The sequence below is a fragment of the Bombina bombina genome, chromosome 2 (genome assembly GCF_027579735.1).
Source record: "Bombina bombina isolate aBomBom1 chromosome 2, aBomBom1.pri, whole genome shotgun sequence".
NCBI lineage: Eukaryota > Metazoa > Chordata > Amphibia > Anura > Bombinatoridae > Bombina > Bombina bombina.
The window spans coordinates 222,635,558-222,707,646 of record NC_069500.1 but is presented as its reverse complement, the minus strand read 5'-3'; the positions used below and the strand labels follow the sequence as shown (position 1 = coordinate 222,707,646).

The following is a 72,089-nucleotide window of genomic DNA, read 5'->3' as shown; positions in this document are numbered from 1 at the left end:
TACAATGACATCTAATTGTATTTGTAAAACAATAACTTTTAGAGCATTAGTTTTGTGATGCTATCATAATATATTGTGCTAATATTGACAGTAACAAGTCTTGCACAATGTAACCCTAAGTCTAACCACAGATCTATCATTAACTTTAAGTCTAGTCAAACCCTAACCCTTAACTTAAAGCTGGACCTAAAGTAGACAATGACTCTAATCTTAGCCCTATCCTATCCTATCTTAGGGCATTGTGATCAGAATGCCAATAGTGAAATTATGGCTACAATACTATGCATACAAATCCCTTATTAAAGGGACACTGAACCCAAATGTTTTCTTTCGTGATTCAGATAGAGCATGCAATTTTAAGCAACTTTCTAATTTACTCCAATTATCAAACTTTCTTCATTCTTTTGGTTTTTTTATTTGAAAAGCAAGAATGTAAGTTTAGATGCTGGCCCATTTTTGGTGAACAACCTGGGTTGTTCTTGCTGATTGGTTGATAAATTCACCCAACAATAAACAAGTGCTGCCCAAGGTTCTGAACCAAAAATTTACTGGCTCCTTAGCATAGATGCCTTCTTTTTCAAATAAAGATAAATTGATAATAGGAGTCAATTAGAATGTTGCTTAAAATTGCATGCTCTATCTGAATCACGAAACAAAAAGTTGGGTTCAGTGTCCCTTTAATGAAATATTAATTTCTACTGCCTTATCAAATTTGTAGCTCAATTTTGCATGGATATTGAAAGGGATAAAAAAGTTTAAAAAAAAAGAACAGGATTTCTTTTTCTACAGGATTGTTACATTGGATGTAAAAGTGAATTGAAAACCTCAACGTTGTCACTGAGGGCCTGATAATAAAAAAAAACCTGCTAGTATGGAGAGAAATCACACAAAATCTTTGGTATTTTTTTTTTTTTTTTTTTTTTTACTTTAAATTGCAATGTATGTGTATCTCCTTTGCACCCAGTAACCTACATAGTGAAATTAACGTCTCTCAAGCTAAAATTTACCTTTCTAAAATTCTTTGAGGCATCTCTCAGAACTGACAATATTAGATCATCTCACCAGAGAAGAAAGTTTTAGATCATCAGGCCCTCAGACTCCATTTTGTTTTAGTTTCAATGACCGCATAAGCATAATTGTATAAAAGGCGGGAGGCAGATTTTGTGGAACTTCTTTACACACTTCGTATGATAGCAAGGCAATATGGTCATATTAAAAGTAAGAAGTGGGGTTTTTCTTTTGTTTTTTCTTTAGGTTTTTGTGTTTATTTCAAGAATGTGTAATATTATGTTGTATTCACGCAGGCAGTTAGCCTGTTTAAGCAACTATGTTTTGTTGTTTTTTTATGTTGTATATGTACAAGGAAAAAAAAAATTAAAAAAAAAATAAAAAATAAAAAATAAAACAGTAAGAAGTGATTAGAAACAAGCTTCGTATCATATAGCTAAAGAACACAGTGCTCAAAAATTCAGACGGCTAGATTACGAATTTTGTGTTAGCCTTAAAAAGCAGCTTTAGCCGGTCCTAATGCTGCTTTTCAATGCCCGCAGGTATTACGAGTCTTGCAGGTACAGGTGTACCGCTCACTTTTTTGGCCAGACTTGGAAATACCGCAAATCCATTTACGTAAATTGCCTATCCTCTGTTTTCAAAGGGACTTGCATAGCGCCGGTATTACGAGTCTGCCAAAAAGTGAGTGGTACACCCTCTCCTGTCAAGACTGGTATCACATTTTAAAGTCAGTAGTTAAAAGTTTTACACTACAACACCGTAGCATAAAACTCTTAACTAAAGTTCTAAAAAGTACACTAACACCCATAAACTACCTATTAACCCCTAAACCGAGCCCCTCCCACATCGCAAACACTAAAAGAAAATTTTTAACCCCTAATCTGCCGAACCGGACATCACCGCCACTATAATAAATATATTAACCCCTAAACCGCAGCACTCCTGCCTCGCAAACATTAGTTAAATATTATTAACCCCTAATCTGCCGTCCCTAACATCGCCGCCACCTACCTACATTTATTAATCCCTAATCTGCTGCCACCAATGTCGTTGCCACTATATTAAAGTTATTAACCCCTAAATCTAAGTCTAACCCTAATACCCCCTAACAAATATAATTTAAATAAATCTAACTAAAAATTCCTATCATTAACTAAATTATTCCTATTTAAAACTGAATACTTACCTGTAAAATAAACCCTAAGATAGCTACAATATAACGAATAGTTACATTGTAGCTATTTTAGGATTTATTTTTATTTTACAGGCAAGTTTGTATTTATTTTAACTAGGTAGAATAGTTATTAAATAGTTATTAACTATTTAATAACTACCTAGCTAAAATAAATACAAAAACCTAACCTAAGTTACAATTACACCTAACACTACACTATAATTAAATAAATTAACTAAATTAACAACAATTAAATACATTAAATACATTATCTAAAGTACAAAAAAAAAAAAAAACACTAAATTACAGAAAATAATAAACAAATTACAGAAATGTAAACTAATTACACCTTATCTAATAGCCCTATCAAAATATAAAAGCCCCCCCAAAATAAAAAAAAACCCTAGCCTAAACTACCAATAGCCCTTAAAAGGGCCTTTTGCGGGGCATTGCCCCAAAGTAATCAGCTCTTTTTTACCTGTAAAAAAAAATACAAACAACCCCCCCAACAGTAAAACCCACCACCCACACAACCAACCCCCCAAATAAAAACCTATCTAAAAAAACCTAAGCCCCCCATTGCCCTGAAAAGGGCATTTGGATGGGCATTGCCCTTAAAAGGGCAGTTAGCTCTTTTGCCGCCCAAAGTCCCTAATCTAAAAAAATAAACCCACCCAATACACCCTTAAAAAACCTAACACTAACTCCCTGAAGATCGACTTACCGGGAGACGTCTTCATCCAAGCCGGGCGAAGTGGTCCTCCAGACGGGCAGAAGTCTTCATCCAAGCTGGGCAGAAGTGGTCCTCTAGACGGTCAGAAGTCTTCATCCAGACGGCATCTTCTATCTTCATCCATCCGGCGTGGAGTGGGTCCATCTTCAAGACATCCGACGCGGAGCATCCTCTTCATCCGACGACTAACACAGAATGAAGGTACTTTTAAGTGACGTCATCCAAGATGGCATCCCTTAGATTCCGATTGGCTGATAGAATTCTATCAGCCAATCGGAATTAAGGTAGAAAAAATACTATTGACTGATGCAATCAGCAAATAGGATTGAAGTTCAATCCTATTGGCTGATCCTAACAGCCGATAGGATTGAGCTCGCATTCTGTTGGCTGATTGGAACAGCCAATAGAATGCAAGCTCAATCCTATTGGCTGATTGGATGGATTGAACTTCAATCCTATTGGCTGGTTGCATCAGCCAATAGGATTTTTTCAACCTTAATTCCAATTGGCTGATAGAATTCCATCAGCCAATCAGAATCTAAGGGATGCCATCTTGGATGACGTCACTTAAAGGTACCTTCATTCTGTGTTAGTCGTCAGATGTCGGATGAAGAGGATGCTACGCGTCGGATGTCTTGAAGATGGACCCACTCCAGGCCGAATGGATGAAGATAGAAGATTCCATCTGGATGAAGAATTCTGCTCGTCTGAAGGACCACTTCTGCCCAGCTTGGATGAAGACTTCTGCCCGTCTGGAGGACCACTTCGCCCAGCTTGGATGAAGACGTCTCCCGGTAAGTCAATCTTCAGGGGGTTAGTGTTAGTTTTTTTTAAGGGTGCATTGTTTTTTTAAGGGTGCATTTGGTGGGTTTATTTTTTCGATTAGGGGTTTGGGCTTGCAAAAGAGCTAATTTCCCTTTTAAGGGCAATGCCCATCCAAATTCCCTTTTTAGGGCAATGGGGAGCTTAGGTTTTTTAGCTATTATTTTATTTGGGGGGTTGGTTGTGTGGGTGGTGGGTTTTACTGTTGGGGGGTTGTTTGTATTTTTTTTTACAGGTAAAAAAGCTTATTACTTTGGGGCAATGCCCCACAAAAGGCCCTTTTAGGGACTATTGGTAGTTTAGTTTAGGCTAGGGTTTTTTTTTTATTTTGGGTGGGCATTTTTTATTTTAATAGGGCTATTAGATTAGGTGTAATTAGTTTAAATATCTGTACTTTGTTTATTATTTTCTGTAATTTAGTGTTTGGTTTTTTTGTACTTTAGCTAATTTAATTTAATTTAGACAATTGTATTTAATTTAGTTAATTTATTTAATTATAGTGTAGTGTTAGTGTAGCTTAGGTTAGGTTTTATTTTACAGGTAAATTTGTCTTTATTTTAACTAGGTAGTTATTAAATAGTTAATAACTATTTAATAACTAGTCTACCTAGTTAAAATAAATACAAACTTGCCTGTAAAATAAAAATAAACCCAAAGCTAGATACAATGTAACTATTAGTTATATTGTAGCTAGCTTAGGGTTTATTTTACAGGTAAGTATTTAGTTTTAAATAGGAATAATTTAGTTAATGATAGTAATATTTATTTTGATTTATTTAAATTATATTTAAGTTAGGGGGTGTTAGGTTTAGGGTTAGACTTAGGTTTAGGAGTAAATACCTTTAATATAGTGGCGGCGAGCCGGCGACGTTGGGGGCGGCAGATTGGGGTTAATAAGTGTAGGTAGGTGGCGGCGACATTGGGGGTGGCAAAGTAGGGGTTAATAAATATAATGTAGGGTTTGGCGATGTTGGGGGCAGCAGATTAGAGGTTCATAAGTATAATGTAGGTGGCAGTGTCCGGAGCGGCAGATTAGGGGTTAATAATTATAATTTAATTATTGGCAATGTTGGGGGCGGCAGATTAGGGGTTAATAAGTGTAAGATTAGGGATGTTTAGACTCGGGGTTCATGTTTGGGTCGTTGGTGTAGACATAAATTTTATTTCCCCATAGGAATCAATGGGGCTGCGTTAAGGAGTTTTACGCTGCTTTTTTACAGGTGTTAGACTTTTTTTCAGCCGGCTCTCCCCATTGATTCCTATGGGGAAATTGTGCACGAGCATGTTACACCAGCTCACCTGCTGACTTAAGCAGTGCTGGTATTGGAGTGCGGTAATGAGCAAAATTTTGCTCAACGCTCACTTCTTGCCTTTTAACAACGGGTTTCTGAAAACTCGTAATACCAGCCCTGTAGGTAAGTGAACGGTGAGACAAAACTGCTCGTTAGCACCACACAGCCACTAACGCAAAACTCGTAATCTGGGCCTTAGTCAGTAGTTGAAATCTAAATGACAGACAGAAATGAAAAACAAATATAAATAAAGAGGATGTTTCTCAAACTAGAAATAGGAAATGGAGAATAGATTTAAAAGGAATAGAAAGTGTTGAAAGTGGCGGCACTGCCAATATCAACACTTTCTGCTTATATACACGGTTTGGGAGAACCCGGCTGGCAGTGAGCACCTGAAGGGAAGTGCTAACATTAAAAGGAATAGGTAACAAAATACCAAAACACTGCTAATAACAATTAATTGGTAAACAAGTCAAGTAAAGAATTTAGATGTTATATTAAATAAATAATTAAATGAAGGATAGGGCACTATACCCATTTATAAAGGGGCATTAAGCACTCTTTTAGAACAATAGCAAGTGTTAAAATTACCTTGTTATTAATTACTTTTTTATTTTTTTCCAAAAATACAGTACTTAATTTTCAGTTCTTAGGTACTGGGGTGGGGTCACCATTGTATGTACATCCGTGTAAAAAAAATGTGTTCATGTGCTGTGGTACCTGTGATTATCATGCAGGGCACATAAAGGCACTAAAAAACTGATAGTGGCAGCAAACATTTTAAAACTAAACACTTTTGGTCTATAGTATGTGATGGCTACAATGTATATAACAGACTAAGTTTGAGTTGTAACAACTCCAGCTTGTTCTCCACCCCTCCTGGTGATGTGCCCCCCAACATAGGTTTTCCTACTTGATGTGGCTTTTCAAGGATCCTTCATGTGTATATTGGAGTTTAAATACTAGACATATTTGTGAATCTGTCTAGAACTACTTGTTTGAGAACTGATAGTATTATTTCTTATGATCTGGTATTTTATGAAATGTGACCACAATCTGACAACTTCTGATTAGTCTAAACATTTTTATCAGTCTAACATTTATAAATATTAGCAACTGTACCTAAGTGGGAATTTCAGGGTGTGTTTGTTGTAATTCAGATGATTGGTATTTTTTATTTTTTGTATGTGATAAAATTGTTTTTAACAAATCCATTGACTAATATGTAGGTATTATATTTTATTGTTTTTTAAATAAATAAATTAAAAATTGTTTAAAAATGTGTGTGTATATATATATATATATATAATATATATTTCAAAAAATGAAAGGCACTCACCGGGTCTTTAAATGCAGAAAAGATTTTTCTTTATTATTGTAATAAAAAAAATCAAAAACAGTTACACGCAAGCAATAAGGGGTTTATCGTGGGTGTTTGTTCACATCAGGTTTTTCTCTCGTATTACAAGTTGAAAGTAATCGTGATTTCTAGAGTGCAATTGAAGTTAACACGCGTGAGGTTAGCGCATCCTCAAAGCTGTGGTTAACTGTTTCGCAAAACAAAAAAGTGTCACAAAACACATAAAAAATGCATTGCAAAGGACAGTTACACTCATAACACCATCTAATAAAAATTATTGAAAAAAATATTGCCAAAAAAGTTATAAGGGCTCAAAGATATGAGGTATCAGGTGTCAGGAAAAAAACATAGCATGTGTGTGTGTGTGTGTCTATATATTTATACATATGTATTTATATATATATATATATATATATATATATATATATATATATATATATATATATATATATATATAAAATATATATATATATATATATATATATATATATGGTACTTTATATATGTATATATATATATATGTGTGTGTTTCTAAATAAATAGAACAAATTTGTGTATGTAGAGAACATTAGAATGTGAAATATTCATATTTTCCTTTTGGGTTTGTGCACTTGAGAATATGTGATCATATTTGCTCTCAAGTAGGGTGTTTTTTTTTAGCTTTTTTGCTCCCTTGACTTCTATGGGGGAATAGGTTATTGCGCATGCAATATTGTAAGTTTGTCTTTTTACGCATGTCAGGTTAGCGTGTAAATTGTAATACGAGTGTAACCCAAAGCTCGCAGAAGCTTACTTCTAACGCAGGAGAGTCTGGTGGTGACTCCTCGGCGGTAACTCTTTGGTGGTGTTCTTCAATGGTGGCATGTCCTTGGTGACAGTTCTCGGCTGCTGTCCTCGGCTGTGGCTACTCATCTTCCTCTCCAGTCCTTTTCATGCTGTTGAGCAGCACACTGATCCTTGGCTGCAAATGTTCCCCTTTTTTAAGTGTGTACTGGCAGTAAATTCAATTTCAAAACAGCCAATAAACATCAGTCAGCCAGTAGAATTAGCTTTTTTCCTTGTTCCTGATTTTAAAATAAGAAGCTCCTTCTATTGGCTGATTTGAATTTGAAACCAGGACACCCCTATAAAAGGGGGAAAATGGCAGTCAAGGATCAGTGTTCTGCAGGGACAGCATAAAGAGGACCGGAGAAGAGCCACCGCCAAGAAGTACTGATGAGGAACCGATACCACCACAGAGCTGCCACCAAACCCTATTTGCTTATGGATTATGTCATTTTAAGAAAAGAAGAGCACCCCTTTTTTAATATTTGGATTTGGTCATATCAAGAAAAGTAGACAACACCTTTTTTAACATTTGGTTTAGAATTGACCAAGAAAAGAAGAGAAGACTTTGGATGGTGAGTAATAAAACTTTGAGTACTGCAATGGGGGTTGTGGCAGTTTAGAGGTTTAGGGGCCGATTTATCATCTGTCTGGCGGACATGATCAGCTGTAGCGATCATGTCCGCCAGACATCGACAAATGCTGGCATTTATCATTGCAGAAGCAGTTCTGGTGAACTGCTTGTGAAATGCCTCCTCCTGCCGATTTGGGGTGTCAATCAACTCGATCATATGCGATCGGACGAATTGGTGTTCACCAACTAAGAGCAGCAAATGTTCCCCTTTTTTAAGTGTGTACTGGCAGTAAATTAAATTTCTCTGTAGCTGCCACCAAACCCCATTTGCTTATGGATTATGTCATTTTTAAAAAAAAAGAGGACCCCTTTTTTAATATTTGGATTTTGTCATATCAAGAAAAGTAGACAACGTCTTTTTTAACATTTGGATTAGAAATGACCAAGAAAATAAGAGAAGACTTTGGATGGTGAGTAATAAAACTTGGGGTACTGTTTATTGTTAGGATTTTTGCAGGGCTTTAGCTTTAATATGTGTTTTTTTTTTGGGTGGGTTGTATAGTTTTAGGATAGGATTTTTTTTCCGGAACTTTTTTTATTTCTTAGGGTACTTTAGTTTTAGTATAGTTTTTTTTTAACAATATACTGTTAGTGTTTTGTTTTTAACGTTGGAGGTCTGAGGTTAGGGGTCTTGGGGGGTTAGCAGTTAGGGGGTTAATAGTGTAAAGGATTTATTGCAATGTAGTTTCTAGCAGTTTAGGAGTTCATAGAGTAGGGAGTTTATTGCAATGGGGGTTGTGGCAGTTTAGAGGTTTAGGGGCCGATTTATCATCTGTCTGGTGGACATTATCCGCTGTAGCGATCATGTCCGACAGACATTGACAAATGCTGGCATTTATCATTGCAGAAGCAGTTCTGGTGAACTGCTTGTGAAATGCCTCCTCCTGCTGATTCAGGGTGTCAATCAACCCGATCATATGCGATCGGGCGGATTGGTGTTCACCGACTAAGAGCAGGCGGACGAGTTAAGGAGCAGCAGTCTGATAAGGAGCAGCAATCTTAAGAGGCATTGGGGCCAATAAGGGGCTTGGTAAATTGGCCCCTTAGTGTAGGGGGTTTATTGTGATGGGGCTTGTGGCGGTTTAGGGATTAATAGAGTAGGGGTTTAGTTTAGGCGTTAAAGAGTGTAGGGGTTAGTGTATCTAAGGGGATTATTATTGTTATAAAGGCATTTGATCTTATTTAATTAACTAATTAAACTTTTCTGTATCAAAAAAAGAGAAACAGGTAATAGTATACAGAAATTGTAAGATGATGAAAAACAATAATCTGATACAAAAATTAAATGAGAACTAATACTCTCCTTGAATTAAAACCGCTGCCTTCATTCAGTCTCTCCTCAGGGACTGTGATAGTTGCAGAATTTCAAAGGTAGATGGCGCTGGTTTTGGTATTGCACTAAGGATATGTAGATATCTTCTAATTTTCTGATGACAAAGGAAGATAGACTTGTTGTACTCACCCCATAAGATGTATGATGTCTGCTCCATGGAATAAATCCAGTAATATTGACCCAAAATGCTAAAGGAAAGGAAAAAACTCCAATCAAGAGTATATAAAATTACTTGAAATTACAAGTAGCAACGTACTCCATCAAATCTGGAATTCTGGCAATGTCACAGAAAAAAGGAATAGATTACTCCAAAGATAATAACCTTTTTTATTATCTTCGGAGTAATCTATTCCTTTTTGCTGTGACATTGCCGGAATTCCAGATTTGATGGAGTACGTTGTTACTTGTAATTTCAAGTAATTTTGTATACACTTGATTGGAGTTTTTTCCTTTCCTTTAGTATTTTGGGTCAATATTACTGGATTTATTCCATGGTTTCCAGCTGACTATAAGGACACCTATAGACGAGCAGACATCATACATCTTATGGAGTGAGTATACTGCACCCTTATTAATTGGTGTTTACATGCACAACAAGTCTATCTTCCTTTGTCATAAAAAATTAGAAGATATCTACATATCCTTAGTGCAATACCAAAACCAGCGCCATCTACCTTTGAAATTCTTCTATATCAAAGCTTGTTTCAAATCTTTAATTAACAGTTCAGAGAAATAGATGTGGAGAAATATAATGTAAGTCGACATTAATAAAGCCTGCGTTATGGAGTATAACTCGCATAAGAATTTACAATAATGAATCTCACATATATATTTCCAGCTTCCACAAATATTAATGCTCCATAGATTTCAAAATAATGTGAAGTAGTAGCTACAAACCCTTAAAGTGAAATCTGGATGCAAGCTTGGTCGTTTGATCAAAATGTATTGATAACGATGATGTTGTGGATCCAGGGAATCTTTGTATCTTTTGTCATATACAAATGTAAATGGAAACTCTAAGGTGTCAAGAGATTCACATTTTAGATTTAAAGTGAAAGTAAATCCTAGTGTTTTACAAACACTAGGATTTACTATTGAAACAAATAAAGGGCACTTTCATTCATGAAATATAAGATACTTCATGTAGAAAGCTCCTTTATTTGATTCAATTGATTGCCGCTCTTAGCTCCTACAGCAGCCCACGGCTAAAAAATTTTTTGGCTAATAGGTGATGTTTTCACCTCTTAGCCAATAGCTGTGCCGAAAATCCTGCTTGAAGTCCATGGGAGCCGAATTTACAGAACGGCTATTGGCTAAGAGGTGAAAACGTCACCTCTTAGCCAAAACATTTTTTTTAGACATCCGCTGCTGTAGGAGCTAAGAGTGGCAATCGGTTGAATCAAATGAAGGAGCTTTTTACATGAAGTATTTTATACTTCATGAATGAAAGTGCCCTTTATTTGTTTCAATAGTAAATCCTAGCGTTTGTAAAATGCTAGGATTTACTTTCACTTTAAGTTTGTAAAAATTAAAATGTGTAAAGTAAAACTTAGTTTAAACATTTGAACAAAAATAGCTAAATAACATCCAGCTGTCATCACTTAAAGGGACAGTATTCAATATAATTGTTATTGTTTTAAAAGATAGTTATTACCTTTATTACCTATTCTCCAGTTTTGCACAACCAACACTGTTATATCTATATACTTTTTACCTCTGTAATTACCTTGTATCTAAGCATCTTCTGACAGCCCCCTGAACACATGACTTTTTATTTATTATTTATTGACATGAATTTTAGCCAATTAGTGCTGTGTTATGCTGACTCTTAAATAACTCCAGGTGCATAAAAACAATTGGCCAGATTACGAGTTTTGCGTTAGAGGCTATGCGGTGCTAACGAGCAGTTTTCTCTCACCGCTCACCTACCTGCAGCGCTGGTATTACGGGTTTTTACAAACCCGGCTTTAAAAGGCAAGAAGTGAGCGTTGAGCAAAATTTAGCTCATTGCCGCACTTCAATACCAGCGCTGCTTAAGTCAGCGATGAGCTGGTCGTACGTGCTCGTGCATGATTTCCCATAAGAATCAACGGGGAGAGCCGGCTGAGAAAAAAAACACCTGCAAAAAAGCAGCGTAAAACTCAGTAACGCAGCCCCATTGATTCCTATGGGGAAATAAAAGTTATGTTTACGCCTAACACCCTAACATGAACCTCGAGTCTAAACACCCCTAATCTTACACTTATTAACCCCTAATCTGCCACCCCGGACATCTTCGCAAACTACATTATATTTATTAACCCCTAATCTACCGATCCGGACATCGCTGCCACTTACTTTATACTTATTAACCCCTAATCTGCTGCCCCCAACATTGCTGACACCTACATTATATTTATTAAACCCTAATCTGCCGCCCCCAATGTCGCCGCAACCTACCTACACTTATTAAACCCTAATCTGCCGCCCCCAACGTCGCTGCCACTATAATAAACATATTAACCCCTAAACCGCAGCACTCCCACCTCGCAAACATTAGTTAATTATTATTAACCCCTAATCTGCCATCCCTAACATCGCCGCCACCTACCTACATTTATTAACCCCTAATCTGCCTCCCCCAACATCGCCGCCACTATACTAAATGTATTAACCCCTAAACCTAAGTCTAACCCTAACCCTAACACCCCCTAACTTAAATATAATTACAATAAATCTAACTAAAATTTCCTATCATTAACTAAATAATTCCTATTTAAAACTAAATACTTACCTATAAAATAAACCCTAAGATAGCTACAATATAACTAATAGTTACATTGTAGCTATCTTAGGGTTTATTTTTATTTTACAGGCAAGTTTGTATTTAATAACTACCTAGCTAAAATAAATACAAAAGTACCTGTAAAATAAAACCTAACCTAGGTTACAATAACACCTAACACTAAACTATAATTAAATAAATTAACTAAATTAACAACAATTAAATACATTAAATAAATTAGCAAAAGTACAAATAAAAGAACACTAAATTACAAAAAATAATAAACAAATTACAAGATATTTAAACTAATTACACCTAATCTAATAGCCCTATCAAAATAAAAAAAGCCCCCCAAAATAAAAAAAACCTAGCCTAAACGAAACTATCAATAGCCCTTAAAAGGGCCTTTTGCAGGGCATTGCCCCAAAGTAATCAGCTCTTTTATCTGTAAAAAAAAATACAAACAACCCCCCAACAGTAAAACCCACCACCCACACAACCAACCCCCCAAATAAAATACTAACTAAAAAAACTAAGCTCCCCATTGCCCTGAAAAGGGCATTTGGATGGGCATTGCCCTTAAAAGGGCAGTTAGCTCTTTTGTGGCCCAAACCCTAATCTAAAAATAAAACCCACCCAATACACCCTTAAAAAAACCTAACACTAACCCCCTGAAGATCGACATACTGTTCTGAAGACCGGACATTCATCTTCAAGGAAGCGGCAGAAGTCTTCATCTAACCGGGCCGAAGTCTTCATCCAGACGGCATCTTCTATCTTCATCCATCCGATGCGGAGCAGGTCCATCTTCAAGACATCCGACGTGGAGCATCCTCTTCAAACAAAGTTTTCTTACTGAATGACAGTTCCTTTAAGTGACGTCATCCAAGATGGTGTCCCTTAGATTCTGATTGGCTGATCGGAATTAAGGTAGAAAGAATGCTATTGGCTGATCCAATCAGCCAATAGGATTGAGCTTGCATTGCATCAGCCAATAGGATTTTTTCTACCTTAATTCAGATTGGCTGATAGAATTCTATCAGCCAATCGGAATCTAAGGGACACCATCTTGGATGACATCACTTAAAGGAACCATCATTCAGTAAGAAGACTTCGTTTGAAGAGGATGCTCCACGTCGAATGTCTTGAAGATGGACCCGCTCTGCATTGGATGGATGAAGATAGAAGATGCCGTCTGGATGAAGACTTCTGCCCATCTGGAGGACCACTTCGCCCGGCTTAGATGAAGACTTCTCCCGGCTTCATTGAGGACTTCGGCCCGGTTGGATGAAGACCTCTGCCACTTCCTTGAGGATAGATGTCCGGTCTTCAGAACAGTAAGTCGATCTTCAGGGGGTTAGTGTTAGGTTTTTTTAAGGGTGTATTGGGTGGGTTTTATTTTTTAGATTAGGGTTTGGGCTGCAAAAGAGCTAACTGCCCTTTTAAGGGCAATGCCCATCCAAATGCCCTTTTCAGGGCAATGGGGAGCTTAGGTTTTTTAGTTAGTATTTTATTTGAGTGTTGGTTGTGTGGGTGGTGGGTTTTACTGTTGGGGGGGTTGTTTGTATTTTTTTTTACAGGTAAAAGAGCTGATTACTTTAGGGCAACGCCCAGAAAAAGGCCCATTTAAGGGCTATTGATAGTTTAGTTTAGGCTAGGGTTTTTTTTATTTTGGGGGGCTTTTTTATTTTGATAGGGCTATTAGATTAGGTGTAATTAGTTAAAATATCTTGTAATTTGTTTATTATTTTCTGTAATTTAGTGTTTGTTTGTTTTTGTACATTAGCTAATTTAATTTAATTTATTTAATTGTTGTTAATTTAGTTAATTTATTTAATTATAGTGTAGTGTTAGGTGTTATTGTAACGTAGGATAGGTTTTATTTTACAGGTACTTATGTATTTATTTTAGCTAGGTAGTTATGAAATAGTTAATAACTATTCTACCTAGTTAAAATAAATACAAACTTGCCTGTAAAATAAAAATAAACCCTAAGCTAGATACAATGTAACTATTAGTTACATTGTAGCTAGCTTAGGGTTTACTTTATAAGTAAGTATTTAGTTTTAAATAGGAATTATTTAGTTAATGATAGGAAGTTTTAGTTAGATTTATTGTAATTATATTTAAGTTAGGGGGTGTTAGGGGTAGACTTAGGTTTAGGGGTAAATACATTTAATTTAGTAGCGGCGACGTTGGGGGAGGCAGATTAGGGGTTAATAAATGTAGGTAGGTGGCGGCGATGTTAGGGACGGCAGATTAGGGGTTAATAATATTTAACTAATGTTTGTGAGGCGTTAGTGCGGCGGTTTAGGGATTAATATGTTTATTATAGTTGCTGCGATGTCCGGAGTGGCAGATTAGGGGTTAAAAATTTTCTTTTAGTGTTTGCAATGCGGGAGGGCCTCGGTTTAGGAGTTAATAGGTAGTTTATGGGTGTTAGTGTACTTTTTAGCACTTTAGTTATGAGTTACGTACCATAAAAGTCTTAACTACTGACTTATAAATGCGTTAGGGATCTTGGAGGTAGAGGGTGTACCGCTCACTTTTTGGCCTCCCAGGACAGACTCGTAATATCAGCGCTATGGAAGACCCATAGAAAAAAGACTTTACGAAGTTTAAGTAAATCGTTTTGCGGTAAGGCCAATGAAGTGTGCGGTGCCCCTAAACCTGCAAGACTCGTAATAGCAGAGGGCGTAAAAAATCAGCGTTAGGACCTGTTAACGCTGCTTTTTTACCCTAACTCATAACTCGTAATCTAGCCGAATGTTATCTATATGGCCCACATGAACTAGCAGTCTCCTGTTGGGAAAAGCTAATAAAAATACATGTGATAAGAGGCTGTCTGTAGTGGCTTAGAAACAGGCAGACATTTAGAAATGTCAATGTTATAAAGTAAATTAATATAACAATGTTGGTTGTGCAAAGCTGTGGAATGGGTAGTAAAGGCGTTATCCATCTTTTTAAACAATAACAATTTTAGAATAGACTGTCCGTTTAACTAGAAGAGCAGTTCCAAAGGGGCAATTTTATTGTATAAAGAGCAACTGTTCTGGAATTATGAATTCTGATAAACAATCTTAAATTTAAGGAACAAATGTGTTTAAAGAAGATATAATGCAACGGAAATAAAATAGGTCATATTCCATACTCAAAAGTATTGTACAGATTTCAATTATATATTTTACAAAATTCTCAAAAGTAAAGTCATAATTAAACTTATACGGATTGAATAGAGCATGACATTTTAAACACCTTTCCAATTTACTTATAGTATCATTTTTGCTTAGTTCTCATGGTATTTCTTTGTTAAAGAGTAATCATAGTTGAGGTCAGCAGTATGCACATGCCTCAAACTATCTGGCAGCAGTGTGTGCAACAATGTTTATAGCAATGATATACATACAGGTAATTGCAAACACAGCTCCCATAGAATGCTACAGACACTCTATGACAGCATAGTTTGCAACTATGTATAACATTTTTGCCAACACTTGCCTGATGTCTAAGAGCACATGCAGTCTGCTGAGCTCATCTAGGATTACTCTTTAACAAAGGATACCAGGAGAACTAAGCAAAATTGATAATAAAATAAAATTAGAAAGTTGTTTAAAATTGCACGCTCTATCTGAATTGTGAAAGTTTAAATTTGACTTTAGGGTCTGTTTTTTTTCCAGCTATTTTTTAAGAAAACTATTAATTTCAAATAAAAATTAGATTGTTGAAAATATATAATGACAATATTTAAAGGGACAGATACCCTTTAATTGAAATATATTTATGCTGTCCTGTAATAAATTAACATACTAGGTAAATTTGAAAACAATTTTAATGCATTAACACATTGTGTGGTGCAATTTTTCAGTAGCCAAATTCCACCCGCCACTTGCCTTATTTTAGTCAATAAGGGCTTGTTACTGGCATAGCCATAGCTAGCCACTGCCATTTTGATAGCAAAACTCTCATTGCTTTGCAATTTCTTATTGGATCATTTCTGTTGACACTGGTTAGTGACATATCTGTGTCAGGATTTGTTTGTGAAGTCTGTCATGTGCCCTTCAAATCCTCAGAATTGTAAAAAAAAAATAACATTTTATATTACAATCTCAATGATTAATTATTGTTTATTAAGCCCTTTAGTAAAGGAAGGGGAAAAAAAATATCTTGTAAAGCTTTTTATTTGATAAAATTTAGGGCTCTCAATGTTAGAATCCTGGAATTTTTTTAATATTGAGTTCTCAGATTTTGTGAAAAGTAGAAAAAGAGAAAAAAAATGGGGGGTTATAATAATGGATATATACATGTATCCTATTTAATGATGCATATGCCTCTCTGTTCTAAATTAAAGTGAAGGTAAAGTCAAATGCCTTATTACAAATAATTAGAGATATGATGGCAAATAAATATAAGTTTCATTCATCAATTTGTTATAAAACATATATTACCTGTGATATCTAATGTTTTTATCATCTAATCGGCTTTCCGAAAACAACCCGTACATTTATCTTTTTTTCTAAATACCTATCACGTGCTCCAGAGATCCAATTGATTTTCTAGCCATTAGGCGGCCGTCAAATTTCGTCATCAACATTGCGGTTTACATGCGCATGCGTGACAATTTCTCCTCCTCCATTTGCAAGCGCGCGCGTCCTCGTTTCGCGCATGCGCATTACCAAATTTGGGTTGTAGTCAAGTTTTTTCGCATGCGCAGTAGAGCCAAACAAAACGGATTAACGCCTGCGCAAAGATCACTGTCTATAATTGATGCGCATGCACGGTTAATCCGTGCTCGATGTGCATGAGTATGCAAAACACGTATAGAGCGGATGGGACCGCTCTATACGTCAGAGTGTCTTAAAACAGGAAATGGAGCGTGGGAGGAGATTATTCAAGGAACGGTAGGAAATATAAAGTTATAAATAGAACAAAATAGATAATTTTTTTTAATAAAAAAACCTAGCGACTGCATTGGGGTTATTAACAGTAACATAAAAACGATTGCTGGTTAGAAAAACTTTACCTTCACTTTAATTTGTTTGCACTTTTAACAATCATACATTTATTCTGTTTTAGTTGTTCCCCAGTTGTCTCCTCTTTGTCCTTTCAATATAGCAAATAAAAGAGGAAAAATGCTTAAATAAATAAAATAAATATTTTCAGAATAATGTAAAAGCACTTATTTTATATTTATTAAAAAAAATACAATGTTGAGGTGTATATTGTGTCATTATATGGTGAGAAAAAATGCATTTTTATATTAGTGATTAGTTTGATAAAAAAAATTGTACAAATGTAAATAGATCTTCCTATTTAAATGTTATTACAAAAACCACATTGTGTAAACAAATATTGTTTTTTTTTAATTTTACGTACTTAGTGATCAAAATACTGTATATAATATTAAATGATATATGGTAGTGAAGTGTGAAATGCAAGCTTGTAAGAAAAAAAACATATAATTATACTTAATACTTATTGTGCATAAGACTTTATACATGTTCATAACCAAATTGTATAATTTGCATTTTTAACCACAAGTATCATTTTCTTTTCATTTAAATAAGCAGAAAAATGACAGAAATATAATAATAATAAAAAAGACTTAAAATATGAAAACAATTTAAAAGCTGTAAAATCGAACTCTGTACTTATAAAAGGCTCATAGACACTTGGACCTAGATTTGGAGTTTGGCGTTAGCCGTGAAAACCAGCGTTAGAGGCTCCTAACGCTGGTTTTAGGCTACCGCCGGTATTTGGAGTCACTCAAAATAGGGTCTAACGCTCACTTTTCAGCCGCGACTTTTCCATACCGCAGATCCCCTTACGTAAATTGCGTATCCTATCTTTTCAATGGGATCTTTCTAACTCCGGTATTTAGAGTCGTTTCTGAAGTGAGCGTTAGACATCTAACGACAAAACTCCAGCCGCAGGAAAAAAGTCAGTAGTTAAGAGCTTTCTGGGCTAACGCCGGTTTATAAAGCTCTTAACTACTGTGCTCTAAAGTACACTAACACCCATAAACTACCTATGTACCCCTAAACCAAGGTCCCCCCACATCGCCGACACTCGAATATTTTTTTTTAACCCCTAATCTGCCGACCGCCACCTACGTTATACTTATATACCCCTAATCTGCTGCCCCTAACACCGCCGACCCCTGTATTATATTTATTAACCCCTAATCTGCCCCCCACAACGTCGCCGCCAGCTACCTACAATAATTAACCCCTAATCTGCCAACCGCAAAGCGCCGCCACCTACATTATAGCTATGTACCCCTAATCTGCTGCCCCTAACACCGCCGACCCCTATATTATATTTATTAACCCCTAATCTGCCCCCCTCAACGTCGCCTACACTTATTGACCCCTAATCTGCCGAGCGGACCGCACCGCTACTATAATAAAGTTATTAACCCCTAATCCGCCTCACTAACCCTATAATAAATAGTATTAACCCCTAATCTGCCCTCCCTAACATCGCCGACACCTAACTTCAATTATTAACCCCTAATCTGCCGACTAGAGCTCACCGCTACTCTAATAAATGTATTAACCCCTAAAGCTAAGTCTAACCCTAACACTAACACCCCCCTAAATTAAATATAATTTACATCTAACGAAATTAATTAACTCTTATTAAATAAATTATTCCTATTTAAAGATAAATACTTACCTGTAAAATAAATCCTAATATAGCTACAATATAAATTATAATTACATTGTAGCTATTTTAGGATTAATATTTATTTTACAGGTAACTTTGTATTTATTTTAACCAGGTACAATAGCTATTAAATAGTTAAGAACTATTTAATAGCTAAAATAGTTCAAATAATTACAAAATTACCTGTAAAATAAATACTAACCTAAGTTACAATTAAACCTAACACTACACTATCAATAAATTAATTAAATAAACTACCTACAATTACCTACAATTAACATAACACTACACTATCAATAAATTAATTAAATACAATTCCTACAAATAAATACAATTAAATAAACTAGCTAAAGTACAAAAAAAACCAAACACTAAGTTACAAAAAATAAAAAAATATTTACAAACATAAGAAAAATATTACAACAGTTTTAAACTAATTACACCTACTCTAAGCCCCTAATAAAATAACAAAGACCCCCAAAATAAAAAAATGCCCTACCCTATTCTAAATTAATAAAGTTAAAAGCTCTTTTACCTTACCAGCCCTGAACAGGGCCCTTTGCGGGGCATGCCTCAAGAAGTTCAGCTCTTTTGCCTGTAAAAAAAAAACATACAATACCCCCCCCCCCCCATTGGCTGATCGGAACAGCCAATAGAATGCGAGCTCAATCTGATTGGCTAATTGGATCAGCCAATCGGATTGAACTTGATTCTGATTGGCTGATTCCATCAGCCAATCAGAATATTCCTACCTTAATTCCGATTGGCTAATAGAATCCTATCAGCCAATTGGAATTCGAGGGACGCCATCTTGGATGACGTCCCTTAAAGGAACCGTCATTCTTCAGTTGGACGTCACCGGAAGAAGATGGGTCTGGGGTGGAGGTCTTCAGGATGGAGCCGGTCGTCATCGGATGAAGATAGAAGATGCCGCTTAGATCAAGATGGTTGCCGGTCCGGATCGCCTCTTCTTCCCGGATAGGATGAAGACTTTGGAGCCTCTTCTGGACCTCTTCAGGCACCGGATGATGGATCGCTAACCCCCGCTTGGGTTGGATGAAGATTTTGGAGCCAGGACGGATCGGTGATACCTGGTGAGCTGAACTTCTTGGGGCATGCCCCGCAAAGGGCCCTGTTCAGGGCTGGTAAGGTAAAAAAGCTTTTAACTTTAGTAATTTAGAATAGGGTAGGGCATTTTTTATTTTGGGGGGCTTTGTTGTTTTATTAGGGGGCTTAGAGTAGGTGTAATTAGTTTAAAATTGTTGTAATATTTTTCTTATGTTTGTAGATATTTTTTTATTTTTTGTAACTTAGTTCTTTTTTATTTTTTGTACTTTAGTTAGTTTATTTCATTGTAGTTATTTGTAGATATTGTATTTAATTAATGTATTGATAGTGTAGTGTTAGGTTTAATTGTAGGTAATTGTAGGTATTTTATTTAATTAATTTAATGATAGTATAGTGTTAGGTTTAATTGTAACTTAGGTTAGGATTTATTTTACAGGTGATTTTGTAATTATTTTAACTAGGTAACTATTAAATAGTTCTTAACTATTTAATAGCTATTGTACCTGGTTAAAATAATTACAAAGTTGCCTGTAAAATAAATATTAATCCTAAAATAGCTACAATGTAATTATAATTTATATTGTAGCTATATTAGGGTTTATTTTACAGGTAAGTATTTAGCTTTAAATAGGAATAATTTATTTAATAAGAGTTAATTAATTTCGTTAGATTAAAATTATATTTAATTTAGGGGGGTGTTAGTGTTAGGGTTAGACTTAGCTTTAGGGGTTAATCCATTTATTAGAATAGCGGTGAGCTCCGGTCGGCAGATTAGGGGTTAATAATTTAAGTTAGGTGTCGGCGATGTTAGGGAGGGCAGATTAGGGGTTAATACTATTTATTATAGGGTTAGTGAGGCGGATTAGGGGTTAATAATTTTATTATAATAGCGGTGCGGTCTGCTCGGCAGATTAGGGGTTAATAAGTGTAGGCAGGTGGAGGCGACGTATATTGTGTCATTATATGGTGAGAAAAAATGCATTTTTATATTAGTGATTAGTTTGATAAAAAAAATTGTACAAAAGTATAATTATACTTTATACTTATTGTGCATAAGACTTTATACATGTTCATAACCAAATTGTATAATTTGCATTTTTAACCACAAGTATCATTTTCTTTTCATTTATATAAGCAGAAAAATGACAGAAATATAATAATAATAAAAAAGACTTAAAATATGAAAACAATTTAAAAGCTGTAGAATCGAACTCTGTACTTATAAAAGGCTCATAGACACTTTGTAATGACAAGATTTGCAACTCTTTGGGGCAGATTGTCACGGGAGTTTGCGCTCTTTGGCCTTCGTTACATATACAGTGTCGCCCGCAAAATCCTCCGCCGCCAGATTTTACGCGATTTTGTTATTACATATACGGCGTAGCATACAAATTACACGCGTATATTTCACCCTTCGGACGTATTTTTTTTACCCATAGACTAACATAAAAAAGCCGCGCAATTTGGTATCCAATATACAGTGTAAGGACTTAGGCGCGCAGAATTCAGAAAATCTACTCCATTCTCATCTCGCCACATATTGCAGGCGCAGCAACCCTTGCACTGACTAAAAAGCAACGTAACTCCATGGAAGCCTTAACACACACATACATTTAAGCAGCATCTCAAGGTTAAAGGGACAGTATACTATGATATTTGTTTTTTAAGGTTTATTTGTGTATTTGAAATAGTTTGAAGCCACAACATAATCAAATGGATTGAGCTTGTAGGTACTTTATCACATTGTGGACATATACTTGCTTATTTACTTTAAATTTCTTCTCAAAACAATCAACAATACTTGGAGGAGAGAACAATCGGAAATCATAATTGTATTACCTTCATCTCTTTAGAACCCACTGGAGTGTAATTTATTCTAATGCTAACACAGCTTGGCATTGATGCCAAAATATATAAAGGGACAGTCAAGTCCAAAGAAAACCTTCTTGTTTTAAATAGGGCATGTTATTTCAAACTACTTTCAGATTTAATTCTAACACTTGCTTTGTTCTCTTAGTATTCTTAGTTGAAAGCAAAACCTAGGATGGCTCATATGATAATTTCTAAGACCTTCTTGAAGGCTGCCTTTTTGCAATTGTGTCAAGCCAATCACAGACACCACAACCTCTCACTTGCAGCCTTAAAACACCTGATAATGCCCAACCTATCAGTAACATCACTACTATATATACCAATGTATCAATTTATATTGGATGTGAGATACATTGATTTACATCTTAGAAGTGAATATTACTATATGTACCCTTCATAAACAACTTTTGTGGATGTGAGTTATAGTACAAGAATATGTCATAAACATGATAATATTACCTTTTTTTGCCATTTCCACACTGGTCTTATTATATGTTTTAACAATATTAGTGTTCTAAAACACACCTCACATGGATGTGGATGACAATTATATGGTAAATAACAGAGGACAAGATTTATGGTGAACTATAAGAATATTTATTTCTTTTTTGGCTTCTTGGATGAGGGAGCTGAGGTGACTGTAGTGGATTTCCTTGTTCTCCTGGTTTGAGAAGATTCTGCTGTTTCTGATGGTGTGCTGGCCACAGATAATAGGCTGGAGGCAGTGTCCTGCTGGTGTGTAAAGTGCTCAACCAACACACTCAAGAGTTGATTTTGTTCTCTCCATCTATTATCCATTTGCATCTGCATATCAGACAGAATTCGAATAATCTGTGATTGGTTTTGAGCACTTGCACTTAACGATGCTGCCATGTCCCTCTGTAGCTCTATGCTATGTTGTTGTCTCCTCTCTTGGCTCCTGATGAACCTTTCATGGTTCCTGAAGAACCTCTCTTGGCCTCTTTGTATGTTCTCAGTGCTTGTTATGAGCCACTAAGCCTGTCAAATTATAACTTCCTGTGACATTGTCTGTGGGTAAAATCCCTGACTGCTATGAGATTGTGTTGTGGGGGGGGGGGGTAAATACATGGACTTTGTGGCTGTCTTGGCTCCCCCTCAAAGCCAAAGGGAGGATATTCCTCTGGCCAGGAATCTTGCTAGGGGTCATATGGCAATGGTGGTGGCATCACTCCCGGGTCCTCAACTGAAGCCATCCAACCATGCTCATGAATGGGAGCACACTGTTCTTGCGGTTGCCTGAAGGGTGGTGGTGGTGGCATGGATGTTTGTATCCTTGTGACAGGAGGTTCTGTGAAGGAGTCAAAGGATGAGATGGATTAGTATAGTCAGATATATGTCCACGTGGGCATACAATATACATTGATACATGCTAGGGCCTATACTGATTCTCATGTCAAACTCTATAACATGTGTCCTGTGTTAATCTGAGACATGTTAGTATTGCACTATTCCACCTCATATCATGAATTGCATTGCACTGGGATGTGCATTGCTATAAAAACATATGTTCACATTTTCAAAGTGAACATTTTATAAGTGAGGCACTAGCAATAGAATTATAAAAGAACTGCACTCACTACTCAGCACAGTGCTGCTTATTAAGACAACATGCTGCCTATTGACATCTGCTGAAGAATTGCACACTACATCAAGCTAACCCTATTCTCTCTCCTCTGCTTTCAGGTACGTGAATAGAGACCCTGTCAATCTGCAACTATTCACTGCACTCTGGTGTTTTTTCACTCTCCTGTAACTCTCTTCTGGTACGTGAATAGAGACCCTGTCAATCTGCAACTATTCACTGCACTCTGGTGTTTTTTTACTCTCCTGTAACTCTCTTCTGGTACGTGCATAGAGACCCTGTCAATCTTCAACTATTCACTGCACTCTGGTGTTTTTTTACTCTCCTGTAACTCTCTTCTGGTACGTGAATAGAGACCCTGTCAATCTGCAACTATTCACTGCACTCTGGTGTTTTTTTACTCTCTTGTAACTCTCTTCTGGTACATAAATATTTACATAGAGCAAATGATTTTAGTTTGTTAATTTAGTCCTACAACTGTTGTACTGTTATCCAATGTCTTATTTCTAATCTTCATTTAATTGCCATGTGATGTTCAATCCTTATCAATACTTGCTATTATTCTAAAATTTATAGCTGTCTTATTCCATAGTTTTAACCTCCCCCAAATGTTATTGTCTGTTTACTTAAAATGTCACCCTGACCAGACCATAATCTAACTTTCCAATTGGCCTTTCCAATTGTCTTTGATTAGCAATCAACTAAATTTAGTGGACTCAGCTGACTGCCCTCCCTGCATATATTTCTCACTACTCTGGGATGTGCATTGCACTGGGATGTGCATTGCTATAACAACATATGTTCACATTTTCCAAGTGAACATTTTATAAGTGAGGCACTAGCAATAGAATTATACAAGAATTGAACAAGGATTGGGCAAGGGGCAAGAAAAAAGCAGGTACTTTTGTAATATTATGTTTGATATAACTTACTGTTTTCTTATGCAATTGCTACTGTAATACTGTGCCTTATGTGTTTAACTGGTTCCCTCTTTTGTAAAAATGCCTAATATCTTCTTATTCCTTTTTGCTGCCTTCTGTCTCTATAACAAACTACATTATTCAATTACTCCTTCTCCCTCTCCACCTGCACTGCTCATTAGCCCATCTCTCTTAAACTCACCTTACTTTTGTACTCATGAACTTTACCTATTCCTAAACACTCTCTCTCCCCCATGCACCTTGTCTCAAAAGCAGTCTCACTACTGCAAATCTGTATCTCATCTCATGTCACTCTCCCTCTTGCTTTTACTAACTGCTGGTGACATCTCCCCTAATCCTGGTCTCTAACAACTGCCTAGCTGTGCACATCCATGTTTACCATCCCACAGACTCAAAAAACAAAACTCTAACAACCTTACTCACATTCCTCTTGCATCAAAAGCCACTTTCCCTTTCACTTGTGCACTTTGGAACTCTCGCTCTGTTTGCAACAAACTCACTTCTATACATGACCTCTATCTCCCACTCCCTCAACCTTCTGGCCCTAACAGAAACCTGGCTCTCTCCCCTAGACACAGCATCCACTGCTGCTCTGTCACATGGGGTCTCCACTTCAGCCACACTCCTAGGTCTGGTAATAGACAAGGAGGTGGTGTAGGTATTTTACTTTCCTCTCGTTGCACCTTTCAACAAATACATCCCATCTCTTCCCTCACATTTTCCTCATTCGAAACCCACATGATACGATTAATCTCTCCTCTTTCTATAAGTGTTGCAGTCATATACTGTCCTCCTGGCTCCTCAACTCAATTTCTAGATCACTTGGCTGCCTGGCTACCTTATTTCCTTTCCTCAGACACCCCTTCCCTCATTCTTGGTGACTTCAACATCCCTCTTGACAATCCCACTGCCTCCTCTGCAAAACAACTTCTGCAACTCACTTCCTCTTTCGGTTTGTCACAATGGACTGATTCTCCTACTCACAAAGATGGTCACTCCCTTGACCTGATCTTTAGCTATCGATGCACCCTCTCAAACTTCACAAACTCCCCCTTTCCTCTTTCTGACCACCATCTCCTTACTTGCAACATATCATCACTCCCTACAACTCTCCCTCCTTCTGCTCCTCACACCAAACTTCACAGAAGCATTATGTCATTAGATCAACAACAGCTTTCTAATTCCCTCAAACCTCTCCTCTCATCCTTCTCCTCCTTTTACTGCCCTGACCAATCTATCTGCCACTATAATTCCACCCTTACATCCATCCTTGACAATCTTGCCCCTCTTACCATAGCTCGGAAATCAAACACTCATCCTCAGCCCTGGCATACTCCTCTGACATGATACCTATGCAGATGTTCCCGTACTGCTGAGCGGCACTGGAGAAAATCTAGGAGTTCAGCTGATTTTCAATATTACAAATTTATCTTGAACTCCTACTACACTGCCCTTAATTTCCATAAGCAACACTACTTCTCTACTCTTATCTCTAATCTTTCTTCAAACCCAAAACGTTTGTTCTCCACTTTCAATACTCTTCTCCGCCCTCCCACACCTCCTAATACAACTTCTCTGTCAGCTCAAGACTTTGCCAACCACTTCAATAACAAAATCGACTCCATCAGAAATGAAATCAGCTCTCAACATAACTCCATTCTCTCACCCCCTCAAATGCTCTCAATCAACCACAACCCACATAACCTTAAACTTAGCTCATTCTTCCCTGTTACTGAGGAAGAAGTTTCGGCACTTATACTGCGCTCTCACCTCACTAACTGTCCACTTGAACCTATCCCCTCACAGCTACTCCCCTACCTCTCTGAAACCCTTACCCCTATACTCACAAACACTTTCAACCTCTCCCTCATCACCGGTATATTTCCCTCATCGCTGAAACATGCACTGGTCACACATATCCTCAAAAAACCTTCCCTTGATCCTACCTCCCCATCCAACTACCACCCTATTTCCCTCCTCCCTCTTGCATCAAAGCTTCTCAAAAAACTAGCTTATGCACGCCTATCCCATTTCCTTACAATAAACTCCCTCCTTAACCCATTGCGATCTGGATTTTGTCCCCATCGCTCCACAGAGAGAGCAATTGTTAAGGTTACCAATGACCTACTTACAGCAAAATCAAAAGGCCACTTCTCTCTGCTTATCCTGCTTGATCTGTCTGCAGCCTTTGACACTGTTGACCACCCTCTTTTGCTCCAAACCCTCCAATCCTTCGGCATCTGTGACACAGCTCTCTTGTGGCTCTCTTCCTACCTGTCAAACCGTACCTTTAGTGTAGCCTTCTCTGGGGCCTCCTCTGTCCCGTCACCACTTTCTGTCAGAGTACCGCAAGGCTCTTCCTCGGTCCCCTTCTCTTCTCAATCTACACGTCATCACTAGGTTCCCTAATAAAGTCCCACGGTTTACAATATAATTTGTATGCCAATAACACCCAAATCTACTTCTCTGTACCAGACCTATCTCCTTCCTTGCTAACCCGTGTCACTAACTGTCTTTCTCACATCTCCAACTCGATGTCCTCTCACTACCTCAAGCTAAATCTCTCCAAAACTGAGCTCCTTATTTCCCCCCCTTCATCTACACTCTCCACCCCCAATCTCTCTATAACTGTCAACAACTCCATCATTACCCCTACCCTGCATGCCCGATGTCTCGGGGTCACATTTGACTCAGATCTTTCTTTCACTCCTCACATTCAGTCATTGGCTAAAGCCTGCCGCTTCCACCTTAAAAACATCTCTAAAATTAGACACTTCCTTACACAATACACAACTAAGATTTTAATCCACTCTCTCATTCTCTCCCACCTCGATTACTGCAACTCTGTCCTCTCTGGTCTCCCCACCTGCCGCCTAGCTCCTTAACAATCCATAATGAATGCCTCTGCCAGATTCATCTTCCTTACACGTCGCTCTTCATCTGCTGCACCTCTCTGCCAATCCCTTCAGTGGCTTTCTCTTGCCTCTAGGATCAAACACAAAACTCTCATTCTGACATACAAAGCCCTCAACTGCACTGCTCCCCCCTATATCTCAGACCTTGTCTCCAGATACTCTCCCTCCCGTCCCCTTCGCTCTGCTCATGACCTCCTACTCTCCTCCTCTCTTGTCACCTCATCCCACTCCTGTTTACAGGACTTCTCCAGACTGGCTCCCACCTTGTGGAACTCTGTGCCTCGCTCCACAAGACTCTCTTCTAGTTTTAAAAGCTTCAAGTGCTCCCTAAAGACTCTACTGTTCAGGGATGCATACAACCTACGCTAAACTTTCTTTATACCAGTTCCTCTCCTCCATTGCTATCTCCTGAACCCCCTTAGCATGTAAGCATAAGAGTCCAGATGTTTGTTGATCACCTTCTTAAGAGCTGACTACAACAGTGCAACTCTTGGCAGGGCCCTCTACCCATTTGATCCCTATAATTGTTTTGTTGTACTCCGCATTTGTTTACAGCACTGCGGAATCTGTTGGCGCTCTACAAATAACCGATAATAATAATAATAATTGCATTGTGTTAAGTAGCATTAATGTCAAATATAATTGTAGATGTTTTTGTTAGTAGGCCAAATACCATGCTCCTCATTGTGTACATGAATGTGTGATATTAAAGGATGTTATATCTCAAATACATATAATACTGGTGTGTGGGATGTTACTCACCAGCATGATGTGCTGTGGTTGCAGCCCCTGAGTCACGAGCCCCTGGAAGTCCACAGACTGCTGTGATACTCAGGTACCTGCATATCATCTCTTGCCAGGTGTTATACTCAATATCCAGGGATGGACTGGTGATGTTGCGAACATAAAAATTTGGGTTCGCGAATGGCGAACGCGATCTTCTGCAAAAGTTCATGAACCGGTGAACCCGGCGAACCGCCATAGACTTCAATGGGCAGGTGAATTTTAAAACCCACAGGGACTCTTTCTGGCCACAATAGTGATGGGAAAGTTGTTTCAAGGGGACTAACACCTGGACTGTGGCGTGCCGGAGGGGGATCCATGGCAAAACTTCCATGGAAAATTACATAGTTGATGCAGAGTCTGGTTTTAATCCATAAAGGGCATAAATCACCTAACATTCCTAAATTGTTTGGAATAACGTGCTTTAAAACATCAGGTATGATGTTGTATCGATCAGGTAGTGTAAGGGTTACGCCCGCTTCAAAGTGACAGACCAAACTCCCGCAGCGTGTACAACATCATCATCATCACACCGTACGTCCATGTGTGTAATGCTGCCTGACTGAGACATATCCCTGTTATCTACATCCTCTGGCAATAATGGTTGCGTATCACTCATTTCTTCCAACTGATGTGTAAATAACTCCTCTGACAGATCAAGTGAAGCGGCTGTGGTGCTAGTGTTGGTGGTGGCGGCAGGCTGGCGAGTGGTAACTTGAGAGGTGCCCAAAGCTAAGCTGGAGGAGGATGGTGCGTCAAGGTTCTGAGCGGAAGCTGTAGAAGATTTGGTGTCCTGTGTTAGCCAGTCAACTATGTCCTCAGAACTTTTCGAGTTCAGGGTATGTGGCCTCTGAACACTGGGCATTATTCTAGGGCCAAAGGGAATCACAGCACCAAGACCACAACGGCCCCTGCGGGGTGGCCTGCCTCTGCCTGTCATTTTTTTTTTCGATTAGTGGTACTATGCGTGCAAGCTACTGTGACAACAGATATGAGTGGCACTGTGCACTGGCAGAAGTTGGCAGAGTAGACGCTGTAGGCCTGCCACACACGCTTGCAGACAACTAACTGCTATTCAATCTATTACAGTCAAAAAAAAAAAAAATTTAATGTACACTACTGTTACACCAGATATGAGTTGCACTGGTGTGACACTGTGCCCTGGCAGGCCCTGAAAAATCTGTTACACATCTACAACCACCAAAAAACACCCATGCTAAATAGTTTCTAAATTTTGTCCTGAGTTTAGAAATACCCAATGTTAACATGTTCTTTGCTTTTTTTGCAAGTTATAGGGAAATAAATACAAGAAGCACTTTGCTATTTCAAAACCACTTTTTTTCAAAATGAGCGCTAGTTACATTGGAACCCTGATATCTGTCAGGAATACCTGAATATCCCTTGACATGTATAGATTTTTTTTTTAGAAGACATCCCAAAGTATTGATCTAGGCCCATTTTGGTATATTTCATGCCACCATTTCACTGCCAAATGCGATCAAATAAAAAAAAATTGTTCGCTTTTTCACAAACTTTAGGTTTCTCACAGAAAATTATTTACAAACAACTTATGCAATTATGGCATAAATGGTTGTAAATGCTTCTCTGGGATCCCCTTTGTTCAGACATATCAGACTTATATGGCTTTGGCGTTGCTTTTTGGTAATTAGAAGGCTGCTAAATGCCACTGCGCACCACACATGTTTTAAGCCCAGCAGTGAAGGGGTTAATTAGGGAGCATGTAGGGAGCTTGTAGAGTTAATTTCAGCTTAAGTGTAGTGTAGTAGACAACCCAAAGTATTGATCTAGACCCATTTTGGTATATTTCATGCCACCATTTCACCGCCAAATGCGATCAAATAAAAAAAAAAAGTTACATTTTTCACAATTTTAGGTTTCTCACTGAAATCATTTACAAACAGCTTGTGCAATTATGGCATAAATGGTTGTAAATGCTTTTCTGGGATCCCCTTTGTTCAGAAATAGCAGACATATATGACTTTGGCGTTGCTTTCTGGTAATTAGAAGGCCGCTAAATGCTGCTGCGCATCACACGTGTATTATGGCTAGCAGTAAAGGGGTTAATTAGGAGGTAATTAGGTAGTTTGTAGGGAGCTTGCAGGGTTAATTTTAGCTTTAGTGTAGAGATCAGCCTCCCACCTGACACATCAGACCCCCTGATCCCTCCCAAACAGCTCCCTTCCCTCCCCCACCCCACAATTGTCCCCGCCATCTTAAGTACTGGCAGAAAGTCTGCCAGTACTAAAATAAAAGGTTTTACATTTTTTTTTTATTTTTTTTTTAGCATATTTACATATGCTGTGGTGTAGCATCCCCCCCTTAGCCCCCAACCTCCCTGATCCCCCCTCAAAACAGCTCTCTAACCCTCCCCATCTGCCTTATTGGCGGCCACCTTGGGTACTGGCAGCTGTCTGCTATTATTTCACAGTCAAAAAAGTTTGTTTTTTTTTTAAATCTACACTACTGTTACACCAGATTTGAGTGGTGGCACTGGGCAAGTGGGCACAGTATACGCTGTAAGCCTGGACACTGAATACACTAGCCTAGCTATCAATTTCCCTATTAAATCATCAGCAGCTACACTGTCCCTCCTCTCACTAAGAATGCAGCTTCCAAATGAATCTAAAATGGATGCTGTCCAGGAGGTGGGAGGGTCTGGGAGGGAGTGTCTGCCACTGATTGGCTGTAATGTGTCTGCTGACTGTGAGGTAGAGGGTCAAAGTTTACTCAATGATGACGAATAGGGGGCGGATCGAACATCGCATATGTTCGCTCGCCGCGGCGAACGTGAACATGCTATGTTCGCTGGGAACTATTCGCCGGCGAACTATTCGCAACATCACTATTCCTGCCCCATCTTTTCTTTGACCCGCCTCTTGCAGTCATTCCACTGCTTTTTCAGGCCCTCAACAGTCCTCCTCTGCGGGGCCACACTGTTGACGGCATCCTCTACCACCAACCATGCCGTTTTTCTCCTTTTGGCAATGCCTTTGCCCTTCTCCTGCCCGAAGAGGGCACTGTAATTGTCCATGATGGCCTGGACTAGGGCAACATTTTCCTCAAATGATAAGTTGGGACTTCTCAACCTCTCATCCTCCATGAACACCTGGCTTCCTCCCTGTGATGTCCCTGGTGTGGGTTCCTCCCTATCCTCTCCCTCCTCCCCCTTCTGTCCACATGTGCACCCTCTGTCCCTCTCCTAGATGTGCCTGCTCTCTGGGGCTCTCGGGCATCTCCCCTCCCATCATCCCTTCTAGCTCTCCCTCTCCCCACTCTACTTACTCCCTGACGGGGACCCCACTGCTCCTCTTGTCCTCTCCAATACTCCTCTCCCTGCCACTCCTCTCCCCTCCTCCCTACCTCTCCCTGCCATCTTTCACTAAATCACACTACACACACTCCCAGTTCAATCACACACAATCACAACCAAACACTTAGCCTATCACACTGTGAAATTCAAATAAAATGTGTGAGGTGTTAGAAAAAAAAGTGTGGTGTATTTGTATATGTGTGTATGCAACATGTGTGCAATATGTAAAAATATGTGTAAGTGTACAAGCTTAATCAAACAACAATGCGACCTAACTAACTCCTCTATTTGAAAGCTCAAAGAACAATTCAAACACACTGAAGAAAATGGCTGCTGTGCATGGGTTTATATATGAATTATGAATAGCGTAATTACGTGTCGCATTTTTATATGAAATCGCGGTTCATTTTTACAAGTGTTAGCCTAATTTGCATAAAACTACTCTTTATTGACACTTTCCCTGGACAAAATACTGGCGTAAGTTACTTGAGACGACTAAAATGTGTATTTGCACACAATTCAGATGATCGCTAGTTTATCCTACTTACGCCAGTTTAGCATATAACAGCGCAGTATATGTAATACCCTGATGTGCGAGGTGAAATTACGGGCGGCGCGAGTTTCCACGCTTGCGCCGAAACACGCGCTGTATATGTGATCGTGCCCTTTGTGTTTACTGCTGGTAAAGTTAAAAGTTTTGCCAAATGAAAAGTTTTGTCACACATAAAAATACATTACAAAGTACACACACTCATAATAACATAATCTAATAAAAATTATTCTAAAAAAAATTCACCCTCTCCTGTCAAGACTGGTACCGCATTTTAAAGTCAGTAGTTAAGAGTTTTATGGTACAACGCAGTAGCATAAAACTCTTAACTAAAGTGCTAAAAAGTACACTAACACCCATAAACTAGCTATTAACCCCTAAACCGAGGCCCTCCCGCATCGCAAACACTAAAATTAAATTTTGAACCCCTAATCTGCCGAACCAGACATCGCTGCCACTATAATAAATATATTAACCCCTAAACCGCCGCACTCCCGCCTCGCAAACATTAGTTAAAGGGACAGTATACATTCATTTTCATATAGCTGCATGTAATAGACACTACTATAAAGAATAAGATGCACAGATACTGATATAAAAATCCAGTATAAAATGGTTTAAAAACGTACTTAGAAGCTTTCAGTTTAGCTCTGTTGAAAAGGCAGTTGGAAAGCCCACTGCAAGTGGTAAATAAGACACTCCCCCCCCTGCCCCTTCCTTTGCATATGAAAAGACCCTTTACACAAACAGGAGCAAGATGGAGAAGGTAGCTGACGGTATTCAAATAAAACTTTGGGGCTTGGTTAGGAGTCTGAAAATCAGAGCAATGTTATTTAAAAATAAGCAAAATTATACATTTTTTAAAAAAAAAAACTTTATGGGCTTTATAAATAGATCATCTACAAAACATTTATGCAAAGAAAAAATGAGTGTATAATGGCCCTTTAAATATTATTAACCCCTAATCTGCTGTCCCTAACATCGCCGCCACCTATATACATTTATTAACCCCTAATCTGCCGCCCCCAACGTCACCGCCACTATACTAAAGTTATTAACCCCTAAATCTAAGTCTAACCCTAACCCCCCTAACTTAAATATAATTACAATAAATCTAAATAAAATTCCTATCATTAACTAAATTATTCCTATTTAAAACTAAATACTTACCTATAAAATAAACCCTAAGCTAGCTAGCGTAACTGCTTAAACCCGCGTTGCCTGTAATTTCCCCTTGCACATCGGGAAATCACATAAACCCCGCCAGCAGTTCATATAGTGCTGTAAGTCGGAAAAACTAGCAATGTGCGTAAATACAAATTTCTGGAGTCGCCAGTGACTTAAGGCACTTTAGAAACTGCCAGCGCCTAAGAGAAAAAAAAAATCAAATCTCCCGTAAAAGTCTAACACGCCTCCCAAGAATAAACCCGACACGTCAAAACCCCTATATCCACCATCACCCCCATATCGGAACTAATAATAAATGTATTAACTCCTAAACCGACAGCCCCCACAACGCAATATGCCTAATTAAACTATTAACCCCTAATCCGCCAAACTCTAATTTATTTACTAAGCTCCCTAACCTAACACCCCCTAAATTAAACCCAATTACCTAAAAAATACTGTTACGATTGAAAAACTTACATTACTTTAAAAATAAAAAACTAACGGCTAGATTACGAGTTTTGCGTTATGAGTGGCTCAGTACTAACTTGCAAGTTATTGTCACTGCTCACCTCCCTATAGCGCTGCTATTACAGGTTTATAAAAACCCAGCATTAGCAGGCAATAAGTGAGCGTTGAGCAAAATTTTAAGCTCCATACCGCACTCCAATACAAGCGCTGCTGTGAGCTGGTTTACGTGCTTGTGCACGATTTCCCCATAGACATCAATGGGGTGAGCCGGCTAAAAAAAAGCCTAACACCTGCAATAAAGGAGCGTAAAGCTCCATAATGCAGCCCCATTGATTCCTATGGGGAAATAAAAAGTTATGTTTACACCTAACATCCTAACATAAACCCCGAGTCTAAACACCCCTAATCTGCCGCCCCCGACATCGCCGAAACCTACATTACACTTATTAACCCTTAATCTGCCGCCCCTGACATCGCCGCCACCTACATTACACTTATTAACCCCTAATCTGCCACCCCCCGACACCGCCGACACCTACATTACACTTATTAACCCCTAAACTGCCGCCCCCAACATCGCCGCCACTATACTAAAGTTATTAACCCCTAAACCTAAACCTAAGTGTAACCCTAACACCCCCTAACTTTAATGTAATTAAAATAAATCTAAATAAAAATTAATATCATTAACTAAATAACTCCTATTTAAAACTAAATACTTACCTGTAAAATAAACCCTTAGCTAGCTACAATATAACTAATAGTTACATTGTATCTATCTTAGGTTTTATTTTTATTTCACAGCTAAGTTTGCATTTATTTTAACTAGGTAGAATAGTTAGTAAATAGTTATTAACTATTTGCTAACTACCTAGTTAAAATAAATACAAATTTACCTGTAAAGTAAAACCTAACCTGAGTTACACTAACACCAAACCTTACACTAAAATTAAATAAATTACATTAATTAAATACAATTAACTAAATTACAAAAAATCCCCACTAAATTACACAAAATAAAAAATAAATTATCAAATATTTAAACTAATTACACCTAATCTAATAGCCCTATCAAAATAAAAAAGCCCCCCTAAAATAAAAAAAACATAGCCTAAACTAAACTGCCAATAGCTCTTAAAAGGGCCTTTTGTGGGGCATTGCCCCAAAGAAATCAGCTCTTTTACCTGTAAATAAAAATACAAATACCCCCCCAAAAGTAAAACCCACCACCCACACAACAAACCCCCTAAATAGAAACCTATCTTAAAAACCTAAGCTCCCCATTGCCCTGAAAATGGCATTTGTATTGGCATTACCCTTAAAAGGGCATTTAGCTCTTTTTTAGCCCAAACCCCTAATCTAAAATTAAAACCCACCCAATAAACCCTTAAAAAAACCTAACCTCTGAAGATCCACTTACAGTTTTTGAAGATCCGACATCCATCCTCAACGAAGCGGCAGAAGTCCTCAGCGAAGCCAGCAGAAGTCTTCAACTAAGCGGGCCGAAGTCTTCATCCAAGCCGGCAGAAATCTTCATCCAGACGGCATCTTCATCCATCTGGCGCGGAGCGGCTCCATCTCTAAGACATCCGGCGCGGAGCATCCTCTTCAATCAACGACTCTTCCAGAATGAAGGTTCCTTTAAGAGATATCATCAAAGATGGCGTCCCTTGAATTCCAATTGGCTGATAGAATTCTATCAGCCAGTCGTAATTAAAGGTGAAAAATTCCTATTGGCTGATGAAACACCCATAAACTACTCATCTACTTATCTCATTTGGCAGCATATAAGCTACATCTTATAACCATCAGAGCATTGAGCATCAACTCCGCTCCAGTTTAACAGTAACAGGCGGTGAATAGGTGGCGACACAACAGAATCCACAATGATAGGCATATACTCAGGCTACATCGGTGCAGTTGTTGACACGCTACCACAGCTTCGGATCTGTAATAGGAGACAACTCCCGCTAAACCAGCATGACAACTTGCAATGCTACCCCTGCGGGAGCTGAATATACGCAATTGTCCCAGAAGCATCAGGAGAAGCACTCGCTCTCACGAGGAAACAGACCTGAACCTCCAGATAAAAGATTTCACACCCCTCACAGAACCACCTATTTAGGCAAGTCAAATCCAGTTGCTGGGGTTTCTGATCCTTATCCCCCTTTGCTTATAACTGATACCAAGGTATTAGATGGGAATGCACCTCTTTCCACTCTTGGGCCGTCTGATGAGAGAGTAGTTGCATCGCATGCCTGGGACCCCTGTACCGGTCATTTATCGCTACTTGGGACTAGTTCAGCTAGTAGTAGAACCGGACATACAATTAAAAGCCTTGACACTTACCTTGATCTTCGCATCTCCCCAAGCCTGTGTCATAGTAGTACTCTGCAGGTCCTGGGTAACTGGCTATGTGTGTTCCTTATAATAGAACTGATGGCTGGAGCAGGAGTTACATCTGCTATGGGCATCGGGTAAAGAACAGGGATGCCAATAACAGCACAAACTGAACATGAGGGCTTATGTGCTGGGACTCCTATGTATATGCCACAATTTCTGCAATTCTGCTATATGACTGGAACGATACATATATCCACACTACACATACTATTTTAAAGTTTTGTGTTTTCTTCCCCAAACATATTTGCAGCAGAGATGTCGGCACTACCCTGGGTCACAAACTTTCTCATAATATATCTCCCGCATGACGGTCTAAGGATCTGAAACCTACCCACGTTCAAAATGCTGTGTAACTAGCTTTTCTCTCCTGAGACTGTAGCATAAGTATAACTTTTACTGATTTAGGATTGACGCCAAAATTCTGTCGTGAATGTTTTTTCTTAAATGTTGCCTTCCATGATCCCATCTTACCCTTTACCATACCTTTATACCTGAAACATATGTTCATAGTTTCTAGAGAAGACTATCCACCCCCCACACTTTTAGTTCCTGATGTATATCCCCCCCTACTGCAAGTATCATAAACAGTAACTTACAGTTCAGAATTTAGCATAATTTATCCTCCAATATCCCACAAAGACTTTTATATTATGTACCTCCTATGTTATATTCTTAGAACCGTTTTTGTTGTGGGGTCTTAGTTAGCAAACTTACCTAGCGATGTTTATGTTTCCTGCAAGTTTTCATATATAATGATATTATGTTGAGGTTCCATGTGTGGGGTTTGTATGATCCATTATCTTATACCTCTAACCTAGAAGATCTCTAACACTACTGGACTACTACAATCGTTTAAGCTTTAGTCCTTGGAAGTTGACACAACCTCCACGTTGTATGAGTACTAGTACTGTATACTATACATTCATGAGTGAATATACAAAAGATACTTGCTCCCAGCATACATGCCCTTCTACTCTGAGTCCTACAGAGAGTCTCCCAATAAAACACTCCAACTGTATCCCCCATGTTACTTAGACCCCCTTTATTTATTTTATAAGCCCATGAAGTCTAGGGACCTTATTATGTGGACATATTATAAGGCCACAGCCCATGAGACACTCATCATTAGCGCTCCCCTCACATGCCAGATTGCAACATGTGGTTTTTACCTTGCATAGTTACGCCCGCTGGGACCATTATTAGGATACTATTAAGATACGTCTTTTGGCTTCCCACATCTAGGTGTTGTACCTATCATAAGGGACATTTGTATGAGGTCATGTAAACTATAGTTTTAGATCACAACTGCTCTATTATCTAGGTAGCCTACCTTAGTGTCGCTCCTTATTTAACTTCACTAGGGATATAGGTGCTAGTCTCAGGCTAAATTCTATTTAGTGTATAAGATGTGGCTTGTCTGTTGGGCACAGTCTCCTGTTTGTAGATTTAATTATATATATTAAGCTATAGTTCTCTAAATTTGGATTCCAGTTTGTGACTTTTTTCTATGCAGGAGCGGAATTCCCCCTTACAGCCCTTTTCCTCACACTTTAATGTTGTGCTCCTAGTAGATGTAAGAAACTATCTAAAAACCCTTTTTCTCGTTCCTTCTGCAAAATGATGTTGTAGGTCAAGGCTTTAATATTTTCAGGAGATAGTATAGATGCTCAGACACTTTTGAATGTATCTCTATAATTTGCCCCTCTCCCCACCCATTATATGGATTACACATTATTTGCTCCGGTTACGCCTCTCTCCTCCCTTTCCCGCTGGTACTTGTTGCCTGCGGGTCATATCCCTCCTCCTTTTTCCTACACTGCCTATAGGTGGCACTCCCCTAGGAGAGGGGCACACCCTGAAGTTATGCAACTTGGTGGAGTGTAACTGGACCACTCTCAAATTCCACTCATGGTCTTAATTTGTGTATATATGTTTTTAGGCCCCCTCTAAAGGAGTATAAAGAATTGGATAAGTATAGTAATGTTTATTTTGAGTAATAATCCTTTAGTTCCAACTAAACCTGCTCCTCGAGCTGACATTCTAGCTGGCCCCGCCCTCCATTCCCCCTTCCTCCACCCTCCCCCTTATTACATTTTGAGCGGCTCTTGCCCGCTGCATCCCCCCTCCCCCATAAATCTATAGAGTTAACTCCTCCCTAGTCTTACCCTTTTTTGAATAGATACCATACTCTTTTTTTGTGCATAGCTAGGCGAGGACCTTTTCTGCTTATATCACGTTTATGACACTCTAACACAAAACTGAAGTCTTTTTATGTGATAGCCCACATTCTCTGATAATATTTGAGATATTAGAATGCAATACTCTCCCAACTACGCTGTGTATACATTGACTTGTAAATGTTTGGGGCATACCCTATACTCTGTATTTGTTTATGACTTCAATAAAAAATTATTTAAAAAAAAAAAATTAATCTAAAATTACAAAAAATCAAAAAGTCTAACATTACAGAAAATAATAAACCAAATTATCAAAAATAAAAAAATTAAACCTAATCCCTATGAAAATAAAAAATCCCCACCAAAATAAAAACACCCCCTAATCTAATACTAAACTACAAATAGCACTTACAAGTCCCCCCTAACAGTAAAACCCCCCACCCACCAAACCCCCCAAAATAAAAAACCTAATACTAAAAAAACCTAAGATGCACCTTGCCCCTAAGGGGGCATTTGTATGGGCATTGCCCTTAAAAGGGCATTCAGCTATGTAACTGCCCTTAAAAGGGCATTAAGCTCTTTTACAGTGCCAAAAATCCCTATTCTAAAAAACAAACCCCCAAAAAATAAAATCCTAACTCTATCCCTCAAATAGGTACTCACCTATCCTGAAGTCCGGCGGAGAAAGTCTTCTTCCAAGCGGCGATATCTTCTTCCATCACGGCAATGTCTTCTTTCTTCATCCAGGACCAAGCCGACGCAGAGCGGAGATGAGCATGGAACAGAAGACCGGCGACCGCGGAGCCATCGAGCGTGGAGATCCTCTTCGTATGATCACCGCCGCACACTGAGGATTGAATTCAAGGTACACATTTAAATATGGGGTACCTTGCATTCCTATTGGCTGATTTGGCTCTTCAAATTCAAATCAGCCAATAGGATGAGAGCTACTGAAATCCTATTGGCTAATTTGAACAGCCAATAGGATTCCATCCTCTCATTACAGTTAGGGGGGACTTAGTTTTTTTATAGGTAAAATAGCTGTTTAACTTACAAAAGGGCATGGTAGTTTAGTTTAGCCCTTTTAAGGGCTATTGGTAGTTTAGTTTACATTGGGGGGGTGTTTTTATTTTGTGGGGTCTTTTTTTTTCATAGGGATTAGGTTTAATTTTTTTTATTTTTGATAATTTGGTTTATTATTTTCTGTAATTTTAGACTTTTATTTTTTGTAATTTTAGATTAAATTAAACTTAGTTTTTTTTATTTTTAAAGTAATGTTAGGTTTTTAATTGTTACTTTAGGGGGTGTTAGGTTAGGGGGCTTAGTAATTTACGGCTAGATTTAGAGTTCTGCGGCCAAAGGGGTGCGTTAGCTACGCATGCTTTTTTTCCCCCGCACCTTTTAAATACCGCTGGTATTTAGAGTTCACAGAAGGGCTGCGTTAGGCTCCAAAAAAGGAGCATAGAGCATATTTACCGCCACTGCAACTCTAAATACCAGCGTTGCTTACGGACGCGGCCAGCTTCAAAAACGTGCTCGTGCACGATTCCCCCATAGAAAACAATGGGGCTGTTTGAGCTGAAAAAAACACCTGCAAAAAAGCAGCGTTCAGCTCCTAACACAGCCCCATTGTTTACTATGGGGAAACACTTCCTACGTCTGCACCTAACACTCTAACATGTACCCCTAGTCTAAACACCCCTAACCTTACACTTATTAACCCCTAATCTGCCACCCCGCTATCGCTGACACCTGCATTTTTTTTTAACCCCTAATCTGCCGCTCCGTATACCGCCGCAACCTATATTATACCTATGTACCCCTAATCTGCTGCCCCTAACGCCGCCAACCCCTATATTATATTTATTAACCCCTAATCTGCCCCCCACAACGTCGCCGCCAGCTACCTACAATAATTAACCCCTAATCTGCCGATCGGATCTCGCCGCTAGTCTAATAAATGGATTAACCCCTAAAGCTAAGTCTAACCCTAACACTAACACCCCCCTAAATTAAATATAATTTAAATCTAACGAAATAAATTAACTCTTATTATATAAATTATTCCTATTTAAAGCTAAATACTTACCTGTAAAATAAACCCTAATATAGCTACAATATAAATTATAATTATATTGTAGCTATTTTAGGATTAATATTTATTTTACAGCCAATCAGATTGAGCTCGTATGCTATTGGCTGATCGGAACAGCCAATCAGAATATTCCTACCTTAATTCCGATTGGCTGATAGAATCCTATCAGCCAATCGGAATTCGAGGGACGCCATCTTGGATGACGTCATTTAAAGGAACCGTCATTCAGCGAGTAGGCGTCGCTTGAAGATGTTGGATCCGCGTCGGCTGGGAAGAAGATGGCTCCGCTCCGCTCCGGAAGAAAGAAGATTGAAGATGCGGCTTGATAGAAGACTTCATCCCGATGATGGACTTCCGACTTCAGCCCGATGATGGAGTTCTTCAGCCGCTGCTTGGATCAAGACTTCGGACCCTCTTCTGGACCTATCGCTGAACCCGGTGAGGTGAAGACAAGGTAGGGAGATCTTCAGGGGCTTAGTGTTAGGTTTATTTAAGGGGGGTTTGGGTTAGATTAGGGGTATTTGGGTGGTGGGTTGTAATGTTGGGGGGGGGGTTTGTATGTTTTTTTTTTTACAGGCAAAAGAGCTGAATTCTTTGGGGCATGCCCCGCAAAGGGCCCTTTTCAGGGTTGGTAAGGTAAAAGAGCTTTGAACTTTTTTAATTTAGAATAGGGTAGGGCATTTTTTTATTTTGGGGGGCTTTGTTATTTTATTAGGGGGCTTAGAGTAGGTGTAATTAGTTTAAAATTGTTGTAATATTTTTCTAATGTTTGTAAATATTTTTTTATTTTTTGTAACTTAGTTCTTTTTTATTTTTTGTACTTTAGTTAGTTTATTTAATTGTATTTATTTGTAGGTATTGTATTTAATTAATTTATTGATAGTGTAGTGTTAGGTTTAATTGTAGATAGTTGTAGGTATTTTATTTAATTAATTTATTGATAGTGTAGTGTTAGGTTTAATTGTAGATAATTGTAGGTATTTTATTTAATTTATTTATTGCTAGTGTAGTGTTAGGTTTAATTGTAACTTAGGTTAGGATTTATTTTACAGGTAATTTTGTAATTATTTTAACTAGGTAACTATTAAATAGTTATGAACTATTTAATAGCTATTGTACCTGGTTAAAATAATTACAAAGTTGCCTGTAAAATAAATATTAATCCTAAAATAGCTACAATATAATTATAATTTATATTGTAGCTATATTAGGGTTTATTTTACAGGTAATTATTTAGCTTTAAATGGGAATAATTTATTTAATAAGAGTTAATTTATTTCGTTAGATTTAAATTATATTTAATTTAGGGGGGTGTTAGTGTTAGGGTTAGACTTAGCTTTAGGGGTTAAAAAATGTATTATAGTAGCGGTGAGCTCCGGTCGGCAGATTAGGGGTTAATGCTTGAAGTTAGGTGTCGGCGATGTTAGGGAGGGCAGATTGGGGTTAATACTATTTATTATAGGGTTATTGAGGTGGGAGTGAGGCGGATTAGGGGTTAATAACTTTATTATAGTAGCGGTGCGGTCCGCTCGGCAGATTAGGGGTTAATAAGTGTAGGTAGGTGGCGGCGACGTTGGGGGGGCAGATTAGGGGTTAATAAATATAATATAGGTGTCGGCGGATTTAGGGGCAGCAGATTAGGGGTACATAGGGATAATGTAGCTGGCGGCGGTGTACGGAGCGGCAGATTAGGGGTTAAAAAAAATTAATAGAGGGGGGCGGAGCCTAGCCACGATCCGACATGGCAGTATTCTAAAGGAGCTCTGTAGTCCCTAGTATGTTTAGCGGGAAAACTGATTCACCCAATATCAGTCTAGACTAATACCAGACAAGATACTGTATAGCAAACTCTGGGGAACCTAAGAACAAAGTTTCTGCAGCGGGGCAGTGCATTCCAGTTGCGTGACCCAAGGAGGAAAATTGCTGCTGCTGAATTAAGTGCCGGACTTTGCTGATGCACTCCTGAGCCCTCCACCTAAACCCCGCAAGCATATTACTACCCTCGGGTGGCAAGCCATCAGTACCTGTGTATTCAGGTGAAAGAAGGAGTGGAGCGGCGGGCCTGAGAGGGTGATCGCATCCTCCTACTCATAACTGAGTCACATGGGCCGCGACCACGTGGCTGCATGGGAGACCGGGCTGAACACTCTGGCCTGGGGTGACTTTTGTTTTGCGGAGCTGCAACTTGGTGCGATCTCTTCAGGAGCCCATCTGAGCGGCGGTAGGAGAGCACGCTGGTGCTGTGTGAAGACCAGAGCTGGGGGTAATTCGCATCAGACTGGTGAGAAATCCTGTTGAAACAGGCAATACTTTAATAAGCATTAAACACCATACTGGGAGGTGATTTAGCTCTGTGGGGCCTATAACTGCAGCATTCCCATTTACCGGAGGGGGAAAGATTTAGAGAACCTGCAGATACACTAAGGAGCTCAGAGGGACACAGAGGGATAACTTACCAGGCCCTGCATATTAAACTACACAAAGTGGGGAAGATCATACAGACTGATAAGTACAGGAGCTCACAGTTTAGGAGAGGCAAAACGGATAAACTTTGATTGCAGTGAGTACAGTGGGCAATTAACAGAGACTCCTACAAGATATCACAGAGAACTTTTGCAAATACTGGACATATATCTAACATGTCCAGCAAGAGAAACGCCAAGCCCTCCAAACACATGCAGCCTTCCAGCATGGAGAATTATTTGATCCCCACAGACCCAGTGTTGCAACCTAATAGATCAACACAGGACTCACAGGACCCAATCATTGCAGCTCAAAGTCAGGAGCAGAGGGTCAGTTCGCTTTCACCTACCTATCTCACTAAAAATGATATCACCCATTTATCTTCCAAAGAAGATATCAGAAACGCAATGCAGGACTTCAAAAATATGTTTGGGGAGCTCAGGAGAGACATAGTAGCCATCAACCACAGAGTCACCCAGGTTGAAGAAAAGCAGGAGTCACTTAGCTCCGATATGCAGCAGCAGTCCAGTCTCCTACAGGCCCAAGAGGGAACGGTCCAATCTTTAATGGACCGTATAGAGGACTTGGAGAATAGGAGCAGAAGGAGTAATCTGCGTCTGCGAGGTGTACCTGAGGCTGTAGACCCTCCAGCCCTGCTACCCTATATCCAGGAACTCTTTAGACATCTAAAAAATAATGACTCGGCCCAGGAAATTCAGATAGAATGGGCCCACAGGGCACTGCGCCCCAAACCACCAAATAGGGCCCCTCCCAGGGACATGATAATTAAATTCTTATCATTTCGGGACAAGGAAGAAGTTTTGAAACTGGCGAGAACAAGGCACCCCATCACCTTCAGAGGTGCAGAGATCCAAGTGTACTCAGATTTGTGCCCTACTACGCTGCAAAAAAGAAGGGATCTAAGATATATCACCTCAGCACTGAAGGAGAGAAGAATCCCGTACAGGTGGGGATTTCCTACCTGTTTAATCGCCTCAAGAAACAACATCTCACATACCCTTAGGGGTCTGGAGGACCTCCCTAGGTTCAATCAAGCACTGGGCTTGGAGATTGAGCCCCTGCATCATGAAGAGGATGCACGCCGCGCCCCAAATGAAATTGACCGCAGAGAAGTTCCGTAGCTAAATAACTGAAATATTGTGGCCGAAAATTTTTTTTTTGCCTTCTCCTTGATTCCTGGCACCTGACTCTCTGGTTCCCTAGTGCCTCATAGACTCATACATAGGACTGGCCCCGGTACCCTCACAGGGATCACTCAGGTTGTATATAATGTATAATTTTCTCATTGTTGCTTGCTTCATTTACAGTATGTTATTTTTTCTCTTAAGCATAAGGAATGCGCACTCATACTTTCAAGATTGATGTATTTTACTGCACTTGTATTGGGGCGGGCTCGGCCCTGGCCCGGAGCACGAGGTTCGGGTGGGCTCCGGGGCGGTGCTGACCTCATCTCCTTCTTCTTATTATTGCAATGCTCATGTTATAGCCTATCCTTTTGCAGAGAGGAGGGGTACTTCCACTATAGAACATGTTTTTACTATATATCTGAAGTGTTATGTATGTGTGAAACCTGGTTTTAAGGCAGTGATAAAATAGAAACTCTTCCACGAAATAGACGGTAGAGAAAGGGAGGGTGGTACGGGTGCAGTGACACAGAATTAGTTTGCCTTCTTAGTCCTCCACCCCATTAATGATGTAATTACATTTTATAATTCAAGATCCTAGAGGATAATCTACCTGGTAAGAAATCACTCAATCCCTCTGCACTGCATCCTTGAGCAAGTAGCAAGTAGTACAATCAAATATTCCCCTGGATTGTATAGCACAGAGGCAAGGGGCGACTGTCACTTTTTTCTCCTATCAGAATACACTATTTGCAGCAGTCTGAATAGAGATGAGGCATAAAACCCTAGGTGAGGCAGGGGTGATAGGAGGATATTGGGGCAGTACAGTGCTTCTACAATATTTGATTAATCATTTGGGAACAGGGTGGGAAGGGGGGGGAGTTGGGGGGACAGGGGAAGAAGGGGAAAAAAATAAGGGCTCTGGAATATTTCATTAGAATCTTAGGGTCAATCAGTTTTACTAAAGAATGTTTTATCTGTTTATGTTTAATGCTAAACGCACAGGGACAACTACCCCTGATTTGTTATTGTAGTTGTTGTATTTTTTCTCTTCTGCTGTTACAGAATTAGCATCGATTGTCATTATATAATAAAGTGAAATTGTTTAGTTTATCATACATGACATTAATATACCTATATTACAGTCTTTACAGGGAAGACATCTTCTCTTATCCTACCTAACCTTCTTGTTTTCTCATCTTTTTCTCCTCTTTTCTCCTGTCTTTCACCTGCCTCTTCCCCCATTCTTCTCTTTCTTTTTTTTTTTTCTCCCCTAATTCGTGCCTCCCTTCTGCCCATATCCCCCATCCCCATCGCTATCTTTACTGAGCGATCATGTCTGGTCAGCGCTTTAGACACAGGCCTCATCCAATAGAACTTATAACTATTAATATGAAAGGATTTAACAGTCCCTCTAAGCGATCCATAGTACTAAAGCACTTGCAAAGAATGGGTGGGGACATAGTTCTCATTCAGGAAACTCATTTTGCTACAAGGCACAAACCAATATGGTACAATCGCCAATACCCTGTAGCTTACTTTGCCTCTGGCCCAAAAAAGAAGAACGGAGTTGGTATCTTGTTTAGTGCAGGGGTACCTTTTCAGCTCTCAAGCATTTTTAGGGACCCAGAGGGTAGATTTATAGTGATCACAGGTACCTTGTTCAACAGGCCCATCACGCTAGCCAGTGTATACTGCCCGAATGTCTCCCAGCCCTTCTTTCTCCAGAAAGTCAACCGTAAAATACTTGAGATGCAAATAGGAATCTTGTTTCTTGGAGGGGACCTCAATGCGCCTCTCAGCCCTACTCTAGATACTTCCAATGGCCTCTCCAGTGTCTCCCATAAGATACTTAAACGAATATCCACCTCATTAGCTGATTTGGCGATCCACGATATTTGGCGCACACATCACCCAACGGACAAAAATTACACTTTTTATTCTCATCCACATCGTAAATATTCCAGAATAGATTATTTATTCACAGACACCATAGGATTAATAATCACTAAGAGTAGTAGAATATCTGCGATCACATGGTCCGATCATGCCCCAGTTGGGTGCACTATCCAATGGCCAAACACACCTATCACTCCTTTTGTGTGGAGGCTAGACGATACGCTTCTTGATGACCCAGTGTTTAGCGCGGTCGTTCGGAAGTCACTAGCTGAATTTTTTCGTTTAAACGCGAATGATGGACTAGAGGGCGTTCGATCGGGTCGCCTGGACGTTTATCCGGTCTACGCTTGAAAAGTATGGCTTTGGGCCGGGCTTCGTTAATGTCGTAATGTCCTTATATTCGGCGCCGAACGCCAGAGTAAGAGTAAATGGTACTCTTTCAGACACATTTTTGATCAACAACGGAACTAGGCAGGGATGTCCCCTGTCTCCCCTCCTGTTTGCCCTCACAATTGAGGTACTCGCTAATAAGATCAGGGCCAACCCGGCAGTGAGAGGGTTCTCAATTGGTGGCACCGAACATAAGCTTTCAATGTACGCCGATGATGTTCTTCTAACATTATCAGACTCTGCCACATCACTTGATGAGGCACTAAGGGAATTTAAAAATTATGGATATGTCTCAAACTTCCTTCTCAATCCTCTGAAATCTGAAATTTTAAATATCACTGAATCCCCGGAACAGTTCGCGACCTCAACCACAAACTGCCCAATAAAAATAGCTAGCCACAACATAAAATACTTGGGTATCATGGTTTCAACTAACCCTCAAGAAATAATCGACCTGAATTATAAAAAAATTTGCGAAGAAATCCTCAGGGATCTCTCTAATTGGAAGAAGAAACCATATCATGGATTCGGAGAATAGGAATAGTTAAGATGAATGTCTTACCAAGAATCCTCTACATTATGCAAACTATCCCGGCGAATTCGGCCTCTCATTATCTCCAACAAATCCAAACAGGCATTGAAATGTACATTTGGAATGGTATCAGGCCCAGGATTAAAAGGTCCACTATATTCATGCCTAGGGATAGGGGAGGTCTGGGGGTTCCGCTCTTGAGAGAATATCAAAGAGCCATATTCCTACAGAGGATTGTGGAATGGAACCGTAACTCTCGCGACAAATTATGGGTCCAAGTTGACAACGAAATCCTGCAGCGTAGGAATGTTGGCTCACTGGCCTGGATCACAATTAAAAACCGACCGGAGCATATCGCGATGTACCCACTGTTGAGTGACACATTTAAGGTGTGGGATAGGATTCTGGAGGAGGGGGCTTATGTCTCCACACCCACATCACCAAACATCCCGATATGGGAAAACCCTGATCAGGGAATTGAGCTTCCAAAGCGCGCGGTGGGAGAGACTCAGGCTCTTGCTGACATAGCCTTCTCCAACGCTTTACAGCAGAATAACCTTAAGACACAGGCGGAATTGGCCGACTGGGATCAGACGGCCTTTGCGTCGTGGTACAGAGTGGCGCAGATTACACATTATTTCAACACATGTAAGGATCGAGGCGCACTGACTAGACACAGAACATCATTCGAGTGTGCATTATGCAACAAACACCAACACACCTCATCTCACACTTATATCAGCTACTGCTGGGCAAGGGGGGCTCCATCCTTCCAGAGTATGCCACTAGATGGCAAGCAGAACTGGGGATGGAAATACCAGACGGGGAATGGATGAAAATCTTTAAAAAATCCAGGAAAGCCTCCATATCCGCGAGAATCCAGGAAATGCACTACAAATTCATCAGTAGATGGTACTTGACACCCCAGAGATTGAGAAAAATCTACCCTCACACGGGCGGGGGATGCTGGAGGGGCTGCGGAGGAGAGGGCTCCTATCTACATATATGGTGGACATGCCCACAGATAAGACCTTTCTGGGAGGGAGTGCTGGGAGAAATGAGCAAAATCCTCAAAATCATAATACCCCCCAATCCGGCGCATCTGATCTATCATGAGCTTCCCAAAATAGTGGGACTGGACAGACATTTGCTTTTTCTCCTGATGCTAAACAGTGCGAAAGGACTTATCCCAGTGCATTGGAAAAGCACCCGGACTCCTACTGTACCTGAATGGAGGAGTAAGGTTGAAGATTTACTCAAACTAGAGCGATACCACTTTCTCAAGACAGGGAGGCTGGCCACCCATGAAATGATGACATTAACCTGGGAAGGTAAAGAGCTGTAAGCTGCCCGGAATAGGTTAGCTCCCTCGGGAGATCCCTTTCCCTCTCTCCCTCCCCTCCCCCGTTTTTTTTTTTTCTTCTCTCTCCTACTCCCTCCTCTCACCGCCTCTACCATTTCCTTTTATATATTCCTCCAAACTATTCTTTTCTTATCTCGATTTTTTTTTTCTTCTCTGTTATTGCTGCCCTCTAGGGGTAGTGACGTCAGTTCCTGAATGCTTTTCAGCGGCATGAAGTAAGTACGCTGAAAGCTAACATGTATATATCTGTTTAATCTTCTGATGTCAAATACCTAGTGAGATATCTTGCAGAGGGGTGCAGCACTCTTAAAATTGCAAAGCTTCTGAAGCGTGTTCATCAAACAATCAAGCGTTTCATTCAAAATAATCAACAGGGTCGCAAGAAGCGTGTGGAAAAACCAAGGCGCAAAATAACTGCCCATGAACTGAGAAAAGTCAAGTGTGCAGCTGCCAAGATGCCACTTGCCACCAGTTTGGCCATATTTCAGAGCTGCAACATCACTGGAGTGCCCAAAAGCACAAGGTGTGCAATACTCAGAGACATGGCCAAGGTAAGAAAGGCTGAAAGACGACCACCACTGAACAAGACACACAAGCTGAAACGTCAAGACTGGGCCAAGAAATATCTCAAGACTGATTTTTCTAAGGTTTTATGGACTGATGAAATGAGAGTGAGTCTTGATGGGCCAGATGGATGGGCCCGTGGCTGGATTGGTAAAGGGCAGAGATCTCCAGTCCGACTCAGACACCAGCAAGGTGGAGGTGGAGTACTGGTTTGGGCTGGTATCATCAAAGATGAGCTTGTGGGGCCTTTTCTTCAAGCAGTGGTACAGGAAGTCTGCATCCTTCAAGAAAAACATGATTTTCATGCAGGACAATGCTCCATCACACGCGTCCAAGTACTCCACAACGTGGCTGGCAAGAAAGGGTATAAAAGAAGAAAATCTAATGACATGGCCTCCTTGTTCACCTGATCTGAACCCCATTGAGAACCTGTGGTCCATCATCAAATGTGAGATTTACAAGGAGGGAAAACAGTACACCTCTCTGAACAGTGTCTGGGAGGCTGTGGTTGCTGCTGCAAGCAATGTTGATGGTGAACAGATCAAAACACTGACAGAATCCATGGATGGCAGGCTTTTGAGTGTCCTTGCAAAGAAAGGTGGCTATATTGGTCACTAATTTGTTTTTGTTTTGTTTTTGAATGTCAGAAATGTATATTTGTGAATGTTGAGATGTTATATTGGTTTCACTGGTAAAAATAAATAATTGAAATGGGTATATATTTGTTTTTTGTTAAGTTGCCTAATAATTATGCACAGTAATAGTCACCTGCACACACAGATATCCCCCTAAAATAGCTAAAACTAAAAACAAACTAAAAACTACTTCCAAAAATATTCAGCTTTGATATTAATTAGTTTTTTGGGTTCATTGAGAACATGGTTGTTGTTCAATAATAAAATTAATCCTCATAAATACAACTTGCCTAATAATTCTGCACTCCCTGTATATTTGTTGCATGAACTTGTCTGATTATTAATAGTGTCCATATGTGAGGAGTTATTATTCTAATAACTCAGCCCATTTAAATTGCTGTGGCTTGAACCGTGGTTTCAATTAGCAAACACAGATATTTCCCATACAAAATATACCTAAAGGAGAAATTTAGCATACATTTTAAACTTTGCAGCTGGTATAAAACAAGTCACTAGAAAAACAGTAAGGGGAAAAAAACTTTACAGCACACTGTCTCTTTTGTGTATTTTTATTTTTTTTATTATTTTTATCAATTAAAGGGACACTAAACCCAAATTTTTTCTTTTTTTTTAAATCAGATAGAGCATGCAATTTTAAGCAACTTTCTAATTTACTCCTATTATCAAAATGTTTTCATTCTCTTGGTATCTTTATTTGAAAAGCAAGAAGGTAAGTTTACATGCCATTTGCCAACCTGGGTTGTTCTTGCTGATTGGTGGATAAATTCACCCACCAATCAACAAGTGCTGTCCAGGGTTCTGTTTAGATGTCTTCTTTTTCAAATAAAGATAGCAAGAGAACAAAGAAAAATTGATAATAGGAGTAAATTAGAAAGTTGCTTAAAATTACATGCTCTATTTGAATCAGGAAAGAAATTTTTTTGGGTTCAGTGTCTCTTTAACCCCTTAATGACCACAGCACTTTTCCATTTTTTGTCCGTTTGGGACCAAGGCTATTTTTACATTTCTGCGGTGTTTGTGTTTAGCTGTAATTTTCCTCTTACTCATTTACTGTACCCACACATATTATATACCGTTTTTCTCCCCATTAAATGGACTTTCTAAAGATACCATTATTTTCATCATATCTTATAATTTACTATAAAAAAAATTATAAAATATGAGGAAAAAATTGAAAAAAACACACTTTTTCTAACTTTGACCCCCAAAATCTGTTACACATCTACATCCACCAAAAAACACCCATGCTAAATAGTTTCTAAATTTTGTCCTGAGTTTAGAAATACCCAATGTTTACATCTTCTTTGCTTTTTTTTATAAGTTATAGGGCCATAAATACAAGTAGCACTTTGCTATTTCCAAACCATTATTTTTCAAAATTAGTGCTAGTTACATTAGAACACTAATATCTTTCAGGAATCTCTGAATATCCCTTGACATGTATATATTTTTTTTTAGTAGACATCCCAAAGTATTGATCTAGGCCCATTTTGGTATATTTCATGCCACCATTTCACCGCCAAATGCGATTAAATACAAAAAAATGTTCACTTTTTCACTAATTTTTTCACAAACTTTTGGTTTCTCACTGAAATTATTTACAAACAGCTTGTGCAATTATGGCTTAAATTATTTTAAATTAATCTCTGGGATCCCCTTTGTTCAGAAATAGCAGACATATATGGCTTTGGCGTTGCTTTTTGGTAATTAGAAGGCTGCTAAATGCCACTGCGCACTACACGTGTATTATGCCCAGCAGTGAAGGGGTTAATTAGGGAGCATGTAGGGAGCTTTTAGGGGCAATTTTAGCTTTAGTATAGTGTAGTAGACAACCCCAAGTATTGATCTAGGCCCATTTTGGTATATTTCATGCCACCATTTCACCGCCAAATGCGATCAAATAAAAAAAAACGTTACATTTTTCACAATTTTAGGTTTCTCACTGAAATCATTTACAAACAGCTTGTTCAATTATGGCACAAATGGTTGTAAATGCTTCTCTGGGATCCCCTTTATTCAGAAATAGCAGACATATATGGCTTTGGCGTTGCTTTGTGGTAATCAGAAGGCCGCCAAATGCCGCTGCGCATCACACGTGTATTATGGCTAGCAGTGATGGGGTTAATTATGTAGCTTGTAGGGAGCTTGCAGGGTTAATTTTAGCTTTAGTTTAGAGCTCAGCCTCCCACCTAAAACATCAGACCCCCTGATCCCTCCCAAACAGCTCTATTCCCTCCCCCACCCCACAATTGTCCCCGCCATCTTAAGTACTGGCAGAAACTCTGCCAGTACTAAAATAAAAGCTATATTGGGGCTTTTTTTTTTTTTTTGGCATATTTACATATGCTGCTGTGTAGGATCCCCCCTTAGCCCCCAACCTCACTGATCCCCCACCAAACAGCTTTCTAACCCACCCCCTCTGCCTTAATGGGCGCCATCTTGGGTACTGGCAGCTGTCTGCCAGTACCCAGTTTAGTAACAAAAGTATGTTTATTCGTTTTTTCATAGCCCTTTTCTGTAGTGTAGCTCCCCCCCCCCCAGACCAACCCCTCACCCCTTCCAGAACCCTTAGATCATAATTTATTTAGTTAAATGTTTTTTTTTTTTTACTATTCTTAACTTAACTTTTGCTGCAGTGTAGCGGTTCCCTCCCGCTCCCACCCCATGCACACGCCCGCCCGCCGCCCCCTGTGCGCGCCCCCGCATGTCCCGCCCCCGATCCCGCCCCCCTCCCCTTAATCCGGCACACCAATGGCCGCCCACCCGCCTCCCAGACTTGCTCCCACCCACCAACGATACCGGCCACCGATGTCCAGTGCAGAGAGGGCCACAGAGTGGCTCTCTCTGCATCGGATGGCCAAGGGGGGTTATTGCAGGATGCCTCCATATCGAGGCATCACTGCAATAACCGGAAAGCAGCTGGAAGCGAGCAGGATCGCTTCCAGCTGCTTTCCAGACCAAGGACGTACGCCACACGTCCTCGGTCATTAACTGACTTTTTTTTGAGGACGTGTGGCGTACGTCCTTGGTCGTTAAGGGGTTAATGTAGGCTCCTTATTAAGGCCAGATTACAAGTGTCACGCTAAATAACTTTTTTGCTCTTGCGCTGAGTTCAAAGCAAAAATTTGTTGCAGACAGGTTAGCTCGCGTTTTACAAGTTGAAAGTTAAAAGTTAGCTCATGATTGAAAGATCGAGGCGCACTAACTTCAGGATTTAGGGTACCTCAACCACCCTACCCTCTTCCAGAATTCTACGAGCGCACTGTTATCACACCATGACCTAGATTTGGAGTTTGGTGTTAGCCGTGAAAACCAGCGTTAGAGGCTCCTAACGCTGGTTTTAGGCTACCGCCGGTATTTGGAGTCACTCAAAATAGGGTCTAACGCTCACTTTTCAGCCGTGACTTTTCCATACCGCAGATCCCCTTACGTCAATTGCGTATCCTATCTTTTCAATGGGATCTTTCTAACTCCGGTATTTAGAGTCGTTTCTGAAGTGAGCGTTAGACATCTAACGACAAAACTCCAGCCACAGGAAAAAAGTCAGTAGTTAAGAGCTTTCTGGGCTAACGTCGGTTTATAAAGCTCTTAACTACTGTACTCTAAAGTACACTAACACCCATAAACTACCTATGTACCCCTAAACCGAGGTCCCCCCACATCGCCGACACTCGAATAAAAATTTTTAACCCCTAATCTGCCGACCGCCACCTACGTTATCCTTATGTACCCCTAATCTGCTGCCCCTAACACCGCCGACCCCTGTATTATATTTATTAACCCCTAAGCTGCCCCCCACAACGTCGCCTCCACCTACCTACACTTATTAACCCCTAATCTGCCGACCGCAAAGCGCCGCCACCTACGTTATCCTTATGTACCCCTAATCTGCTGCCCCTAACACCGCCGACCCCTATATTATATTTATTAACCCCTAATCAGCCCCCCTCAACGTCGCCTCCACCTGCCTACACTTATTAACCCCTAATCTGCCGACCGGACCTGAGCGCTACTATAATAAAGTTATTAACCCCTAATCCGCCTCACTAACCCTATAATAAATAGTATTAACCCCTAATCTGCCCTCCCTAACATCGCCGACACCTAACTTCAATTATTAACCCCTAATCTGCCGACCGGAGCTCACCGCTATTCTAATAAATGTATTAACCCCTAAAGCTAAGTCTAACCCTAACACTAACACCCCCCTAAATTAAATATAATTTAAATCTAACGAAATTAATTAACTCTTATTAAATAAATTATTCCTATTTAAAGCTAAATACTTACCTGTAAAATAAATCCTAATATAGCTACAATATAAATTATAATTATATTATAGCTATTTTAGGATTTATATTTATTTTACAGGTAACTTTGTATTTATTTTAACCAGGTACAATAGCTATTAAATAGTTAAGAACTATTTAATAGCTAAAATATTTAAAATAATTACAAATTTACCTGTAAAAGAAATCCTAACCTAAGTTACAATTAAACCTAACACTAGACTATCAATAAATTAATTAAATAAACTACCTACAATTATCTACAATTAACCTAACACTACACTATCAATAAATTAATTAAATACAATTGCTACAAATAAATACAATTAAATAAACTAGCTAAAGTACAAAAAATAAAAAAGAACTAAGTTACAAAAAATAAAAAAATATTTACAAACATAAGAAAAATATTACAACAATTTTAAACTAATTACACCTACTCTAAGCCCCCTAATAAAATAACAAAGCCCCCCAAAATAAAAAATGCCCTACCCTATTCTAAATTACTAAAGTTCAAAGCTCTTTTACCTTACCAGCCCTGAACAGAGCCCTTTGCGGGGCATGCCCCAAGAAATACAGCTCTTTTGCCTGAAAAAAAAACATACAATACCCAAGCCCCCCAACATTACAACCCACCACCCACATACCCCTAATCTAACCCAAACCCCCGTTAAATAAACCTAACACTAAGCCCCTGAAGATCATCCTACCTTGTCTTCACCTCACCGGGTATCACACCGATCCGTCCAGAAGAGCTCCTCCGATGTCCTGATCCAAGCCCAAGCGGGGGGCTGAAGAGGTCCATGATCCGGCTGAAGTCTTCATCCAAGCGGGGCAGAAGAGGTCTTCCATCCGATTGAAGTCTTCATCCAAGCGGCATCCATCCGGAGCGAAGCGGCAGCATCCTGAAGACCTCCACCGCGGAACATCCATCCTGGCCGACGACTGAACGACGAATGACGGTTCCTTTAAATGACATCATCCAAGATGGCGTCCCTTGAATTCCGATTGGCTGATAGGATTCTATCAGCCAATCGGAATTAAGGTAGGAATATTCTGATTGGCTGATGGAATCAGCCAATCAGAATCAAGTTCAATCCGATTGGCTGATTCAATCAGCCAATCAGATTGAGCTTGCATTCTATTGGCTGTTCCAATCAGCCAATAGAATGCAAGCTCAATCTGATTGGCTGATTGGATCAGCCAATCGGATTGAACTTGATTCTGATTGGCTGATTCCATCAGCCAATCAGAATATTCCTACCTTAATTCCGATTGGCTGATAGAATCCTATCAGCCAATCGGAATTCGAGGGACGCCATCTTGGATGACGTCATTTAAAGGAACCGTCATTCGTCGTTCAGTCGTCGGCCAGGATGGATGTTCAGCGGTGGAGGTCTTCAGGATGCTGCCGCTTCGCTCCGGATGGATGCCGCTTGGATGAAGACTTCAATCGGATGGAAGACCTCTTCTGCCCCGCTTGGATGAAGACTTCAGCCGGATCATGGACCTCTTCAGCCCCCCGCTTGGGCTTGGATCAGGACATCGGAGGAGCTCTTCTGGACGGATCGGTGTGATACCCGGTGAGGTGAAGACAAGGTAGGATGATCTTCAAGGGCTTAGTGTTAGGTTTATTTAACGGAGTTTGGGTTAGATTAGGGGTATGTGGGTGGTGGGTTGTAATGTTGGGGGGCTTGGGTATTGTATGTTTTTTTTTTACAGGCAAAAGAGCTGTATTTCTTGGGGCATGCCCCGCAAAGGGCCCTGTTCAGGGCTGGTAAGGTAAAAGAGCTTTGAACTTTAGTAATTTAGAATAGGGTAGGGCATTTTTTTTATTTTGGGGGGCTTTGTTATTTTATTAGGGGGCTTAGAGTAGGTGTAATTAGTTTAAAATTGTTGTAATATTTTTCTTATGTTTGTAAATATTTTTTTATTTTTTGTAACTTAGTTCTTTTTTATTTTTTGTACTTTAGCTAGTTTATTTAATTGTATTTATTTGTAGCAATTGTATTTAATTAATTTATTGATAGTGTAGTGTTAGGTTAATTGTAGGTAATTGTAGGTAGTTTATTTAATTAATTTATTGATAGTCTAGTGTTAGTTTTAATTGTAACTTAGGTTAGGATTTCTTTTACAGGTAAATTTGTAATTATTTTAACTATTTTAGCTATTAAATAGTTCTTAACTATTTAATAGCTATTGTACCTGGTTAAAATAAATACAAAGTTACCTGTAAAATAAATATTAATCCTAAAATAGCTATAATATAATTATAATTTATATTGTAGCTATATTAGGATTTATTTTACAGGTAAGTATTTAGCTTTAAATAGGAATAATTTATTTAATAAGAGTTAATAAATTTCGTTAGATTTAAATTATATTTAACTTAGGGGGGTGTTAGTGTTAGGGTTAGACTTAGCTTTAGGGGTTAATACATTTATTAGAATAGCGGTGAGCTCCAGTCGGCAGATTAGGGGTTAATGTTTGAAGTTAGGTGTCGGCGATGTTAGGGAGGGCAGATTAGGGGTTAATACTATTTATGATAGGGTTAGTGAGGCGGATTAGGGGTTAATAACTTTATTATAGTAGCGCTCAGGTCCGGTCGGCAGATTAGGGGTTAATAAGTGTAGGCAGGCGGAGGTGACGTTGTGGGGGGCAGATTAGGGGTTAATAAATATAATATAGGGGTCGGCGATGTTAGGGCAGCAGATTAGGGGTACATAAGGATAATGTAAGTAGCGGCGGTTTACGGAGCGGCAGATTAGGGGTTAATAATAATATGCAGGGGTCAGCGATAGCGGGGGCGGCAGATTAGGGGTTAATAAGTGTAAGGTTAGGGGTGTTTAGACTCGGGTACATGTTAGAGTGTTAAGTGCAGACGTAGGAAGGGTTATCGCATAGCAAACAATGGGGCTGCGTTAGGAGCTGAACGCGGCTTTTTTGCAGGTGTTTGGGTTTTTTTCAGCTCAAACAGCCCCATTGTTTCCTATGGGGGAATCGTGCACGAGCACGTTTTTGAGGCTGGCCGCGTCCGTAAGCAACTCTGGTATCGAGAGTTGAAGCTGCGTTAAAAATGCTCTACGCTCCTTTTTTGGAGCCTAACGCAGCCTTTATGTGGACTCTCAATACCAGAGTTATTTTTATGGTGCGGCCAGAAAAAAGCCGGCGTTAGTTTTTCGGGTCGTTACCGACAAAACTCCAAATCTAGCCGCATGTTAGGTCAACTGCTCTAAAGCTGAAGGTGTTAGAAATACTTTACATTCCAATGTTCTTCACACAGAAAAAATGTTCTTTTTATCTTTAAATATAAATTTCTGATATTTTTTTTGTTACATAAATATCTATAACTATATATCTATAGAATACCTGTATATAAAGCAATATTTATATAGAAATAAAAAAAAATTCTATGTGACGAATACAGGAATTTAAAGTATTTCTATTAAAAACACATTGAAACACATTGAAATGTATAAACATTATATTGCATGTTTCAAGGTATTTGACTAGGAAGAGTTTAAAAGTGTGTATATATATATATTTATTTCTATACAGTATATGGGGTAAATTACAAGTGGCACGCTATTTATATCGCGTCTGTGCTAACTTGCAAATATTACAAGTTAAAAGTAAACACAACCGCACAAGTGCAAACTAAATTTGCGCTCGTCAGGTTAGCGTGACTGAAGTCCTAGTGTAAAGGAAGGGTTATGGCTAAATACAAAGTTGCACCAAACACAACATAAATACATTAAAATAAAGTGTAACACTCATATATACACTATCTTAAAAAAATGATCATATAAATATTTTAAAAAGCTATAAGGTTTAATATCCTGTGATGGGGGTGTTTCTCTGCAGCAGGCACTGGAGCACTTGTCAGGATAGAAGGAATAATGGATGGGGCAAAATACTCTCAAATTCTTGAGGAAAATCTGCTGCCCTCTGCCAGGAAGTTCTCAATGGGAAGGAGGTTTACCTTACAATGACCCAAAGCACACAGCAGAAATTACCACACAGTGGTTGAAGGAGATAAAGGTGAATGTCCTTGCATGGCCTAGTCAGAGCCCAGATCTTAAACCCCATAGAATATCTGTGGCATGACCCAGTGACGTGCAGTGAGTTCAGAGACTGGTGAGGCAGTCGCTACGATACACCCGAGAAACATATATATGAACCCGATAAAGCCTTATACTGAGCAGCAAGGACTGTAATTGGCACTAATATTTATGCACCTCGGAACAGCTGAGCCTCTCACATTATAAAACACACTACTATATATGCTGGGCAGCAGCAAAGTCTGTAGTTGGCATTAATATAAGTACACCTGAATTTTCCCAATTAAAATACTGCTGTTTGGGCATTTTAGCGCTTACTTAAGGAAATGTGTTTATTATTATAAATATTTTGTGTTTTTGTTTCCTTAAACCTTCCACTGTCATTAAGTAGTCTTATAACAGCCTTGGTACTTTCAACTTTCACTGTCACTAGACTAACTCTTAGCCTGTACATATTCATTTATTAAACTGTTTATTAAATTATTATATACAGAGTAGATTTAGAAAGGGTGACAGTGCACACAGTGAGCCGTTATAATTGATTTGCCTCATGATGGCAGGATTTAGCTCTGCAAATGTGGTGATTTCTAACTCTAATACCTTAAAATTCAACCTGCTGGCTGTTCAAGGCTAACCATGCTACATGACTGTCTTTAATTGTAGTTTCTGTAAATTCAAGCACATTAAAGACATCTATGTAGCAGAGTTATTCTTAAAAAAAAGCCAGTAGAGTGGAATTCTGAGAGTTAGAATTTACTAAATGTGCAGAGGCAGAGCTAAATTACACATCAAGGGAGCTAAATAAATGTATTACTGTCAGACCTTAAAATACACTGTGCTGGCTTCTTCAAGGCTAATACTAATACATACATGTTTTTAATTATAGTTTGTGCTAATTAAAACAATTTAAAGTTAGTTATGTATCAGGGTTAGCCTTGAAAAAGCTGCAGTGTGCATTTTAAGGTCTAATAGTTAGAAATTACTGAATTTGCAGAGCTAAATTACATGCAAAGATATTTTCATTTTTTTATTTTGCTCCCTATGCATGTAATTTAGCCCAGAAAATATGTAATTTCCTACTCTCAGAAATTGCAATGCACCCCAGTGGCTTTTTCAGGGATAACCATGCTACATATCTGTCTTTAATTGTAGTTTCTGTCAATTATAGCAAATCAAAGACAGCTATATAGCTGAGTTAGCCTCAAAAAGCCAGCAGGTTGAATTTCAAGGTCAGAGAGATAGAAATTACTGAATTTAAAGATCTTAATTACATGAAAAGGAAGAACTCTCAAACCCTCTCTCAAACCCTCCACCTGTCTCTCTCCTCCTCTCTCTTAGATTCTCCTACACTCTCTCACACTGTTTCTCTCCCCCTTTCCTCAACTTTCTAACACTCTCCCTCTCTCTCAGGTATTCCTTTTCCCTCTCTTTCATACTAAGTCTCTCACACACTCTCCCTCATGCAGTCTCTCACATTCTCTTTTCTCACACACTCACACTGACACAGACTCACATGCTGCCTCTATCACACAGTCTCTCACACACTCTCTCTCGTGCATTCTCTCACATTCTCTTTTCTCACACACTCACACTGACACAGACTCACATGCTGCCTCTATCACACAGTCTCTCACACACTCTCTCATGCAGTCTCTCACATTCTCTTTTCTCACACACTCACACTGACACAGACTCACATGCTGCCTCTATCACACAGTCTCTCACACACTCTCTCTCATGCAGTCTCTCACATTCTCTTTTCTCACACACTCACACTGACACAGACTCACATGCTTCCTCTATCACACAGTCTCTCACACACTCTCTCATGCAGTCTCTCACATTCTCTTTTCTCACACACTCACACTGACACAGACTCACATGCTGCCTCTATCACACAGTCTCTCACACACTCTCTCTCATGCAGTCTCTCACATTCTCTTTTCTCACACACTCACACTGACACAGACTCACATGCTGCCTCTCTCACACAGTCTCTCACACACTCTCTCATGCAGTCTCTCACATTCTCTTTTCTTACACACTCACACTGACACAGACTCACATGCTGCCTCTATCACACAGTCTCTCACACACTCTCTCTCATGCAGTCTCTCACATTCTCTTTTCTCACACACTCACACTGACACAGACTCACATGCTGCTCTCTCACACAGTCTCTCACACACTCTCTCTCATGCAGTCTCTCACATTCTCTTTTCTCACACACTCACACTGACACAGACTCACATGCTGCCTCTATCACACAGTCTCTCACACACTCTCTCTCATGCAGTCTCTCACATTCTCTTTTCTCACACACTCACACTGACACAGACTCACATGCTGCCTCTCTCACACAGTCTCTCACACACTCTCTCTCCTCATGCAGTCTCTCACATTCTCTTTTCTCACACACTCACACTGACACAGACTCACATGATGCCTCTCTCACACAAAGTCTCACACACACTCTCTCTCATGCAGTCTCTCACATTCTCTATTCTCACACACTCACACTGACACAGACTCACATGCTGCCTCTATCACACAGTCTCTCACATTCTCTTTTCTCACACACTCACACTGACACAGACTCACATGCTGCCTCTATCACACAGTCTCTCACACACTCTCTCTCTCATGCAGTCTCTCACATTCTCTTTTCTCACACACTCACACTGACACAGACTCACATGCTGCCTCTATCACACAGTCTCTCACACACTCTCTCTCATGCAGTCTCTCACATTCTCTATTCTCACACACTCACACTGACACAGTCTCACACACACTCTCCCTCATGCAGTCTCTCACATTCTCTTTTCTCACACACTCACACTGACACAGACTCACATGCTGCCTCTATCACACAGTCTCTCACACACTCTCTCATGCAGTCTCTCACATTCTCTTTTCTCACACACTCACACTGACACAGACTCACATGCTGCCTCTCTCACACAAAGTCTCACACACACTCTCTCTCATGCAGTCTCTCACATTCTCTTTTCTCACACACTCACACTGACACAGACTCACATGCTGTCTCTATCACACAGTCTCTCACACACTCTCTCTCATGCAGTCTCTCACATTCTCTTTTCTCACACACTCACACTGACACAGACTCACATGCTGCCTCTATCACACAGTCTCTCACACACTCTCTCATGCAGTCTCTCACATTCTCTTTTCTCACACACTCACATTGACACAGACTCACATGCTGCCTCTGTCACACACTCTCTCTCATGCAGTCTCTCACATTCTCTTTTCTCACACACTCACACTGACACAGACTCACATGCTGTCTCTATCACACAGTCTCTCACACACTCTCTCTCATGCAGTCTCTCACATTCTCTTTTCTCACACACTCACACTGACACAGACTCACATGCTGCCTCTCTCACACAAAGTCTCACACACACTCTCTCTCCTCATGCAGTCTCTCACATTCTCTTTTCTCACACACTCACACTGACACAGACTCACATGCTGCCTCTATCACACAGTCTCTCACACACTCTCTCATGCAGTCTCTCACATTCTCTTTTCTTACACACTCACACTGACACAGACTCACATGCTGCTCTCTCACACAGTCTCTCACACACTCTCTCTCATGCAGTCTCTCACATTCTCTTTTCTCACACACTCACACTGACACAGACTCACATGCTGCCTCTATCACACAGTCTCTCACACACACTCTCTCTCATGCAGTCTCTCACATTCTCTTTTCTCACACACTCACACTGACACAGACTCACATGCTGCCTCTATCACACAGTCTCTCACACACTCTCTCTCATGCAGTCTCTCACATTCTCTATTCTCACACACTCACACTGACACAGACTCACATGCTGCCTCTCTCACACAGTCTCTCACATTCTCTTTTCTCACACACTCACATTGACACAGACTCACATGCTGCCTCTATCACACAGTCTCTCACACACTCTCTCATGCAGTCTCTCACATTCTCTTTTCTCACACACTCACACTGACACAGACTCACATGCTGCCTCTCTCACACAAAGTCTCACACACACTCTCTCTCATGCAGTCTCTCACATTCTCTTTTCTCACACACTCACACTGACACAGACTCACATGCTGCCTCTATCACACAGTCTCTCACACACTCACACTGACACAGACTCACATGCTGCCTCTCTCACACAAAGTCTCACACACACTCTCTCATGCAGTCTCTCACATTCTCTTTTCTCACACACTCACACTGACACAGACTCACATGCTGCCTCTCTCACACAAAGTCTCACACACACTCTCTCTCATGCAGTCTCTCACATTCTCTTTTCTCACACACTCACACTGACACAGACTCACATGCTGCCTCTATCACACAGTCTCTCACACACTCTCTCATGCAGTCTCTCACATTCTCTTTTCTCACACACTCACACTGACACAGTCTCACACACACTCTCCCTCATGCAGTCTCTCACATTCTCTTTTCTCACACACTCACACTGACACAGACTCACATGCTGCCTCTATCACACAGTCTCTCACATTCTCTTTTCTTACACACTCACACTGACACAGACTCACATGCTGCCTCTCTCACACAAAGTCTCACACACACTCTCTCTCCTCATGCAGTCTCTCACATTCTCTTTTCTCACACTCACACTGACACAGACTCACATGCTGCCTCTATCACACAGTCTCTCACACACTCTCTCTCATGCAGTCTCTCACATTCTCTTTTCTCACACACTCACACTGACACAGACTCACATGCTGCCTCTCTCACACAGTCTCTCACACACTCTCTCTCATGCAGTCTCTCACATTCTCTTTTCTCACACACTCACACTGACACAGACTCACATGCTGCCTCTATCACACAGTCTCTCACACACTCTCTCATGCAGTCTCTCACATTCTCTTTTCTCACACACTCACACTGACACAGACTCACATGCTGCCTCTCTCACACACAGTCTCTCACACACTCTCTCTCATGCAGTCTCTCACATTCTCTTTTCTTACACACTCACACTGACACAGACTCACATGCTGTCTCTATCACACAGTCTCACACACACTCTCTCTCTCATGCAGTCTCTCACATTCTCTTTTCACACACACTCACACTGACACAGACTCACATGCTGCCTCTCTCACACAAAGTCTCACACACACTCTCTCTCATGCAGTCTCTCACATTCTCTTTTCTCACACACTCACACTGACACAGACTCACATGCTGCCTCTCTCACACAAAGTCTCACACACACTCTCTCTCATGCAGTCTCTCACATTCTCTTTTCTCACACACTCACACTGACACAGACTCACATGCTGCCTCTATCACACAGTCTCTCACACACTCTCTCATGCAGTCTCTCACATTCTCTTTTCTCACACACTCACACTGACACAGTCTCACACACACTCTCCCTCATGCAGTCTCTCACATTCTCTTTTCTCACACACTCACACTGACACAGACTCACATGCTGCCTCTATCACACAGTCTCTCACATTCTCTTTTCTTACACACTCACACTGACACAGACTCACATGCTGCCTCTCTCACACAAAGTCTCACACACACTCTCTCTCCTCATGCAGTCTCTCACATTCTCTTTTCTCACACTCACACTGACACAGACTCACATGCTGCCTCTATCACACAGTCTCTCACACACTCTCTCTCATGCAGTCTCTCACATTCTCTTTTCTCACACACTCACACTGACACAGACTCACATGCTGCCTCTCTCACACAGTCTCTCACACACTCTCTCTCATGCAGTCTCTCACATTTTCTTTTCTCACACACTCACACTGACACAGACTCACATGCTGCCTCTATCACACAGTCTCTCACACACTCTCTCATGCAGTCTCTCACATTCTCTTTTCTCACACACTCACACTGACACAGACTCACATGCTGCCTCTCTCACACACAGTCTCTCACACACTCTCTCTCATGCAGTCTCTCACATTCTCTTTTCTTACACACTCACACTGACACAGACTCACATGCTGTCTCTATCACACAGTCTCGCACACACTCTCTCTCATGCAGTCTCTCACATTCTCTTTTCTCACACACTCACACTGACACAGACTCACATGCTGCCTCTCTCACACAAAGTCTCACACACACTCTCTCTCATGCAGTCTCTCACATTCTCTTTTCTCACACACTCACACTGACACAGACTCACATGCTGTCTCTATCACACAGTCTCTCACACACTCTCTCTCATGCAGTCTCTCACATTCTCTTTTCTCACACACTCACACTGACACAGACTCACATGATGCCTCTCTCACACAAAGTCTCACACACACATTATATAATATAGAATTATTATAATACAATTGCTGTATAAAAAAGAAACTGTTGAGCTTCATACACAGACAGATTTCTTTCACATAGTATGTATTCATTTTTACTAAATCAAAAATACTCGCCTTGTTTCACTAATAATAAAGAGCTTTCCAGTTAGAAATAATTCCCATGCCATTTATTATATGGAGTTTATTTAATAGTTGGAAAACTCCCTCATGAGTAAACTAAGCACATATAACAATGTATATTAAACAGTCCCCATCATTCTCCTATTTATATACATTATATATTATATATATTTATATACATTTTGTTTATGCCAGTGAGACACCATTTGTGTACAACATACAAATGATGCCACTGACATTATATTTGGGACTTTTTAAGAAAAAAACAAATCTGCAAATACCAATGGGATAGTTATCTCATATAAATTAATTACATGACAATGACTTAGTGATTAGCCAGTAAACATTAACTTTATTACTGGAAAAATGAAAACAGAACCAGTTACTACCACATTAGTCTAAAAAAGGGACTCAATTTGATTGGTAAAAACAGAAAAATTAAGTGTTAATGATGAAGAAAAACAATGTATACCAGATGTGTTTTCTGTTATGGAAAAATAGGATATTCTGCCCCCCCCCCTCCCTTCCACTTATCAGGGTAAATTTAAAATAATTCATTAAAATACAAACTTTAGAAACACTAATACTACTCATGCTAATACTAAACAGTAAGGCAAACTATTTCCTGATAACATATGGGGTATGAGACCAACTGTAATTAAGCTTATTGTACTGGGTGCTCACAACAGTTATTTCTAACTCTGACTAAAATGAGTTATTCTAAACTAAGAAACTCACACAGTCTTTAAGTTCTAAAAGCCTTACATTTACTAACCTTGTAAGTTTGCTCACTTCTCAAGTCTGTTATGGAGGAGCCCTGGGAGAATGAGGGAGGAACTAACCTTTAACCTGCACTGCTATAAGTTATTTGTGGAAAGCAGGCAGCATAACGTTATTGCTATGAGAAAAGATAGCACTAAGACAGACAGATCATAGAAGCTCTGTGTGCTACACTGTTTAGAGGAGAACGCTGGCAGCATAACACACAGAGCTGAGCTAGCCCTGCAACCTGCATACAATGCAAATATTGTTGCAGGATTCTCTATACTTTCAAGTTGCTGAAGGGAGATACTGCAGTGTATTTTGTGCCTATTGCAGCAGCTACACAATTACACACCCTCAGCTCAGCAGTCAGATTCAGCACGGCCACACACCTGCTCCTGCTGCAATACACTTTTTATTAGGATCATCATGATCTCTCCTCCTGGTCTGGGGCACTCCATGATTGTTAAGCAAGATGTGTTTACAATTTCATTCACTACAGTAAATTATGTGATGATCGTGATTTTTTCCTGATCAAAGGGACTGAAGGTGAAGAATCATTAGCGTTTCCATAGAGCAAGTAGTGTTAAACTTTAAAACTATTTGCTCTATTGGAAATGGCATGCAATTGATTCTTCACACTAAGTCCCTTAGATCAGGAAAAAATCACGATCATCACATAATTTACTGAAGTGAATGAAATTGTAAACACATCTTGCTTAACAATCATGGAGTGCCCCAGACCAGGAGGAGAGATCATGATGATCCTAATAAAAAAGTGTATTGCAGCAGGAGCAGGTGTGTGGCCGTGCTGAATCTGAAGTGAATTAATTTGTAAACACATCTTGCTTAACAATCACGGAGTGCCCCAGACCAGGAGGAGAGATCATGATGATCCTAATAAAAAAGTGTGCTGAATCTGACTGCTGAGCTGACCGGACCCACCATGACCATCTGTCACTTACCTCAGTGGCTAGTGCACGCTCCTCTGTTCGGCTCCTAGTGTCCTCTCCTGAGTCCTGACGTCCTGTCCACTGACTGACTCCACGTCCACTTCTACTCCTGGGCTGACAGTTGACTCACTCTGAGAGCAGAGCAGAGCACTCACATGCGGCTGCGCATCTATTTCCCGCCCGGCAACTCAGCCTAGAGACTCAGACATACTGATGTCTGATTGGCTGAGGGGCGGGCAGGCAGGGCTCCCGAGGCTAGCCTCCGGTGGGAGCAGTTATGGGCTGCAATAGAGACTGCTGCATTAGCTATTATTCCCCACTGGGTGGCAGTCTCTAAAGCAGCCCATAACATAACAGAGAATTACATTCATATTGCGCAATGGAAGGATAGCTGGCCTCTACCTTCTTGCACAATATGAATGTAGTAACTTAATATTATGTTATTTTTTTAAAACAATAAAATTGCAATAAATACTGAATTTGGTGCAGGGGTGGGGGGGTGGGGGGGTAGGGGGGGTCACCTTTTAATATGAAAAAAAAAGAAGAAAAAAAAAAGCATTTTTTTTTTTTTTTTTTAATTTAGAAAAAAGGCTGTAATTCCAACATTGGCCAGGGGAGGCACTGCCTCACCTGCCTCTTATGAGTGCACGTCACTGGCATGACCTGAAGACTGCAGTCCACAAATGGTCACCATCAAATGTAATGGAACTGGAGCAGTTCTGCAAAGAAGAGTGGGCAAATATTGCACAGTCTGGATGTGCAAAGTTATTAGAGACATATCCCAACCGACTAAAGACTGTAATTAAAGCAAAAGGGGGTTCTGGTTCAACAAAATACTGACACAAGGGTGTGATCCTTTTTGCAACTCAGTGATTCTGTTTTTGAATTGTCTTTATTTTTGCCTGACATGTTGGTGTTATATCTTTCACTTGGATCACTCGATGTTAAAAGTTGCACTGAGTTATTACAACTGGATAAACAAAGACTGTGTCTGTCTATATTTTAGGCTGCAAAGCAACAAAATGTGATTGTTTTCAATACCCACTGTACATATTTACACATATAAACACATAAATAAATGTGTATACATCTATGGACATGTATACATAAACACATATACATATTTAGAAATATATATATATATATATATATATATATATATATATATATATATATATACATTGCAGCTCTTCCCAGTCAAACACTTTGCCATATACATATCCTTTTTAATTCTTTTAATATTAATATAAATATGATATTTTTTTATTAAAAAGTGTATATATGTGTATAATATTCTATTTTAGTGTGTTTTTGATTTGTTTTGTGCAACTTTTTTTTACCCCTTACAGTTTACTTCAGAGGGTAGATTTATCATACCCCGGGCGGACATGATTCGCTATAGCGAATCATGTCCACCCTGCATCACTAAATTCCGACAGCATACGCTGTTAGCATTTAACATTGCACAAGTATTTCTGGTGAAATGCTTGTGCAATGCTGCCCCTGCAGGGGGTGTCAATCATCCCGATCGTTTCTGATCGGGATGATTGCAGTCCGCCACCTCGGAGGTGGCGGAGAAGTAAAGGAGCAGCGGACTTAAGAATGCTGCTTCTTAACTCCTGTTTTCGGTGAGCCGGAAGGCTCGCGCGGAATAAGCAGCATCCACTCCTTCATAAATGTACCCCCAGGTCTCAAGTCACGCTAAATATTCTAGCTCAGTTTCGGCTTGCATTCAAAAGCAAACTTAACTTTCAACTACTAATACCAGCGCAAATTAGCACGTTTGCAAAACTGGGGATTGGGTAATAAAGGGATTATCTATCTTTTTAAACAATAACAAATCTAGGGGTCGATCCGATAAAAATCGTCGCCCACAAAAGTCGGCGACGCCAATATTTGCGCGGGTTTTGTATCCTATATACGGCATAACCTAGAAGTTACGCGCGTATATTTCTGCCGTCGCCCGTAGTTTTTTGGGCCATAGGCAGGTATACCAATATACAGCGTAAGGACTTACGTGGCGAAAATGGAGAAATCTTACTCCATTTTCACCACGCCACAAAAAGCAGCCGTAAGAAGCCTTATGCTGACTATTGGAGCCCCGTAACTCCCTAAACTGGCTGCTAAATAAACCTAACACCTAACGCATGCGCAATGTCTATCTCCCTGTCAACCGCGATCTGCTAAATAAAACCTTACACCTAACGCATGTGCAATGTCTATCTCCCTGTCAATCGCGATCCCCCGCCGCAATCCCTAATAAAGTATTTAACCCCTAAACCGCCGTCATCTACATAAACTAACCCCCTACTGTGAGCCCCTAAAACCGCCACCATCTAACTGATCTATCCCCTTCTGTGAACCCCTAAAACCGCCACCATCTAACTGATCTATCCCCTAATGTGAACCCCTAAAACCGCCATCATCTAACTGATCTATCCCCTAATGTGAACCCCTTACACCGCCGCCATCTACCTTATCTATCCCCTAATCTGACCCCTTACACCGCCGCCACCTATATAAAAATTATTAACCCCATAATCTAATCCCCCTATACCGCCACCAGCTATATTAAATTATTTAACCCCTAAAATACTAAACTATCCCTACCACTAAACCTAAGTCTAACCCTACAAATAGCCCTGAAAAGGGATTTTTGCGTGGCATTGCCCCAAAGTAACAGCTCTTTTGCCAGCCCTTAAAAGGGCTTTTTGCGGGGCATGCCCCAAAGAATTCAGCTCTTTTGCCAGCCCTTAAAAGGGCTTTTGGCGGGGTTTTGTCACGAAGTAAAATGCTCTTTTGCCTACAATCTACATCCCCCTACACCGCGGCCACCTATAATAAATGTATTAACCCCTAATCTAATCCCCCTACACCGCCGCCAGCTATATTAACTATATTAACCCTAATTATATTAGGGTTAACATAGTTAATATAGTTATTATATTATATATATTAACTATATTAACCCAAATTATATTAGGGTTAATATAGTTAATATCGTTATTATATTATATATATATAAAGTATAATAACCCTATCTAACTCTAACATCCTAACTAAACTCTTATTAAAATAAATCTAATATTAATATTATTAATTAAAATATTCCTACAGTTTTCTACACTTACTAACATGAAACTCTCCCCAGTGTTGAAGATAAAGATAAAGATACCCTATGTTTGTCTCAGATACGTCCAACCATTTAAAATGTCACCAAAAAACATCAAGCTCATGTTTTACATGACTGCACTTAATTTATAACAATGCTATAACAAGACAAATAATAGCTTTCTATAGTCTATATTACTCAGAACCCCAAAAGAACCACCATTGCATACAGACAATCTATTGAGACAGCATGTGTTATGAGAAAATTGGAGTACAGCAGCTTAGTGGGGTCATATTACATAAGAAACTGTAATGGCTGGGTTTTATTGGTAAGTAGAAATTAGATGAGCTAACAGGTCAGGGTAGCATTTAATATTTTAATTGCAGAATCACAGATATGTATCTTTGACAAAAGCACTTTTAGAAAGTCCATAGGCAAGCCTTAGAAAGGATACAATTTGCATAAGGAAAATTCTACCAAGCATTAAGCCTAAATAGTATACACAATGTACCAGAAGAATACAGGGAGTGCAGAATTATTAGGCAAGTTGTATTTTTGAGGATTAATTTTATTATTGAACAACAACCATGTTCTCAATGAACCCAAAAAACTCATTAATATCAAAGCTGAATATTTTTGGAAGTAGTTTTTAGTTTGTTTTTAGTTATAGCTATTTTAGGGGGATATCTGTGTGTGCAGGTGACTATTACTGTGTATAATTATTAGGCAACTTAACAAAAAACAAATATATGCCCATTTCAATTATTTATTTTTACCAGTGAAACCAATATAACATCTCAACATTCACAAATATACATTTCTGACATTCAAAAACAAATCAAAAACAAATCAGTGACCAATATAGCCACCTTTCTTTGCAAGGACACTCAAAAGCCTGCCATCCATGGATTCTGTCAGTGTTTTGATCTGTTCACCATCAACATTGCGTGCAGCAGCAACCACAGCCTCCCAGACACTGTTCAGAGAGGTGTACTGTTTTCCCTCCTTGTAAATCTCACATTTGATGATGGACCACAGGTTCTCAATGGGGTTCAGATCAGGTGAACAAGGAGGCCATGTCATTAGATTTTCTTCTTTTATACCCTTTCTTGCCAGCCACGCTGTGGAGTACTTGGACGCGTGTGATGGAGCATTGTCCTGCATGAAAATCATGTTTTTCTTGAAGGATGCAGACTTCTTCCTGTACCACTGCTTGAAGAAGGTGTCTTCCAGAAACTGGCAGTAGGACTGGGAGTTGAGCTTGACTCCATCCTCAACCTGAAAAGGCCCCACAAGCTCATCTTTGATGATACCAGCCCAAACCAGTACTCCACCTCCACCTTGCTGGCGTCTGAGTCGGACTGGAGCTCTCTGCCCTTTACCAATCCAGCCAGGGGCCCATCCATCTGGCCCACCAAGACTCACTCTCATTTCATCAGTCCATAAAACCTTAGAAAAATCAGTCTTGAGATATTTCTTGGCCCAGTCTTGACGTTTCAGCTTGTGTGTCTTGTTCAGTGGTGGTCGTCTTTCAGCCTTTCTTACCTTGGCCATGTCTCTGAGTATTGCACACCTTGTGTTTTTGGGCACTCCAGTGATGTTGCAGCTCTGAAATATGGCCAAACTGGTGGCAAGTGGCATCTTGGCAGCTGCACGCTTGACTTTTCTCAGTTCATGGGCAGTTATTTTGCGCCTTGGTTTTTCCACACGCTTCTTGCGACCCTGTTGACTATTTTGAATGAAACGCTTGATTGTTCGATGATCACGCTTCAGAAGCTTTGCAATTTTAAGAGTGCTGCATCCCTCTGCAAGATATCTCACTATTTTTGACTTTTCTGAGCCTGTCAAGTCCTTCTTTTGACCCATTTTGCCAAAGGAAAGGAAGTTGCCTAATAATTATGCACACCTGATATAGGGTGTTGATGTCATTAGACCACACCCCTTCTCATTACAGAGATGCACATCACCTAATATGCTTAATTGGTAGTAGGCTTTCGAGCCTATACAGCTTGGAGTAAGACAACATGCATAAAGAGGATGATGTGGTCAAAATACTCATTTGCCTAATAATTCTGCACACAGTGTAGTGGCAATGCTGGGTAAAGTGACAACACGTGCACTATGAAAGGTATAAAGGCTAGAATATAGGATCATACACTTCTCTATAAAAAGTGCTCATAAACCCAGCAGTTTGATGTCCTCATGGGAGAAGCAGCTCCATTGAATATGGTGATCTATGGGGCTCTGTTAGAGCAATATGTTGTTTTATTGTTCATCAATATTATAATCAAAAGACAGAAATCAATAAGTTAATTTTAAGATATATTTAAATGCGGATATGTTAAAATGTATTAGACTTGATAGATTTTGTGATAAACAATATTTGATACATACATAATTATGAAATTACAAAGAAATGTTGCCCTCTTCCTGTTATTAACAACTAAAATGTAAATTATTTCTTTTCATATTAGCTATAGTTGAGTGCATTTTGAATTGAAATTTAAAATGTTAGTCATACCCACAATTGATATTCAAAGCACATTCTAAGTTGAAGTGTTTTATAATAAAACAATTATTCTTGTAATTAGTCTTGTACACATAAATAGCTTGGCAGAATTCTATGATTTGCAATATCATTTCAAATTCTACCAGGTAATTATAAAACATATGTTTTTTATTAAATTGCTCAAAAAGAATGTTACCACATTTCATTATAAATACAAATAAAGCACTAAAAATAGAATCGATAAAAAACAAATCTAGATGTTCCAGGAGATGATTCAGATAGTGTCAAGGACACTATCACATGCCAAAACTTCACTATGCACTTAACTGTAAATCATTTAATGAACTATTATAACAATATAATCTACACACAAAAAAAGATTGAAACTGAAGAAAGAATGGCTTATATAGGATAATTTTGTTTTTGGTGCAAATACTATATGTTATGTTTTTTTTTTATTAAAAATGTTTTAACATAGCTAGTTTATAAAGCTGTAGCTGTTTGCATACATTCTGTGTTATCTTAAATATTTATACATTTTTATGGAAGGTTTTGTGTGTTTGATTTTAGGGTATTACTGTAAACTAAATGTATTTTAAAAGTGATATTTTAAGTTAAAAAACATTTGTATGGATAACAAAAAAGCTTCATCTCAAGGGTGTGTGAAATAACTCAGCAGTTAAAGGGTTTTCATCACATATGGTAGAGGCATTGGTAAGATTTGTTAGAGGATGCTTGTGTAAGGAGGGTCCTTGGTCTCTTGGTTGTAGAGGGGACTTTGTGATGGATTGGTTAGGTGGTCTCCTTTGGCTGCACCAGGTAATTCTGGGAGTGTGGTCATGTTAAATAGCAATGCTGTGTAAGCCATGGTTAGTATTCACTGCAATGGGGAGTTGATCCTAAGTAGCCTTGACTATGGTGGTA

The 72,089-nt window shown here is 39.6% G+C and overlaps 1 long non-coding RNA gene across 1 annotated transcript; it reads right to left on the bottom strand.

Annotated features, from left to right (window-relative positions):
• Positions 1-22,128: 22,128 nt before the first annotated feature.
• LOC128647732 (uncharacterized) lies at positions 22,129-64,707 on the bottom strand. Its single transcript, XR_008400393.1, has 2 exons — positions 64,605-64,707; positions 22,129-22,863 (listed from the first exon to the last, which is right to left on the bottom strand). It is a non-coding gene; the product is annotated as an uncharacterized LOC128647732 (long non-coding RNA).
• Between the last annotated feature and the right edge of the window lie 7,382 nt (positions 64,708-72,089).